General features: G+C 41.0%; 3 protein-coding genes across 6 annotated transcripts; 1 reads left to right on the forward strand and 2 right to left on the reverse strand.

The window, feature by feature from the left end:
* Nucleotides 1-35153: 35153 nt before the first annotated feature.
* Nucleotides 35154-44692, reverse strand: LOC125433613. 3 transcript variants are annotated; one of them, XM_048498273.1, is made up of 4 exons: nucleotides 44565-44692; nucleotides 39859-40424; nucleotides 37650-37814; nucleotides 35154-36496 (listed from the first exon to the last, which is right to left on the reverse strand). In XM_048498273.1, the coding sequence occupies exons 2-4, from the start codon at nucleotides 40385-40387 to the stop codon at nucleotides 36267-36269; spliced, it is 924 nt and encodes a 307-aa protein (XP_048354230.1). In that variant the 5' UTR covers nucleotides 40388-40424; nucleotides 44565-44692; the 3' UTR covers nucleotides 35154-36266. The 3 variants fall into 3 exon arrangements, with proteins under 3 accessions (XP_048354230.1, XP_048354231.1, XP_048354232.1); XM_048498274.1 differs by lacking the exon at nucleotides 44565-44692 and adding an exon at nucleotides 42864-42987; XM_048498275.1 differs by lacking the exon at nucleotides 37650-37814.
* A 6913-nt stretch (nucleotides 44693-51605) lies between these two features.
* Nucleotides 51606-58233, forward strand: TSHB (thyroid stimulating hormone subunit beta). The gene is made up of 3 exons (XM_048498255.1): nucleotides 51606-51708; nucleotides 55519-55687; nucleotides 57891-58233. The coding sequence occupies exons 2-3, from the start codon at nucleotides 55520-55522 to the stop codon at nucleotides 58131-58133; spliced, it is 411 nt and encodes a 136-aa protein (XP_048354212.1). The 5' UTR covers nucleotides 51606-51708; nucleotide 55519; the 3' UTR covers nucleotides 58134-58233.
* Nucleotides 58234-60053: 1820 nt separating this feature from the next.
* On the reverse strand, nucleotides 60054-68298 carry LOC125433991 (mitochondrial glutamate carrier 1-like). Of its 2 annotated transcripts, none has more exons than XM_048498984.1 (9): nucleotides 68170-68298; nucleotides 67244-67369; nucleotides 65851-65906; nucleotides 64585-64675; nucleotides 63901-64016; nucleotides 63358-63559; nucleotides 63118-63272; nucleotides 62768-62843; nucleotides 60054-61874 (listed from the first exon to the last, which is right to left on the reverse strand). In XM_048498984.1, exons 1-9 carry the CDS (start codon nucleotides 68187-68189, stop codon nucleotides 61715-61717), a joined length of 1002 nt encoding a protein of 333 aa, XP_048354941.1. In that variant the 5' UTR covers nucleotides 68190-68298; the 3' UTR covers nucleotides 60054-61714. The 2 variants fall into 2 exon arrangements, with proteins under 2 accessions (XP_048354941.1, XP_048354940.1); XM_048498983.1 differs by having other exon boundaries at nucleotides 63901-64019.
* Nucleotides 68299-71812: the final 3514 nt, after the last annotated feature.

The raw sequence follows: 71812 nt of genomic DNA on the forward strand, positions 1-71812 counted from the left end.
GCTGCAGTGCAGAAGGATGGGGCAGCTCAGCTCAAGGGTGGGGAGACATGTCAAAGACAGTGGATGCACACTGGGAATGGCCTCCATGGGTCCTCTGAGCTGGGAGGGACCATTGAATGGGAGAGGGCATTATGAGTGGAACAGAGAGCATGAAATGGCTCCCAGCTATCTTTTGCTTTGAAAGTCTTTCAACCAGCAATGGGAAGCTAAGCTGGTCAATTGCTGTAGAAGGGTCTTGTAGTACAGAGGCCTAGAGATGTGGCAAACTACAGAGAAACCTCCAGCTGTTGAAAAACCCCATAGAGCCAAATGCATTATGCCTCATTTTTGGCTGTGTAAGTTGGTGGCTGGTAGAGGGGACATTCTCTGACTGAATGCCCTTTGGAAGCTGACTAAAGGCAGTGACTCCATCCTCAGGAACACCCCTAGATCTTCCCCACCTATTCAGGGATGGGCTCCAGCATCAGAGGAGCACTGGCTCAGCAGCAGCCCCACAGCACCCCGCTGCTAGTGTATTCAGGCCCTCCCACCAGTGTATTTGTCTGAAATGCTGGAGAAAGGGTCATCCCTTCAGTACTGCTCACATTGCTTTGAGGAGTCTATTCACCACCACCCCTCCCCATAGATTGCACTATTAAATATATAGATAATCCTTTAAAATTCTGTATTATTTGACTTATGAGTACTAAGTTAATTGTTTTATTTCAAAGTTGCGTTGAAGTTGTTAGAAAAAATATATAATGTGTTTATTTTATCTGTAGAACAAAATACATGATTTGAAAATGCAGTTATCTGGTGAATTTGAACATAAACGAAGTTGTTCAGAGCAGCTTGCAGCACTGAAAGCAGAACTTGAAAAAAACCTGTATGAAGTTATATTTATATATACATCTGTGCTTTCAAACTAGCTTTTTGTTATATATTAAAGCTTGTTTCTTGTATTTTTGTTAGTTAACTATTACATTTAATAGTCTAAGCAAAGTGATCTTATTTTAAAATAACTATTGGTTCGACACATTTTGTCTTTCCACAGGTTATTTCTCATCTTGTTCCAGCTGCATTTGCTTTGGTGCTTGGTTCACATACAATGTGAATAAACGTGAAAATGTGAATACAGTGCCATAAAGTTGGACCCCCTGATTCAAACTTTTCCAAATTTGGTAGTTGTTCTAAAGAGATTCACCAGCAGCAACTCTGGAAATTTGGTGTCTCTACCCTGAAAAAAATAGACACCCCCCCCCCCAGCACCCCTGAAATATATAGAGTACAGTGGAGGGGAGGGGATTTAAACATCTCACACCTTTTTTTAAAAAAAGTGGCTGTAATAGGTGATCTCAAAATGATCCCCCAAAAGGGCCTAAGTCTACTAGCTTCTTGATGCATCTTGGGAAGCTATGTTAGTCATGGACTGGAAGAAAAATGGTAAAATGAGTAAACTTAATACACATTCAGCCATGAGGTGGGGGAAAGTTATAGATGACAGAAGGTTTTCTGTGGAAACAATTGTAAACATCACCCTAATTCAACAGCAGCTCCACAAGTGATACATCAGTACCAAGAAACAACAAAAACCAAATAAAATTTCTGTGAATATTCCTTATATTAACAGCTTTACAGAAGAGGGCATACTGCAAAAACAGAAATTTCACAAAGTATCAATTAAAATTATATATATTAACTTTATTTGAATACAAGATGTAAAGTCAAATGTTGGCATTTGAGGCTCTGATTTCAGAAACACTGATTTCAGAATAAACTACAGCGAACAAATGTTTAGCAACTATCCATCCAAAGTTAAAAACATGGCCAACTGTTTTTAATAGGAGAACTGAGCACATACTCAGTGCTGCAATTTAGTAAACCACCTATGATAGTATCTAAACTCCATGCCAGAATGATGACATAAAACAGTATAAAATGCTGATATTGACACCCCACCAGTATCACACTGGTGTAACCTAACACAAGTACAGTGGCATAGAAGCCAGAAATGGACAGTGCTGGGGGCTCATGAGGAAATGGTGAGACCATTCTAAGTCTTCTTAGCTCACATCCTTCCCCCAGTGTTAGTGTAAGTATAAGTGTAATGAAACTCAATGGGAGTAAACAAAGTGTTGTGTTTTCTTTATTTTTCCCATGTTCTGTGGATGGATTGTGGTAGGGAAATTTGAGGGGCATGTGTTGGCCGTGTATTACCTGGCTAAATACTTTCAGGTAAGACTAATACAAGAGCATCTTCAGTATGTTGCCCTGTTACTAGTGACTATGGATGGAGCTGCTGTGGATTCCAAAACCATTCTTATGTGAAAATCTCCTTTCTTTACTGAGGACAGGGACGTAGGTATAGATTTTTAGGGGGGGTTCTGGGGGGCCACACCCCCACCCACCCCTAGGGCATGGCCACGCCTCTCCAAGCCCCGCCCCTGGCCTAGCGCTTATAAAAGCAGCTCTCCGAAGTCGAGGATGGCAGACTCCCCTGCCTTCCCCTCCCCTCCCCTGCCCCTCTGGGCAGAGGCATAGAGGGAAAATGGAGCCTGGTGCAAAATCTGAGTTTTGCGCCCCCCTGGGCAGCCGCTGTGATGCTGGAATCCACCCCCAAACAGCATCACTTTCAATGGTGTTTAAACTAGAGAGCCCAAATTCTCTAGGGGAGAAGGGGGGATATAAATCCAAACTCCTCCTCCTCCTCCTCCTCCTCCTCCTCCTCCTCCTCCTCCTCCTCCTCCTCCTCCTCCTCCTCCTCCTCCTCCCTCCTCCCCTCTTCTTTCTCTCTTCTTCTTCTTTCTTCTTCTTCTTCTTCTTCTTCTCTCTCTTCTTCTTCTTTCTCTTCTTCTTCTTCTTCTTTCTTCTTCTTCTTTTCTTCTTCTTCTTCTTCTTCTTAATCTCGAGATTCAGATTCTCCCCTTTAACCATGCCTAAGGGGTGGATTTTAAAAAGGAGAATCTGGGGAAATTTGGGGGTGCCCTGCTGGGGTTTCAGGGTACAATTGTTAAGCTAGGAAGCAATTCAAACTTCTTCAGGGTATCTTTAGAGCCTTTCCTGAGACACCACCACAGGAGCCAGGTTCAGTTATGGACCTCAAAAGTGTAGCCTCATCTCCTATTAGCCCTTCATTGGAAACAATGGGGATGGGGGGCACCCCCTTTGGGAGTCCATAGCTTTGGGGCCCCTGGACCGTGTGTAACTTCACAAAAACCTGGCTGGTATCAAGAGTCTCTCCTGATGATACCACCCAGTTTTGGTGAAGTTTGGCTCAGGGGGTCCAAAGTTATGGACCCTCAAAAGTGTAGCCCCCATCTCCTATTAGCTCCCATTGGAAACAATGGGGGATGGGGGCACCCCCTTTGGGAGTCCATAGCTTTGGGCCCCCTGGACCAAACTTCACAAAACCTGGCTGGTATCAATAAGAGACTCTCCTGATGGTACAGCCCTGGTTTGGTGAGGTTTGGCTCAGGATGTCCAAAGTTATGGACCCTCAAAGATGTAGCCTTCATCTTCTATTAGCTCCCATTGAAAACAATGGAGGATGGGGCACTCCCTTTGGGAGTCAATAGCTTTGGACCCCCTGGACCAAACTTCACAAAACCTGGCTGGTATCAATAAGAGACTCTCCTGATGGTACATCCCCGGTTTGGTGAGGTTTGGCTCAGGATGTCCAAAGTTATGGACCTTCAAAGATGTAGCCTTCATCTTCTATTAGCTCCCATTGAAAACAATGGAGGACGGGGCACTCCCTTTGGAAGTCCATAGCTTTGGACCCCCTGAACCAAACTTCACAAAGCCTGGCTGGTATCAATAAGAGACTCTCCTGATGATGCATCCCAGGTTTGGTGAAGTTAGGTTCAGGGAGCCCAAAGTTATGTCCCCTCAAAGGTGTAGCCCCCATCTTCTATTAGCTCCCATTGGAAACAATGGAGGATGGGGCACCTCCTTTGGGAGTCCATAACTTTGGACTCCCTAAACCAAACCTCACCAAACCCAGGTAGTATCATCAGGGAAGTCCCCCAAACAATCCCTGAAAGTTTGGTGCTGCTAGCCCACACAATGCGCCCCCTGCAGGCCAAAAACCAAAAAAGCACTAAAATGTTTTTTAAACCCACAAACGGAGGGGCGGAGCTTCGGACATGAATGGGGTTTTTTTTCAAACCTGAGAACCCCCCCTTACCTACATCCATGACTGAGGAAGCCATGTTGGTACTGCACTGGCATCAGTGTGGGATTGCACTGTAAATATCTTTACCACTGAAACCAATAAGACTTTAAAATATTTGTTTGATTGGATTGTTTACTTTGTAATTTTTATTTATTTAAAATTGCACATTGAAAGAAGAAAATATGACAATCTCGTTAGACAAAAACTGTGAAATCTTGCTGATTTTTATCAGGCAGTTAGCTAGTATAAAGATTTCTAATTAAAATAAATGTGCCTTACAAACAGTTTAATTTTTGCTAGATTGTACCCATAATTACATAGTTTTAAAGTGATACTTATTTCATTTAGTGGAACACTTCAGCTTGTTTTAAAGCAGCTAAAATAAATGTAAACTCAAAACCATTATTTCTAAGAATTCTTCATTATTTTAATAGATTAAGGAATGAGCAACTAAGTATGGATTGGAACAAGCTTTTACTGGATAAAGAACACACTGAAACAGAAAAAAGCAATTTGCTTAAGGAACTGAAAAAACTTCAAGAAGAGATTAAGGCAAGTTAACAAGGAATCTGTTACTATTTTTAATAAGAAAATTTTGTACTACATTGTTACTATTTTTCTGTGGTAAATGTAGCTTAATTTGAAATATATCCTTTTAAAAAGGTTATCCTAAGGTCAGCACAATATTAGCTATCATTTAAATCTTACACTGTAATTCTGTATCTTGCATTTTACCGACTCATTCTTTTTATACCCAGTAACTTGTATTTTGCTTGTATTTTGTTTAGGATAACAGAATAATAGCAGACAAAGCTGAAAAGCAAATGGAAAATCTGGAAGAAACAAACATCCAGCTAAGGCAAGAAATAATGAATACTGTAGTGCGTTTTTGCCATACTGAATTCTTTCAGGCAGTGTAACAATTTAAAACATGTTTACATTTTAACTGTCCTTTGTTAGTACAAGTTAACATAGATCACTTCAAAAGTCATCAAGCATCATTCTCTTTCAGTTTCAAAATGTTACGAAATATATTTTTGTTATGAAGTTATAACTAACATTAAAACGTGAAAGTTGAATGTGAAAATAAGTATAATTATTAATTTTTAATTAGTTTTATCATTTAATTTTTAATGTATGCAGCAAACTGTGGCTTAACTTCAGTTGGCTTCTTATGTGTGCCCTTAAATGTGTACAGCTGATCAGTGCAGCTGTGTGCTCACAAGTGGGTTGGTAGTACGGTGAGAGGTTAAGTAACAAGAAACTGTTATATTCAGAATAGCAATTGTAGAAGATGGGAGGAAGTGGATTAATGGATTCTCTATGAACAAAGCAGTTTTTGTTATTATTGTATGCTTGATTAAATTATTCTTTATTGACAATGGTTCCTTTCGCTGCAAAAAAGCTATGGTAACTGTTTATTAACTTCGCACATAGGAATGAATTGGAATGTCTGAAAGAGAAGATGAAAATGTCAGATGAAGAGGCAAAAAGCAAACTGGATGCAAGTGAAGAAAATGTACATGTCAATTTTTCCATATGGCCTCTGACTAGAGTCCTGTCTAACTCTCAGGGAATTTCCCTAGTTGCTCATTATACACTTTAACACAATGATTTTTCCCTCTTCCCCTGTACCGACATCCAAGCAGTTCACCCCTAGACTTCAGTTCCCTCCCACCTTTGCAACAGGCATTCCTCCACCGTTAGCCTTTACAGTCCTTATACTTAAGCACTAGCCTCCTTCTTTTGGGGCCTTCCCAGACTTTGCCAGTATTCCTTGGTCATGCCTAGTACCATCAAATAGTGAGCTTCACTTGATGGGGGAACATTCAGTGGTGGGATCCAAAAATTTTAGTAACAGGTTCCCATGGTGGTGGGATTCAAACCGTGGCGTAGCACCAATGGGGCTGGGCAGGGGCACGACGGGGGTGTGATTGGGCATTCTGGGGGCGGGGCATTCCTGGGCGGGGCTGTGGCAAGGATGCAGCCGCTGCGCCGGTCCTTGGGCGGGAAACGAATGCATGCAGGCGCAGGCTGCCACGCACGCTGGTGCACCTCCTGCTAGACTGCTTCAAGTTCTGCGCGCTACTGCTGAGAGGCGGGACATAACTAAGGCAAAAATCATGTGGCAAAATCACCAATTAGTAACCCCCTCTCGGCACACACAAATAATTAGTAACCTACTCTCGGGAACCTGTGAGAACCTGCTGGATCCCACCTCTGGGAACATTTAATGCGGAAGATTCAAAGAGCTTTCAATTGACCAAGAAGTAGGCAGTTGTTTTTAACAAGCCTCTTTACCCTGTAAAAAGTTTTCCAGTACTTGCCTTGATCTATTGAGGACCTCAGCATTGGCAGTTTTTCAGATGCTAGGTGTTTCAATTATGGGATCTTTGACAGTATCAATACATCAGGCATATAACCAATGGAACCCCCTTCCAATATTAGGGCTTAGATCTCAATCCAATCACAGCCCTCAGTTTTCTCACCCTAGGAGTCTCCAGGTGACACCAAATACTTGATGTTACTCTATGCTCACCTAACTCTTTTAGTGAATAAGGCCTGCTTTGATCTCAAACCGAGGAGTTCTGGCTGCCTTTTCTGCATCTGTTGACTGGCCCTCCTTAATCACTACCTATGCCTTGATCCTCTCTAAGGTATTGCCTGTGTTTTGCTACTCTCAAAAATCTGGATCCACTTCCCACTTTTCTCATGCATCTTGGGCTTTGGATGCCTCCACTCCTTCTTTGGTAACATTCTTCTCTTCTGGCATGCTCTCTTCACTTGAGGGGCAGCTGATAGGTCCTCTAGATTTATTAGAGAAGCTGCTCCTGTTAACAAAGCTTGCCAGTATGGGTAGTAATGTCCAAACAGTACTGGAGCAGCAACCTCCTTCAGGTTGCCGTGTAATGGTGCACTTAAGCATCCCACATTTTGTTTGCTACTCTCTTGCAAGTCATATACACAATGAGCATCTTGAACTTCTCCTTTTGGTAGGCCCAGGGGTACCAGGTCTGGTTGGACAATTGTAACAGCACTCACAGTGTTGACCAGGGCTGGTACCTTTGCCCAAACATCTGGGCCTGCACTATCAATAGTGGGTCTGTTTTGCCCTTCTGAACCTCCAACACCAGGAAAGCTAAATCACACTCCATAACAGGACGTTCCTTCTCAAAATGACCTGCTGCCCATAGGTATGCCAAAGTCCTCAGCTGGTATTGGTTCCTGTTTCTTTGCCCTCCTGTCCCTTGCATCTCACAACCTGACTCCTTGGACATTCTACTAGGTTCTCATCTTCCTTCAGGAGGCCAGGTCTCTTGAGTCCCATCATTCTAACAAACCGCCCGCACTCCGCAGCACACTGATCTTGAGCTCAGTCCCCTTTTTTAGTAGGTGTCATTGTTCTCCACTGATCTGGGACGTCCTCCACACTTTTCTTTGCCCTATTTTCTGCTGGCTTGGGAGCTGTTCTGGAGTCAGTAGATGGTTATGCTGTCTCTGTTGCCCATTAAGTGTCCTGGAGCTGTGCAGCCTCCTCTATTGATGCCTGACGCTGTTGCATTATCCATGTTTGACCAGACATATATATCACCATCAGTAGTTGTTCTGTCACCATCTTCTACTGACTCTGCTTGCTGCCCTTTGGATTCCGAGCACTTCTGTGCTACTTTTTCATGTATACTGTATGCTGTTTAAAAGTGATTCTATATGGCCAAAATTGCTGATGGTACATCTTAACTGTAAGGGCATATTTCAGAAAACGGTCTTATTCCCTTTCTCATTATTAGCTGCATCCATGGCAGTGAGAGACTGACAGGTAGCTTGGTGGGACCTGTGAAGAACGGATCTGAAATAGCAGTCCACTGAACCCTAGGCCACTGTCCATTTGAAGGCTCCCATATGTGCTTCTGTAGCATCCAACAAAGACATTTTGGGCAACTGGAATGGACCAGCCCTAACTCACCCCTTGACTTTGCCTGCCAATGTCCAAGCCACCATGACTATCCATGAGGATTTCTGCATCTAGCAATCTTGAGCCTCCTATTATTGGTCAACTAGGTCTTGGATCACTCTCTGTGTGCACTATCTAACCTGCCTCCAAGTATGTTAGATCAAGCACTGATACATTAGCTCCTGAAGGACCTGGTTGCCCTGGCAAAGTCATACTAGCCCACATGTGTCAGTTGTTCCATGTTGCCTCAGACCACAGCCTCTGAACTCTCAAGATCCCTTCCCAATTGCTCACTGGTCACATTAATACAATGAATTTTTTCCCTCTTCCCCTGTACAGACATCCAAGCTGTTTATCCCTAAACTTCAGTTCTTTTCAACTTTTGTAACAGGCATCTCTCCGTCTTTAGCCTTTCACATTGTATGCTTAAGCACCAGCCTCCTTCAGTTTCTCTCTTTCTGTTTCCAAGCAAACCAATCCTCTGTTTCACAGTCCTTCTCTTTTGAATCCTCCCATTTGTGGCAGTTCCCTCCAGTTCATGCCCATTCCTCTGTTCTGTGCCACCTCAGTCCTTCTCAGACTTCATTAATGTTTGGAGTTCCTACCCTACTCTTGTGGCCTTTATTCATTTCACAGAATCCCCCAAGCTATCCCCAGGTAATGCTGCTGTCTCTTTCTAAAGTTCTTCGCTATCTCCATTGTATTCAGCTCATCCACCATTATGTTCTGCCCAGTCTCTCCCAACACCAACTGCCCTGTCTTTTCACTTTAAATCACCTGGCTGTCCAGCTGCCTTCCACCCACCTGATGGTGGCGTATTGTCACTTCAGATACAATTGCTGTTGTTTTTGATTGGGCCAGGTGAGGCATCTTGCTGCTGCTCATGGCTTGCACAGCCAACCCGTTGGCCACAGTATGATATTAGTCTTTATGAAAATATATTAATGGCAGTTGATTACTCAGAGATGTATTTATCATAAAAGGAAGGATTTCGCCTAATAATATTTTTAGGAAATAGGCTGTGCACAGAAATTTAACTTAAGGCTTAAATCTGGCTTTTGTTTCAGTCAGGTTCATAATTCTACTGTATGTGCTATGCTTTATGAATGCCCCTGCTGTTTCTTTTGAAACATGTGATGAGAAGTAATGGAAAAGATGCTTTAAGTTTCACTTGTGGAAAGCCCTCAGAAACAGGGTTCAGAATCAATTACTTGAACTCCTTACAAATTCTGTTTATTTTGTAAAATATTGAGAATGTTGTGTTAATCCACATTCAAAAATTACAACACCACTTTTGGTTCCTGACAGGCATGCATGAAACTTGTAACTCCTAACTTAATTATACAATCATAATTATTGTGGTTCTGTGGTTGGAGTATGGCCAATTAGTCAAATTTAAGCTGGTTATACAGATAATGCCTCCAGTAACAATATCACATGGGGATGCACTGGCCCATCCCCCGTTGTCCCACTCAGAAGCAAGCAGCAGCAGCTCACCTGCATGCCCACTCACCAGCCGCTTCTTCGCACCCCCCATCTGCTGTCACCACTGCTGCTCCTTGCCACCACATACTCCTCTGCCACCAACCAGGACATTCTGGTGGTGCACAGCCTGGCTGTAATGTCAGGGGCAGGCCCAGGGCGCCCACACAGTCCAAGTGCAGTCCAGAGCCCCTGAGGGATTCTGCGGCAGCATGACGGCAGGATGAGTGACTGGGGGGGGGGGGCCTTTGGGCTCAGCTGTGTGTGGGGGGAGTGGGCTCCACTTTACAATGATATGCCCCTGAATCCCTCAGTACTCCCCCATTAGTTTTTTTTTACAAATATAAATACATTTAGTGTAGCAAAGCTAAATGCACATTTTAAAATAATGATATTAATTCCCTGACATGAATCTGTAAACGGAGAACTTCCGTAAACAGAAAGAAATGAAAATATTTTAAATTAAGAGAGAAGCAAAGTTTTTTTAAAGTCATAGTTTACAATGTATTTTCAGGTTAGAAACACTGAAAAAGAAATGTTAAAAAAGGAAAAACAACTGAAGACATTGGAAAATAAGGTATGAAAAGTAATAATCTGTTGGGACATGCTGCACAGGGAAGAGGGGGAGGGACTGCAGGAATTGCTGATAGCTATTTAAGCTCTCTCAGAGACCAGGAAGAGGTGGTCAACTCATCTCCTGTCTCTGAGACAACATCCCAGAAACATGCAGGTGAAAATGAGCCAGGTGATGGGAATAGGAGGAGAAGAGTGAGGTTGAATTTTGAAGGCTTGTTATTGTTGAGCTTTGGGTGTTTCTTCACAACTACACCTATAGTAAATAAATAGGAAATATTGTTTGTCTGAGCAGTACTTCAGATAAAATCAATGTTTGCCAAAATGCAGATGAATATTTGTCACAAATCTTTTGTCAAATTTTATTCAATCATTGCTGATCCATGGTTTTAGTATTTTTCTGCATGTTGATAGTAAAGTAACGCTTCCAGATTTGAGAAAACTATGTGTGCACATTTCAATTCCATTTGATTGGCACAACTACTGTAGGCCATTATCATGCATACATATAAGTCTTATAAGTTTTAGAACTAGTTTTGTAGCACCCTAGAAAATATAAAATTTAAGGGTATAAACATTGGAGAGTGAGCTTTGACTCTTGAAAGCTTAAACCCTGAAAATCTAGTTCTTCTACTGCAGTCCAATATGGCTACCATCCTTAAATTATCTTCATTCAAGTCAGGAGTTACTTTACTAGACATTTTTATATTTTAAGATTTATGTTGCTTTTCCACACAGTTTTCATTATGAATAGTAATTATCTACAGAACTGCAGGATTAGCAAATTGTTGAGTAAAATTAAGGAAAAAATAGCAGCTATTTTAAAATAATTGTTTTAACTAAAATTATGATTTTTTTTAAAGATTAACAGTTTAAAGAAACAGATTGAAAATAAAACAAAACACACTGAAGGACTACAGCAAGAAGTAAGAACAATTTGAGAGTTATTGATATACAGATATATTATATGGTGCCTATTAGAGTTTTTAAAACAAGAGTAAAGTCTATGAAGGTATCTCAGTATAGTTTTGGGAAATTAATGTGGAAATAAGTTAATCGACAAAGATATTTTTAGAATAAGCAATTTAACTGAATATAGATTGCAAGGGAGACCATTAAAATTACTGTATTTTAAGTGAGTTGTCCAACATAACTTTGCTGTCATGCGCTGCTGTCAGTTTTAAACAAGTCTTAAATCCTGCTGGATTAGACCAGTGGCCTATCTAGTCCAGCATCTTATTTTACTCACTAGTTGCCCTAGACAGCCAACAAACAGGCATAGTTTGTTTAGCATAGCAAGCCAATAAACATGGCATACTTGACCCAAACACTGTTATTCAAAGACTTCCTTTAGTTTTTTTGGCTAGTAACTATTGGATGGGTCTACCCTCCATGAATCTGTCTAAATCCCCTTTAAAGCTATCTATTCTCTTGGCCATCACTATATCCACGGGCAGTGAATTCCACAATTTAGTTACTGATGGAGTAAAGAAGTTCTTCCTTTTGTACTTTTTGAATATTTTACCAACAATTTCATTGGGTGCCCCTAATTTCTGGTATTGTGAGGCATGGGGAAAAAGCTCTCTATGTTTCTCTACACTATGCATAATTCATCGTAATAATAAAGGTGTTCATTGTTAATAACTCAATATATTTGGATTTGGGTTGTATTGTGATTTTTAAGTTTTTAAGTCACTTTAAGTACTAATGGGGGACAATATATATTTAAATAATTATTTAAATAACAATACTTTTAAATGTTAACAGAACAAGGCTTTGCGAAAGAAAGTTGCAACTGAAAGCAAGCAATCTAGTATCACTGAAGAAAAGGTTGGATCTTTACAGCATTTAAATCATTACTACAGAAGTAGCAGAACCAAACTACTCATAACTTTGGAGTTATGTGAATGGAACTACTGACATATTGTTTGTCTTTAAAAAAGAAAGTTGTGGGGGATCTGATACAGATCAGGACTGCAGCACTATAAAAAAATCCTCTTCTGTTTTCTCAACAATTATCCTACATGCACTACCTATTCCTATGTTTTTTTTAAACCACAACAAAAGAACAGTGTGGTACCCTCTGCCATGGTCCCACTCGATATCCAGATTTCCCCTTGCCCACGGCCCAGTTGCTCCCTGTGCATGACATATTGTTTAGCCCTAAAATAACCCCTTTCTGCCCTTACAAGGTCCACCAAAGTGGCTAACAATTTAAAACATATTTGATAAAATACATTTAAAATTATTAAAATAAACCTTTCTCCCAAACATACCTAATTAAAACAACTTTTAAAAATGTTTAAAATTGTCAGCATATACTTCAGTAGATAACCCAAGGAAAAAGATATACTCTTTCATCCCAAATTCTAAATGCTGTAATATATTCTTTCATCTTGTTAATGTAGCAGTTCAGAATTTTCCTTCCCTATTTTCTGTATGTGTCCTTGCAGAGAGTCTTAATTAATTTTAGCCACCAAAGAGCATTGCTAGTGGGCAACAGAACACAATTCAGGTGAATGTATCAGTTAATATGGTTGATATTAGATCCAGTGACATGTTTTGCAGAGCAGATGTTTACATTACCTGCAGTTCTCTTCCGTTTATATCTGCAAAATGACCAGGCAATTTATAATGATATAAACTTGGGTCTCAATTAGGGAGGAAAGTGGGATTTTTTCTACTTATTTATTTTTTATTCCTGTGTATGCTGTCTTCTCATCCAATTTAGGGTCCCTCAGGTAGTAAACAATAAATGCAGTTGAAAATACATAAAATGTTTAAAGAAAACAAAACATGTAAACACAGATTCACAAATATGGAGGATGGCCAAATGAAAGTTAATGAGGGATAGAAATAAAACAATTAAAGCATAAAATATTGGATGCATTAAAAGATCCAAAAATGTAATGTAAGACAAATATAAAAATTGCTCTTCCTGCTTTTCTTGTCCACAGATTCTGACCAGCTCTAAGTCACATGTCTTGGATAGACTTAGCTGGGGAAGAAAGATTACGACTAATACCACCTTGCCATCTAATGATAGGAAGGGATAGGGACTTTAATTTTCTAACAATCCCCTGGATTTCTATTTCTTGCCAGTCTCATCTACAAAACTACTATAGAGACATATCTGGGAGTGGTTTTTTGCTTTTTGGCTCTCCTCTCGTCAAGGGATGAGAAAATCTTAATGGCTTGAATGATATTTGATATTTGGGGGACAGGAGATGTATGGTCAGATCTGGTCATGCAGTAAGAAACAGAACTGAATTAAAATGTTTATTGTGTAAAGGTGACTACACTACAGCTAAAATTGGAAAATATAAGTCAACTGCATAAAGAAACAGTTGAAAGCTACAGAAATGAAATTGAGGTGGCAAAGGCAGCTGAAAAAAAACTTCTTGAAGAGGTGAGAGTTGAATTTTTCCATTTTGTAAAAGTATGAGGATGAAATTAAAGCTATTTTACTAGTATGTATTTTTTCCAAGTATCAGTGAAGTCACATAAATGTTTAAATTCTTATTATTTTTCTAGATTTAGAAAAGTATGTAAATTCTTCAAACAAATATCTACCAATTCTCAGTCAGAGGAAAACATCCTAATCATTGGGTGATTTTTCCAATCTCATCTGGAGGCAGGGCCAACTTCCTGTCACCACCAGTGGGAGGTGTAGTGACCTGGGCTTTATCTTCAGGTTGGGAGTGAAAAGGAAAAGGATTTTGTGAACCCCATATGAGGGAAAGGGGGGAGAAGAGAAAGATTTCCTCTAATACAACTATCATATGTACTTGAAATGAAGATAACACTGAATTTAATACTTCATCCCTCCCCCAATGTTGTACACTCATAAAATTATTACTGGAGATAACTATAACTTGTATGTGAATGTAAGATGACCCCCCTTTTTGATGACTTATCTGAAAATAAGGTTGTCAGGTCCCCCCTGCCAACTTGTATGCGTTAGGGTGACTAATTTGTGGTGGGGAAGGCCAGACTGGCAGTGCTAGCAATGCACTGAAATCACTTCTAGTCACACAGGAATGACATCAGTACATCAGGACACTGTGGTGTCCATCTGACATGTTTTCTGCTATTTTCCCCCATACCTGGCCAGCTAATCACTGGCAGTTGGGGATAGGAGATCCCCCACCTATTGTGGGGGTCTGGAAGCCCTATCTGGAAAAAGAAACTTCATAATACTTTTGAGTAAATATTGTAGGTGTCTCAACTAATATGTGTTGAGACCTGGACAGTGGTCATATGGAATGTTAATTTACTCTTCTTGGCTAGCTGGTTGAATGTTATGTGGGCTTGTACAGAGCTCAATAAGGAAACATGGCAATACCTGGTCCAGTAGAATAAAAATAAAAAAGTTGATTTAGATACAAAAAAGGGAAAGTTACAAGAAGAAGAAGAGTTTGGATTTATATCCCCCCTTTCTTTCCTGTCGGAGACTCAAAGGGGCTTACAATCTCCTTGCCCTTCCCCCCTCACAACAAACACCCTGTGAGGTGGGAGGGGCTAAGAGAGCTCCAAAAAGCTGTGAGGTCACTCAGCTGGTGTGTGTGGGAGTGCACAGGCTAATCTGAATTCCCCAGATAAGCCTTCACAGCTCAGTTGGCAGAGCAGGGAATCAAACCCGGTTCCTCCAGATTAGAATGCACCTGGTCTTAACCACTACGCCACTGCTGCTTATTCCAAAACGAATAAGTACAGATCAAGCAGGGCAAACTAAAAGATTCCGTTCAGATCATCAGATACAAGTCAAAAAAGGTAAACAAATATTATCTACCAATCTATACTTTATAGTCATTCTACGACTCCTGTTTACCAGAGTTGGAGAGTCATCGGATTCAGTTCCTCTTAGCAGAATAAAGACCAAACGCTTGGGGATCTTTTTATACAGAATAATTGAAAGTTGGTGCCATAACTAAGCTTGGAGATTTGGGTACACCAAATCCTGGATTTGGCCCAAATCTGGGCACATTTGGGCATATTCGGGCCTGCCCGAATATGAATAAATCCAAATACAAGGCATTTGGGCTTTTTGGGGTATTTTTTGGTGTTGTTTCACGTTTTTAAATGATATCACCCAAGTTTGGTGAAGTTTGGTTCAGGGGGTCCAAAATTATGGATCCCCCAAAGTGGATGCCCCCATTGTTTCCAATGGGAGCTAACGGGAGATGGGGCTATCCCTTTGAGGGTCTATAACTTTGGATCCCCTGAACCAAACTTCACCAAACACAGGTGTTTTAATCAGGACAGTCTCTGGATGAGACCCTGAAATGTTGGTGTCAGTAGCTTTAAAAATGTGCCCCTGATTTTGCTTCTGAGGACTGTGGAGGGTTAGGGTTGAGAGAGTTCTGAGAAAACTCAGCCAGCAGGCTTCATGTATAGGAGCAGGGAAACAAAATAAGCCTTTTGGGGGCCCATAAAATTGGACCCCCAGAAGCAAAGTTCACCAAGGCTGGAAGCTATTACCAGGAGGTCCTCCTGGAGCCACCTTGAAAGTCTGGTGCCTCTATCTTCAAAAATGTTCAGCCTGCACAGAAATTCCCCATTAGGTATAATGGAGCCAAGGCACTGCAAAGCAGAGAATCTTGGGCAGTTTCATGGGGGGCACATTTTTAAAGCTATTGGCATCAAGATTTCAGGGAGACTGGAGACTGTTTTGATGATACCACCCGAGTTCGGTGAAGTTTGATTCAGTGGTCCAAAGTTATGGACCCTCAAAGAGGTAGCCCCCATCTCCTGTTAGCTCCCATTGGAAAAAGTGGGGGATGGGGGCTCCCACTTTGGGGGTCCATAACTTTGGACCCCCTCAACCAAAGTTCACCAAACTCAGTTGGTATCATATAGAGAGTCTCCAAATGATATCCTGAAATTTTGGTGCCACTAGCTGTAAAAACATCAAAAATTTCCAAAAAAACATAGACGGACCTGAATTTTTCAGGCATATCCGAATATTTGGGTATATCCGAATATGTTATTTGTCTTATTCAGCCATACAGATAATTTTATGCCCGAATAAATCCAAATCCAAATTTTACCGAATTTCTAGGGTATTGACCCAGCCTAGCCATAATCCCACTGACTTAATTTTTAGTGGGAAATAATGACTTGTCCCTCTGTATTCATGTAATTCTTGGTCCAATTCCAAAGCATGGGAGGGACTTTTCATAGATTGTTCTACCAAATGTACAGCTTTTAGAATTGTCCATTGAGCCAATCTTTCCAATATAATGTGTGCACCTTCCTTCTGTATAGTCTTTGAGCCAGCAGGGTATCTCTGTTTGATTACATAGACCTGAGGAATTTAAGGAGGAAGTGCTGGGTTTGGCAGCACAGGAGGTCCCCCTTATCTAGTTAATCTGGTTCATTTCTTAAGTTGAGACACAGAGTCAGAGACTATGAGGGGCTCTGCAGTGGGACTGTTCTCGGGTTGGACCTATGAACAAAAGTTCTAATATCCACCTTCCATATCTCTCTCTCTCTCTCTCTCTCTCTCTCTCTCTCTCTCTCTCTCTCTCATTTCCCTTTATTGCCCCACTGGGGAAATAAATACATTGTATTCTACAGAAATCCTTACAGTCTTGAAGAGAGGGAGCATGGATTACAGACACAGAAATGATTGAATCAATCACAATTTATTTCTCTTTCTAAAGGCAGCTCCAAAGGTGCAAGGATGGGGGAATTGAAATGTTTTCTGGTCTCCCACTTCACTGCTCCTCTTGTGGAAGTTCAAAGGATATTAACTATTCATATATATTAAAGCCCATTTAGATTGTCTACTTCTTTGTTACATTTCCATCAAACACTTCTTGAAGCGATCCCTCTTAATATCCTCACATTAACCATTGCTTGCCCAGACAATAGATACTTTTAAAACCATGAATCAAGGATAAGGAAACAGCTGTTATGTCATTATCACAAAGCTAAATGTTTATATTTAAAGTATATTTAATGTATTTTTGGATTATTTTTATTGTAAGCCGCCTTGAGTTGTAGGGATATGGTAGGGTATAAATGTAATAAATAAATAAATAAATAAATAAAATGTCCATACTTTTGTAACAGTAAACATGTAATTGTAGAATTATATATTCATTAAACTCTTTGTCTCATTCACATATATTGCACTATTAATAGGTAGAGAAAACACAGTCTGCAGCTGCTGAAGCCACAGCAATGAAGAAAGTTCTAGACATTCAATGTCAGCACAAAATAACTGAAATGGTAGCACTTATGGAAAAGCATAAGGTAAACACTTATTATTTGTATGTACTTTTGGAATTCTGAGAACATTGAGTGGGCCCTGGCATAAAATAGCTATCATATGCACTTATCTCTTACTCTCAACATGTTTGCCCCTTCTGATTGGACAAGTTTGAAACAATCAACCAGGTGTATTGACTTTGTATTGACTTTGTATAGGAATGTTCAGTCTCTATTCATAACTGCAGTCTGATCAATTTTTATAGGCAGACCTGATGATTTTTACATATCCCTCCTTTCAGATTGTTCTAATGAGACCATTGTTAAGGCTTTTTGCTTCCTTTGGCATTTCCTCAATGATTCCTCTGTCCCCACCAAAGTTTTAATTGCTGGTTTATGTTTTGAATGCATTTTAACTCTTTAAAATTGTTTTAATGATGTTTGAGGGGTGATTTTAATGGTTTTAAAAGATGATTTGTACCAAATATGTTTTAAATTGTTCACCTCCTTCATGTCACTTGTAAGAACATAAAGGTGGAATACAAATGTTGTCAATAAATACATAAACAGGGTGGCCAGATTTTGTGCCCTAGTATGTTTAACAAGGAAGCAACTGGTTATGTCTTTTTATTATGTTTATACTATTGAATTCAGCCTGTTATGTGTCACCAGAATGTTATGGCCTGTATGTGCTTATGACCCTGTCTGTGTTGGCTGATCTATGATTGTAATAAAGTTTGATGAAAAAATAGTTGTCATGGAGGATGCAGGAATCCATAGAATGGCTATTATAGGAACTGGAGCCAGTCAAGATATCATCAGGTTCCAAGCCCAGCAACCCCCTACAATGGAGATGGCTGTTTCCAAATGGATGCTCCCTATTGACATTAAGGCAGTAATTCCTCCTGGGCTCTTCTGAAGTACTTCTTGCTCCAGTGAGGTGGAGAAGAGAGTGAGCGCTAGGAAACCAACTGGCAGGTTCCATTGTGTTTACAGATACCAATGTCATAGATTCCTCAGAAAAGAAATTCATATAAAGAAGGGAATGATGAATGCAGCTGGAGCTTTACTTACTGTTTTTACTGTAGCAGTTCTAATTGCCAAAGTGACAAGCTAATATTTTACATTTATTCTAGAAATGAAGTATCTGCTTCAGCAAAGCAACAAGTATAGCTTCAGCTATGCATAGTTTTCTTCTATACAGTTCCTATTCCTTATTTCAGTTGTAGCTGTTGTACACTTCATGGATTCATAAACCATAAAGTAAATACTGAATAGTCAAAATAAGAAACTGAATTTTCATTTTCATTCGTTAATTTGTATAGCATGACATTTGGGCAGGGTGATGATGATAAAAGAAAGCTATAGGCCAGGGGTATCAACATTTTTGAGTCTGCAGTACATTTGGAACTCTAACATGGATGGTGGGCGGAGTAACAAAATGGCTGCTACAAGCAGCAGATCGAACCACAAAATCATGGGGTGGGATTATGTACAACTGTAACAATCTTCAGTATTTCAGGCAGAAGCTCTATTTAATAGGATACCTTTTAAAATTAACTTATTGTTTAACAATATTTTCTTGCACACACACAGCTGATCTTCAGTCATTCAATGAAGATACTTGTGCTGTGGTGGCTGCCACTGTGAAAGCAACTTTTTAAAAATCCACAAAGCCAATCAGATTTCCAATTACTAATCAAAAAGCCTGCTTGGCAAAAACCTCACCTGGCCCCACCCACTTTCTAAAAACACTTAATGGGCAATGGGACAAATTAATGGCCCTTGGTGTAAAAGAAACGTTTAATAGCCATGGTGCTGTTTTTACTTCCAGCAGTCGGTAGATTTCTCTGTGTTGCCCAGTTTGCTTTGAAATGGATGTTAAGGCCCAAATATTTGAAATGTTTAATTTGAACCAGGGGCTTACTGTTTAATAACCATCTAGCTGGTTTGTATACGTTTGACAAGACCATAATCTTGGATTTTGCAAAGATCAATACTAGGGAATTGTTACTACAGTACTCATTGCATTTGTTAAGGAGTCATTTTAAACCAATTCTGGATCTTGACAAAGTGATTGCATCATCTGCATATTATAAAATCAGAATCTGAGCATTCATGGGGTATGCAAATCCATTTCTAGCAGGGTTGGAGCAAGATCATTCAAAAATAAATTAAATAACACTGGCGCCAAAACACAACCCTGTTTAACACTCCTTGTGACTGATATCTTAGGCCGTTTCCGCACGGTCTTTTTATGGCACCCTGGGAACGGTAAAAACGCCGTTCCCAGGGAGCCATTCGTCAGGCCGCCCTGAAAAACAACCCTTTAAAGGGTTGTTTTTCCCGCAACAGCGTGTTCCCGGCGGCGCGGTGCGAACAGCACCGCCGGGAACACTCTGTTTCCCTTCCCTGTCCGACTCACCGTGTCCCCGTCGTCGGCCTGCTGGCCGTCGAAGCACCGCCCACGCTGTCCTCCGACCCCTGGAGGTCGGAGGGCAGCGTGGGCGGGGCTTCGACGGCCAGCAGGCCGACGACGGGGACACGGTGAGTCGGACGGGGAAGGGGGCAGAGGCGGCTCCATGCGGAGCCGCCGGCCTCTCCTTAGGCCGCACGCACGCATGCGTGCGAACGGCCTCCGCCTCCACGCCGGCAGAATTCTTGCCGGCGTGGAGGCGCATCGACGGCCGTGCAGAAACGGCCTTAGGGGTGAGTGACCCTGAGGGAGTACACTTTATCTGACCCATGGTGTCCCTATGTAATGCCTTTATAAGGGTCAGGAGCCTACCATCCATATTCATTTTATCCAGGGCCAAACAAGAAGATGCCCCAGGAACTGAAGCAATAATTTCTGTAGAAGGTTTCAGATAGCACTGCTCACAGTCAGTACAAACCATCATTGGCTTAAAAAAGCAAGGTAAACACAGCCACAAGATGATGAGAAATCGAGCTGAACATTAAGCCAAGATCTACAAAATAAGACAGATGAATATGTGATTTGAATCACATATTTAAATACCTTCTATAGCTTAAAGATAGTCTCTCACAAGGGGACTGCGAGAGGTCACAACAGTGAAAACAGGGATGCAGGGTCAAAGAGTGATCTGTGCAGTCACACCTCCCTTTTTCCAAGCTCATTGTGGGCTGTTCACAGTACTCAACTAAGTTTTCAATGACTCAGAAAACTGAGGAATGAAATACTCCCTGCCTCACACAAGTCAGATTTAGTCAGAACCAAGCCAAGGGAGGGAGGGTGATAAATAGGAGAGTTATCACCTTGCACTCAAATGATTCAAGAATCTTCTATGACAGTTTACACAGTTCACATGTGTGACTTCACCATGACCAACCGATAAACAGCAATTACAAATAAACCCCTGTTTTATATAAAAAATTGGGTTGCCAAAATATGTTTTAAAATATTTTTAAAATTGAAAAATGTTTCATGTTTCTCCGTGGTGACTGATTTGTTGTTTTGCAGAGAACAGTGAAAGAAATTCCACTTGCACAATAGAGTTTTTCCTGTACATTTTCTGCTGTAGCCACTTGTTCCCACTGAAAAAGCACTTTTTTCAGTGCTTTTCACTGCAGTAAAGCACAGGGGCTGCAGTTAGGGTAGAACCAGAGGTGGGATCCAGCAGGTTCTCACCAGTTCCCGAGAGTGGGTTACTAATTATTTGTGTGTGCCAAGAGGTGGGTTACTAATTGGGTCTACTTTTCCATTAGAAATTCCATTAGGTCCAAAAATCATAAAGTCCTGTTGTTTCCTATGTGGCTGGTTAGCGAAGTAGAAAACGGGATAATTCTCCCTGTTGGGCTGTTTTAAAAACATGTTTTAGAAATATGGTAAAGTTCCTTGTTTAAGGAAAGTATCCTTCTTTTGATTTCTAGAAACAAAATTAAGTATTTGAAAGTATTAATTTGACAGGCAGTCAATTAGAGAAGAAGTTTCTGTTGGCAGTAAATGATAGGACTTGCTATAATGAGTTTAAATTATGGACAGAAAGATACCAGCTGGAAATTAGGAACTTTTTTTACAGTAAGAGTTTTTTACAGTTACAGATAAATTATTAATGCCCCGCCCCTGGAATACCTGGTCACGCCCCCGTCATACCCTGCCCAGCCCCATTGGCGCTACGCCACTGTTTGAATCCCACCACCATGGGAACCTGTTACTAAAATTTTTGGATCCCACCACTGAGTAGAACCTGCTTAAAGGGGTGTCACTCTCCCCTTGAGCAGACAGAGGTGCTTGATGCCACTGCTGAAGTCTCTTTTGGTCCAAACTTTTATGTTAATAACATATGACTGTCTTCTTCACAGCGGCAGTATGATAAAACAGTTGAAGAAAAGGATACAGAACTAGGATACTATAAAACAAAAGAGCAACAGCTAACATCATCCATAAAATCTTTGGTGAGACATGAACTATGCAGCAACATTCAGTTTATACACCTAATGTGGTTAAATCTGTTGAAATCAGATTTGCTTCTGCAATAAAAGTCTGATATAGCCAGAACCAAGCTTCATTATTTGTATCTCACTTTTCAGACAATTGGCTCCCCAAACAGCCCTAATGAAGACCATGTTTACAAGCTCACACTCTTAAAGGAAGGGTGGTTTACATTTCTATCCTATTGGGATAGGCTGATCTTCTCTCACTAGCGTTCTCGCATGGATGGGATTAGTGCAAGTATCATCTGGCTAATAACAGAGACTAGCTAGACTCAGGGCAGCTGGTAGTAGGAAGAGAGGACCAGTCTTGAAAAAGCCATCTTTAGAGCCTTCCGATCCAATCAGCTACCACCCAATATCAAACCTTCCATTCCTGGGTAAAGTAGTTGAGAAAGCTGCAGTGGATCAGCTCCAGGCTTTCCTGGAGGACACATTGGCCCTGGATCCATTTTAGTTTGGCGTCGGGTCACACCATGAATGTAGATTGTACTGGTTGCTTGGTTTTGGATTTTGTTTTCTTTATTGTTTCCCTCCCTCACTGATTGGTATCCCATGTGATGTTAAGTTTTATAGTGTGCTAATGCTGTGTGGATTTGTAAAACTTGCTAATGTTTTAATTATATTATTTATATTATGTATGTTAACTGAGTGTATTTTTTAATTAGCTGTCCTGAGCCTGACAACAGTCATGGAAGGGCGGGATATAAGACTGATAAAATTAAAATACACACACAAAATTGTAGGGAGGGGAGAATAGTTATGCCCTCAGAATCATCTTTGGGGTTGAGTCACCTGTGATCTTGCCCTTTTCATGGGATCCAACCCTAAATAGTGGAAGTGTGCTGATTCCAAAAGTCAAATCAGTACATAAAGTTAAAAAGGAAGCTTTAAAATATAATCTAACAATATTGCTTATTTAAAATGGAACACCAATTCCTCCTATTTTGTCATTTTTGTTTCCAAAAGGTGAGGACTCTTCTAATTTTTACTTAATTATGATTTTTTAGGAAAATGAGCTTACTTGTAAGACAAATAAGCTTTCTTCCCTCCAAGAGCAGCTTGAAAGAGAAATAGAAGAGAAGGTATTTCTTGACTATATACTGCATTTTTAAATAATTCTATGAATATGATGATTTGGGTTGACACATATCTCTCAAGTACCCAAGAAATACTATTCTAAGTTAGCATTGTTTCATGAATTGGAGTGTTGTCTAATAGAAATGAGATTCTGGGGAATTATGTTGGGGAATTATGTTGATTCCATCCTTTTAATTGATTTGAAAGATGAAGTCCTCTACACGTGTGTGTGTGTGTGTGTGTGTGTGTGTGTGTGTGTGTGTGTGTGAGTGTGTGTAAATTTATTTATTTATGATTTATTTATTTATTTTGTTGTAAATCAAAGTAAATGTTCCTTTAATAGCAATATTTGGTAATTGTTCAAACCGATGGCAAGAAAACCATTAATTCTGAGTGAATCTATCTTATGAATCTATGGCATTTCATCCCACACTTCTTTCAAGGAGCTCAGGGTGGTGTGTGTGGTTTTCCCCTCCTCCATTTTATGCCCACAATAACCCTGTGAAGTAGGGTAGGCTGTTGCCTGACCCTAGCACTGACATATCTATAGAAAATGTAGCCCGGGGCAATAACTGACCCACCCCCCACCCACCTCCAAGCCTCTGTGGAGGCAGAGGCCCTTCCGGCTGATCCCTTGCATGTTACAGCAATCTCTGTTTGTTTGCACTTTTCATATATGACACATATGCAACACAACAACACTGATCTGAGTGTATACTTGCTTTTAGGGAAACAATGAGCCTGTTCTCCAGGAGTTCTCAAAAACTATTTCAGATGGTTCTGAGATTATTTCTGCCAGTAATTTTAATACCCTGGAATGTAGTCCATCAGGCCCGGGAATACTCCAGGGTATTTCTGTCTTTATTCTGTGCTGAATTTCTCTCACTGTATCTTCTGTTACATTTCCCTTTTGTTGAGCACTGTTTTCCTTTTGGGAGAAGCAAGCACGTAGGTAAGGGGGGGTTCTCGGGTTTGAACCCCCCCATTCATGTCCGAAGCTCCGCCCACCCGTTTGTGGGTTTTAAAAACATTTTTAGTGTTTTTTGGTTTTTGGCCTGTAGGGGGCGCGTTGTTTGGGCTAGCAGCACCAAACTTTGAGGGACTGTTTGGTGGACTCTCCTGATGATACTACCCAGGTTTGGTGAGGTTTGGTTCAGGGGGTCCAAGGTTATGGACTCCCAAAGGGGGTGCCCCCATCTTCCATTGTTTCCAATGGGAGCTAATAGAAGATGCGGGCTACACCTTTGAGGGGACATAACTTTGGACACCCTGAACTAAATTTCACCAAACCTGGGTGATATCATCAGGAGAGTCTCTACTGATACCACCCAGGTTTTGTGAAGTTTGGTCCAGGGGGTCCAAATCTATAGACTTCCAAAGGGGGTGCCCCATCCCCCATTGTTTCCAATGGGAGGTAATAGGAGATGGGGCTACACCTTTGAGGGTCCATAACTTTGGACCCCCTGAACCAAACATCACCAAAACTGGGTGGTATCATTAGGAGAGTCTCCTAAAGATACCCTAAAAGTTTGGTGCTGGTAGCTTAACAATTGCACCCCTGACAGCAGGCACCCCCCAAATTTCCTTTTAAATCCACCCCCTTCGGCATGGATTTAAAGGGAGAATCTGAGGTCCTCAGTTTAGAAGAAGAAGAAGAAGAGTTTGGATTTATATCCTCCCTTTCTCTCCTGTAGGAGACTCAAAGAAGCTTACAATCTCCTTGTCCTTCCCCCCTCACAACAAACACCCTGTGAGGTGGGTGGGGCTGAGAGAGCTCCAAAAAGCTGTGACTAGTTCAAGGTCACCCAGCTGGCGTGTGTGGGAGTGCACAGGCTAATCTGAATTCCCCAGATAAGCCTCCACAGCTCAAGCGGCAGAGCAGGGAATCAAACCCAGTTCCTCCAGATTAGAATGCACCTGCTCTTAACCACTATGCCACATTGAAAGTGATGCTGTTTCATGGTGGGGGATAATCCACCACAAAACAGCATCACTTTCAATGTTATTTAACTGGGGACCCCAGATTCTCCCTTTAAGGTGGATTTAAAAGGAGAATTTGGGCTCTCTAGTTTAAACACCATTGAAAGTGATGCTGTTTGGGGGTGGATTCTAGCATCACAGTGGCTGCCCGGGGGGCAGGGTAGGGAGAACTCAGATTTTGCACCGGGCTCCATTTTCCCTCTACGCCTCTTCCCAGAGGGGAGGGCAGAAGGAACTGCCAGCTGCCAGCTGGGAGCCCAGCTGGTGGGGGGCTGGGGAGGGCAGGGCGGGGGAGTCTGCTGTCCCTGGCCTTGGAGAGCTGCTTTCATAAGCGCTAGGCCGGGGGCGGGGCTTGGGGATGTGTGGCCACGCCCTAGGGGCGGGTGGGGGTGTGCCCCCCCAAACCCTCCCCATAAAAAAATCTATACCTACCTGGGGAGAAGACCAAGGAAAAGAAGGGGTTGAGTAGTTCTGCCTTTTCTCTATCCACTGTTAGAATTTTGCCATCTTCTCCATACAGTGACCCTATCATATCCCTTTCCTTCCTTTTGCTACTGACAGAACAAAAAAAAGAGAGGCCTTTTTATTGTTTTTAGCCTCACTGGCAAGCCAGAGCTCATTTTGCACTTTAGCTTTTCTGACTTTCTCCCTACACATTCTGGCTATTTGTTTGAATTCCTTTTTGATGGTTTCCCCCCTTTTCCATTTCTTGTACATGTCCCTTTTAAATCTTAGCTCAGTTGAAAGTTCTTTAGACATTCACGTTGGTTTCCTTAGATACCTCCCGTTTTTCTTCCTCATTGGAAAAGTTTGAAATTGTTACTTCAAGATCTTAGTGTTAAGGAACTCCCACTCATTCATACTGAAAATCAAGATCAAGTGAGCTTTTGCCCTTCTGCTCCGTGGAAGATTTCTGTCCTCCCTGAGCTCGCCTTAGGACACCTGCGTTACAGTTTGACAGGTGTACCGCCCCAGTCAAACTCTCCACCTGACACTGTCCCCAGAGTAGGTTGCACTTGGAGCCAGAAGCGAGAGCCCCCTGGGGCTCACCTTCCCACCTCACCGGGTAAGTGAAAAAAATGATAAGCAGCTCATAGGAGGCAAGCCTTCAAAGGATAGAAGCTCTTCGCCCAACAGGAGAAGATGGTGTCAAAGGGAGACGCTGCTTTGTGAGTTCCTCCACCCTTCGTTTTGTTTTTATCTCTGGGCTCCCTGCCAATTTTAGCTTCCAAGCTATTTGTAACTACTTTATTTTAATCTTATGGAGGCTTTTAGCAGGGGGGAGAAAAATTTTTTAGCAGTTGTTTTAATCTCAATATTGTATCTCAACTTTCAAGGCTTGGAAACAGCCACAGAACCAGGGTTTTTTGCTCTAATAGACAATCCAGATCTTAGTTTTAAGGAACTCGCACCCACCTTGCACTCCCTTCTCTTTTAGTATTCTTAACCACTGGATCACACCCAATAGTTTCCTAAGTTTACTGAAATCATCTTTCTTAAAATCTAGAATGCGGGTCTACACTTGGCATCCACTGTATACATTGGTATTCCAGTGTATGACAAACTTTCACCTAAGGCTCTTACCACTTCCACCCCATTAACCAGGACATCATTGTTGTTTAGGAGCAGATCTAAAAGAGCTAATCCCCCTGTTGCCTCTTCTACCTTCTGGACCATGAAGTTGTGGAATTTGTTAGACCTTTTCTGATTTTCTTTTGTACTTGCACTAATTGTTTCTAAAGGAAAACCTGGCAAAAGAAGCAAAAAGGGGTGATGTTTCTAAAAAAGAAAAACAGCACAAGGTAAGTATTTTTGTTCCTCAGACATTTCTATAATTTGTTTTAATATTGCTATCAATATTAAACATTTCTATAATTTGTTTTAATATTGCTATTGCTCTTTCTAAAATCTGTGGACCCTGCCGTTCCCCCTCCCTCTTCTTTCCTCCCCCCCCCTTTTTCTTAGGGGACTACGAGTAGGACGCCATCGGTAATTTTGATAGATGCTGCATTTTAATGGGGGTCGATTTTAACATATAGAGCCATATTTAATAACTATTTAAAAATTTGATTTTATTTGTGCTCTATCTATTTGTTTGTTCGCCACCCTGAGCCCTTCGGGGGAGGGCGGTTTATAAATATAATAAATAATAATAATAATAATGATGAAACGGGGAAGCATTTGGATGGAGAAGGGATACAGTGACAGTCTCCTTTTCTGCGTACCAGGCAAATCTGTTCCCCTTTACCCTCTTACTTACCCTGTCTTCCATCTGCCCCAATTGATCCTTGGAATAGACCAGGATGTTGGTGCTGCCTACCTGGTCTTCTGAGTTTCCTAGAACTTAGAGCAGGCCCAGATTATCCTGCTTCCTAATTCTCTGGAAAGCATTACACAAGGGGATGCTTCCTAGATGTGCAACTAGGCATGTGCAACTCCTGCACCCTTCCATAGGATTGGGTACAGCTTTCGTTCCAGATTTTCTTTGGGAGCTGCAAGCTGCAGGAGAAGGACTAGTCACTGGTCCCTATAGGAAAAAATTCTCATTCAAGCACATGGCCCATATTAAGGTAGCAAAATGCAAAAGAAGTTGCCCTGAGGGTCTAGAATCCTGGCAAAGCAGAGAAAAAGATTGTACCGAAGAGCCTCCAAGCCCACAGTTCACAATTCTAGTAACATATTTCTAGTAACATATGTTAAGACAGTTGCTGTGGTTCTTGTGATTCCTACTCACTGTTTTTATGTTTTATGTAATTAATTGTAGAAACTCCAAACATCTTCTTTGGAAACATCTAAAACTGGTAGCTTTGATGCTTTACTAGTTAATCCCAAACAGAACACATCCCAAAATTTTACTCCTTTTAATGTGAACATGTTGGAATGCACAGAAAAAGCTACTTTGACACCTGCAAAGGTTTGTTAGTTAATATTATTTTCCTTGTATCTGTTGACTTTAATAACATTTCAGAATGTGTTTTGAAATTGTTATTTTGGTACACATTTTAATTTTATTTGAAAACATTAGATTAAAATATTCCATTATTATTTTGGAAGCATTTAATCAGGGAGCTTTGGTGTCAAGATTCTTTCATTCTTTTACAAATTATGATGCGACACAAAAACCCAATTGCTTTCCTTACTACAGTGTAATTACTTACCTTGAATTAATTTTTGAACCTGGAGAGGGCTATTGATTTGTGTACCATTTCACATTTGAGATTGTACTTGCACCCATAACAGATATAATGCTCCTGTGATCTTGACCTCCTATCAGCTCAGTTTTTCCCCCTTGACATTTTTATAAACTGCACTTGATTAATTAACTTCCTGCAGAGGCATATCTAGACAAACTGGACCCAGGGACAAAACCTGAGTTTGGTGCCCCCCCCAGTGTGGGCAGCCACCCTCCCCCTCCACGACCAAACAATGATTTTTTGCACCAGCTCACAAAACACCTCCCACCCCCAGCAAAACATACATGGCTCTCTCCCCACCAATTGTTTCCTAATTTTGCCCTCACACCAACCCTATGAGGTAGCCTAAGAAACAGCTCCAAGCCAGTGCAAGTGGGTATTAAGCATATAAATCTCTCACAAATCACCCGCAGCAAAACATTTACCAAACAAATGTCAGTATCATCTCTCACAAAACACCTTCAGTGGAATCCACCTCCAAACAGCATCACTTTCAATGGTGTTTAAATTAAGGGGCCCAGATTCTCAAAGAAAGATTTACTTTCTTTGTTTCATTTATACCCCACTTTTCTCCCCTATGGGTATCTTAAGTGGCTTACAACATTCTCTTCTCCAGTTTGTCCTCATAAAAAAACTGTGAAATGGATTAGATGCAAGATTGTGATTGGCCTACAGTTATCTAGGCAGCTTCTGTGGAATAGTAGGCATTCAAACCTTGGTCTCTCAAATCCTAGTTTGACACTCTAGCTACCACACTTTCTCTCAGTAGTTTATTTTCACCATTATATCCCACCTTCCTTGCATCCTTGGAACTCAAGGTAACATTAATTTAATTTTCAGAAAGGTCTCCCATCCAAGTCCTGAGTAGACACATCTGTTTAGCTTCATAAACCTTGCTACATCAAGTACCTTAAAACCTGATTTCAGGTTATTTAATTTTGGCAGTTTTAAGATAGTTATTCTGTTTTGTAGATCACAGTAGAATAATAGTGCTTGCTTTAATGTTTGGTGTAAATACGCATTTAACCTCAGCCATGGTCTCGGGCATAGCAGATCTTTTTAAAATGCCATAAACATATTTTCTCCTGAAGGATGCTTTAGTTCAATCCCAGGGAAAAAATCCATCAACTGATAATCACTTGTTTAGGAAAGATATAAAATTGAGGTATTATCTTGACGTCACTGAGGCTTTTATAGCTACCACTATAGCTACAATTGTTCCGCATTATTCGGTCCTTGACCTCATTGTCCGAGGGGTCCACAAACTGTCGATTGGCTATTAGCTGTGAGGCATTTATGAGCTTTTTTGCAGATAAAGTCATGTCACTCCCAATTTCCATTTCCACCCGCCAATCTTTTCTTAGAGACAATAAGCGAAGCTGGAGGCTCCCTTTGCCGCTCTTCTGGCCCTTGCTTACCCAGTTCTCCCTGCGTTCTCAGTAGTCGCCAGTCGACAGGGCCCTGGCTGCCGTTAGACCTTACTACCTCGTCCTCTGGATCCGCAGTCCTCCTGGCTTATTAAAGCGCGTTGGTAGGCGGAGCCACCACCCCACCTGTTGAGTATCATCAACAGCTCCCTTGAGCAAGGAGTTTTTCCTGGTGGGTTGAAGGGAGGCAGTGGTCCGCCCACCTTTGAAAAGCTTACATCTCATCGCTAGATCCCGGTGATCTCGGCCTAATTACCGCCCCGTTTCGAATCTTTCGCTTCTGGGGAAGCTGTAATTGAGAGAGTGGTGTTGGAGCAGCTTCGGGGTTTCCTGGAGGACACATCGGCTTTTGATCCCTCTCAGTCCGGTTTCCGCGCTGGGCACGGGACGGAGACTGTTCTCGCCGCCGTCACAGATTTGCCCCGCTTACAACTAGCCCGAGGCAGATCGGCGCTGCTGGTTTCGTTAGATCTAACCGCAGCGCTTTACGTGGTCGATCACGACCTTTTGACTCCACTGCCTGGCCGCTTCCGGGGTGCCAGGCACTGTCCTTCAATGGATTGCCTCGCTTCTCCTCGACCGGACGCAGCAAGTGTGATGCGGGGACCAAGCATCTCGGAGGTGCTCGCCTAATTGCGGGGTGCCTCTTGTGCTTTTCTGCTGTCCCCACTCATTATTTAACATCTATATGTGACCCCTTGCTCAGTTGGTGCAGAGCTTTAGCCTGATCGCGTCATCAATATGCCGGCGACACTCAGCTCATTCTGTTGATGGAGGGAGGTCACGCCTTCCCTGCGGCTCTCCAGCATTGTTTGGGGCCGCGTGGCTGGTTGGTTGGAAACAGAGCAGGCTGAAACTGAATCCATCGAAGACGGAGATCCTCTTGGCTGAGACGTGGGGGGGAGGTTGGGAATTTCCAGCTGCCGGTGTGGGAGGGGGCTTTACGCGCACCAGCCCCCTCTGTCCGCTTAATTCGGGGTCCACCTGGATTCGCCTCTTTCAATGTGGAGACCCAGGTGGCCCATATACCCCGGGTCGCCGCTCTACCATTCTCGCCAGTCCCGACGGCTGGCTCCCTTCCTCTCTCGCGATTCGACTTGGCCACTATGGTCCATGCAAACGTCACCTCCAGGTTAGACTATTAAAAACTCGCTCTACGCCGTCCTTCCCTTGCGCCTGATTCGGAGATTAAAGATGGTTCAGAATGCAGCGGCGCCAGACAAGCCGCAGGAGGTGCCATGGGAGAAAGCACATTACACCTGTGCTACGCCGCTTGCATTGGTTACCAATTGAATAATCGAATCATTTTCAAGGTGTTGGTGTTAACCTTGCTGGCCTTACGCTGCCCAGGGCCTCCGCACTCCACGGGACCATCTTACCCCATATGTCCCGAACCAGTCTCTGCGCTCGGCAGAGGCCACCTTACTGGTGATCCCCTGGCCCCTCCATGATACGTTGGTTTCCACCCGGGCCAGAGCCTTTACAGCTCTGGCCCCAGCCTGGTGGAACGCTTCTTCCTCCAGCGCTGTCCGGGTTCTGCGGGACTCCGCTGAGTTCTTTAGGGCCTGTAAGACTGAGCTGTTCCACCGGGCCTTTGGTGAGACTAGCCGTTGATAGGGGCCCCCTCCCTCCCTCCCTTCTTGTTCTTCTTTGACATCATGAAGACCTATAAACCCCCACTCTGGGGCTTCTGTGGGAATGATAGTAGGCGCCATCTGGAACTAAATTATTAATGCTGCATTTTAATAGAGTAAGGTTTATTTTTATCAGAGCCATCCTAATTTATATTTATATTGTATTTTAATTGATTGTGCTCTTTATATTGTTCACCGCCCTGAGCCCTCCGGGGGAGGGCGGTCTATAAACCTAATAAATAAATAAATAAATAAATAAATAAATAAATAAATAAATAAATACTAAAGGAGGAAAATATTTCTACTGTTGCATTGATCCAGCAGTACTAGCTTAATATCTTGTCTCTGGTAGATGGTAGAAGGAGGTATCCTTAATACCAATAAGATAGCTGGATTGCAGAAGTATGAGGTGGGGAGATGTGTCTGATGTTCTGGAAACCAGCAGAGAGGTGCCTATAATAACACTTATTCATGAATAAGTACAATACAGCAAAACAGTGTGGCGTAGCGGTTAAAAGTGGTGAACTCTAATCTGGAGATGGGGGTTTGATTCCCCACTCCTCCATATGAAGCCTGCTGGGTGACTTTGGGCTAGTCACAGTTCCTCGGAACCCTCTCAGCCCCACCTACCTCACAAGGTGTCTGCTTTGGAGAGGGGAAGTAAGGCAATTGTACGCCAATTTGAGTGTCCTTAAAGGCATTCTTAAATTTTATTTAATTTTAAAATGGACCCAAGAAACTTTCTACAGACCATACTCTGTGCATTCATTTGGGAGGTATACTGTATAAAAAAGTCGTTATCTTGGGAATGTGTTCCATGATCAGGACTGACATTCATAGCAAGATAGGAACACCTGTCATAGCCAAAATTGAACCAGAGATCTTTTAAATTCAGTTCTTTGTGCAGGTGCACATGTATAATTAGTCTTTGCATACAGTAGCTCCTGGGCAACATATGCACAGTGTAATGTCAAACACAAAGAAATTTGAGCCAGGACTTCTGTGTTAAATAACTTGTAAAATTATAACTTTTAAAAAAAAATTACTGTGTTTATTTCACACAGACATATACCGTGAAAACACCTCCCAAATCAAAACTGTTAAAAGAAAGCATCAAGCTACTTTCAGAAGAAGGAACACAAAAAAAGAGAAAAGTTTTCCTAGAACTGGATACTCGATCAGAGAGCTCTGACAGCAATGACCTCTTGGTAGTAATATGAAAATAATTACATAATTCTTTATTATTTATAAATTCTTATTATTTATTTATAAATGGGGACACATGGGACTGAACAAGAAACCTTATGACAAAAATTGAATAGTAAACATATATAGAAGGATTAGAAGGTTATGTCTGTAGCTCTCTCATCCTGTGTTGGACTCATCTTTATTCTCTCTGAACCCCAAATTTAGGATTTAAAGAATCCTAGAAATAACTCTAATATAATTGTAGATGGCAGAACAGGATTACTGGTACCCTTTGCCTGTGTTTGAAGAAAATAATATCTGTCCAATTTTATGTCTGTAGTTGTTTTGTTATTTAATTCTATATAATGAAATTTTTTTTATAAAGTTGCATAATATTGTTACACCATGAAGTTTCATTTCCTTTCGGTGAAAGACTTATGGTGTCTTTATAATTTTTTTAAATTTAAAAATATACAACCAGAGTTTACAAGAAGCATGTAGACACCTAAAAGCATAGCTGTTAACGCTGTATCAAAGAGCAACGTGTGCACCATCCTTTCCTTCTTCTTTGCTACACAGTAGTTATTTAGCCTCTTTGCCCTGTTGCTGGACCTGTTTGGCCCTGTGCGTGACAGGAGAATAGACTAGATGGGCTACTGGTCTGATCCAGCAGGGTGCTTCTTATTTATATTTATTATTAGCTTGCTTTTCTCCCAACATCAGAGTGTGACCCAAGATCTTTTCTCTGTTGGTTTTTTCTCTCCCAGTTGATTTCGCTGTCTCAGCAGTTGGAATTTCTCAGTTCCCTAGGTCTGAGGGATGTTACTTTCCAAATCCCATACCAGAGATTTCCAGCTAGGAGAATTTCTCAAATCATTAGATGCCATTGATAAAACATTAGCAGATAATTCCTGATATTAGAAAACAATCAGCTTAACAGGTTTATTTGCTTGATTTATTCCCCACTCGCCCCTCTAATGGTTATCCAAAGTGGTTTACATAGTTTTCCCCTCCTCCATTTTATCCTCATAATATCCTTGTGAGTTTGGTTAGCTCTGAGTCCCACTTTGAGTTGCGAGGGTGGGATATAAATTTAGATAAATAAATAGGCTGTGAGTATGTGGCTGGTACAAAGTGACCCAGGCAAGCTTCCATGGCAGAGTAGGAATTAAATGCTGATCAGATAGCATCTGTAACAATATGCTGTATAATTAAATAATAATGTTTGACTGTTTAGTGTTATTATTACTTGGTTTAAACATGGATATCATATCTTTCTTAAACCCAAAGCAGTTTACAAATTATTAGTAAAATTAATGCACAGCAGTCATAAAAACTAACAATTTTTCAGCAGAAAAATACAGACAACCCATGTCAGCTGCTCCATAACATATCACTGATCAAGTGTTATTTTCAGTGGGCTGGATCCAAAGGTGTCACATTGCCAGTAAACAATTTTTGCTGATCCCCTCTCCTGCTGCGGGCTATTGAGCAACCAAAAGGTTGTTCTTGGAGGATAGGAGATCATTAAGATCAGTTTGTGGGGGAAATGCGGAGTCTGCAGTACAGTGGAACTGTCAGCAGTTACTTGTACTAGTGGAACATATTCATATTAGTGTTTAAGGTCACGGACTAATAATAAAATGGGAAACATTCAAAGAAAACAATAAAAGCAATAAAAGTATAAACTTACTACAAAAGTATTTAAGGAAATAAAAGGAAAATAGAGCTATATTAAATATAACTATATTAAATAAAAGTACTTAAATGAAGAAACATTTCTTAAAAGATAATATTAGTTTTAAAAAGCAATACAACCCAACTATCCATGAGTTTTAATTATATAGGCACAAAAAATTGCCATCTGCCTTTAGATGGGCTAGCAGTTTTTCGAAGTGACCTTGTCAGTACAGGCAGAAAATTTGTTGAGGAGGAAGAACAATTTGTTGGGAAGAACAATCTTTGCCCATATCTCCTTATGAAAAAGGCAGTGGAAGAAAACATTACCCATAGGCTGTTTCCGCACGGCCAAATAACAGCGCCCTAGGGACAGAAAAAACGCTGTTCCTAGGGTGCTGTTCGCACGATGCAGCAGCACCATCCTGGCCCCCCTAAGTGGTGCAAAGACGCTGCTTTCAAACCTCGCTCCCTGAGGTTTTTGAAAAGCGACGTCTTCCCGCCGACGCAGTACGAACCGCACCGGCATGAGGGCGCTGCTTTTGGCTCCCCTCACTCACCTCTCCATCCAGCACAGCTTTACAGGGCTCTAGGGACACACCTATGCTGCCCTCTGACCCCTGGAGGTTGGAAGGTAGCGTAGGCATGTTCCTCCAGCCCTGCAGAGCTGTGCTGAATGGAGAGGTGAGTGAGTTGGATGAACCAGAGGTGGCTCCATGCGGAGCCGCGTCTCCAGTTCGTTACATCTTTGGGGCCGCACGCATGCTGCTGTGCGAATGGCCTCCGAGCCTCCACCGGCACAATTCATGCCGGTGGAGCTGCGTTTCCGCCGCCATGCGGAAACAGCCATAGTCTCAACTTCACCTCTAGCACAAGGACATAATCTTTCAGAATAAGGAATCTTCTTATATCTGCCTTCCGGAACAGCAGATGGTATGACCACACACCTAGCTAAGGTAAAGGCTCTCCTAAGGGGATGGACATCTAGATACATTAGATATGAAGCCTCAGTCATAGAAAATCTTCATAGAGAAGACATAAAACAAGGTGATTTCATCAAATCCTGCTGATTTTCAGTGTCTTGTACTCTCTGGTTCACAGAACACTTAGATTGAGTTATACTGGTGGAAAACAGTCTCTGGATTCATTAAAATGTTTGTAATTAAATAATAATCAACTGTAGTGTCATGTGGTTTAAACAATTATATATGGAATATAAATGCTCCTATTCACTTAAAAACTTATTTTCTTTTCAAGAGTATCACATTAGAGCAAGAAAGGCTTAAAAAATTGTCCAAAGATTATCCACCAGCTTCTTACCTATGCATCACAACACCAAAAAAGGTATATTTAGTATGAATTCAAAGCAAAATAAATATTACAACATGCTTGTTACCAAAAATAAATTATTTTAATTTTTTAAAAAAGGTTTACACTCCATCCTCTCAGAAAACTCCTGGATCTTCTGTGAAATTTGCAGCGATGAGAAAGATACGAGATGCTGAATGGACTGCAGTCTCCAAGATGGACAGGAAGAAAAAAATGAAAGAAGCGAGAAAACTCTTTACATAAATATAAGATGTGTTGCTTCTGTGACTGTTGAATTTATTACCATACTTCAATTCAGTTCTAGTTTTGTTATATTTCGTTGTACTAATGTTTAAAGTAGCATGTTCTTGTTCTTTTGAAAAGACTCAAAGTGTTAAATTCAACCTATTAATTCCCCCCTGAATATACAGCATGATAGATCCTCATTCTGATAACAACTGTGGTCTATGGGAGCAGATCCAAATAGGACTTGTGAATGCCCTTTTTCTTCCCTTCTGTATCCAGGGGAGAAAGGATGGTTGGGTGCATTTATAGGAGATTTCCAGAGTTCTTCTCAGAGGGAGGGGAAAGGAGAAAAGAGAGCTCAGCAGAGCCATATATCAGTCGTCTCCCATATCCTGAGCTGCACATACAGTTGAACTGAAAAGACAATTAATTGCTTTCAAAGTTAGTGAATTTTTGTTTAAAAAATAGACTGGAACAGACTGAGGAAATTTGTCTAAACACTAGACTGCCAATGAGACAGCTTCAAAACAAAGTACTGTCTATCAAGTAGAAGACTTTTTATCCCCTGATGCATTTGAATCACTTGTTTGCTCCAATAAAACTATTTCCTGAATTTCATTTTCTTGTTTTGATCAAGTTGGATTAGTCTCTTAATAAATAAAATAGTTGCTGAATTCACTTTTAAAAAATCTCTCCATACAATCATTATAAGCTTCCTGGTGGCACCTGAAGTGTTTCATAAGACAAGGAAATGCTGTTTCCTTTTTCACCAAAGAATTCCAGTCTGAATTGTCCAGGTTGATCACTAAATGGGAAAGGATGTGCTTGAAGCTCTTCATCTTCATGTGCTGTCATGCTGGAGTTATACATTCTTGGTGCATCATACAAGCCTCCTGATATTACAAGTGTATCATCTGGAGTAGCATATCTATCCACTGTAAAATAAAGTTTGAAAAAAATTAAATCTTATGGAGGAAAGATTCCTCAGACTTAAGACTATCATTTCATTGTATCTATAGTATCCAAGTATCCAGTATCCAAGATGAATGTACAGAAAGTTCAGTAACAGGTATAATAAATTGTGTTATTCTGCAGAGAAATAATTGTGCACATTAATCAGAGTACTACATGCAAAAGTTCTTATACCTCCATCACAGAAAGGGATAGATACTTTTTAAACGTGAAAACTAAGTATTAAGAGAACTTCCTAAGCCTTTTGTCACAATGCTCCAGCAATATATCGATATTTTGGGGTGGGGGAAGGACAGGGAATGGTTTGACCTCAACAGTCCAATCATCAAACAGTGGATCGGAGGTGAGAGGGAATAGGGAGCACCAAGAAAAACAACATAAGTTTTTTGCAGGAAGAAAAAGACAATTCAAAGTTGGCTTCCAGAAAAACATCATCTGAAAAGAACTGGGGTGAGGGGGGAACAAATCTGAAAAAAAAACCCAAGGTACAAAAATGCATGCAGAAATCAGGATAAACTAAAATACGGTAGTATGGGGCTAGGACCAATGGGGAAAAAATGCAGAAAAGCACTCAGTTGCCAATTGCACAACAAACCGCTTGTTTTTGAGGGGTTCTGACTACAAGGAGAATGTAAGACTTCTGTCCTGACATTTGTAGTTCTGAAATGTTTTTTAAAGGAAAATGACGAGTTTACAAGACTCAGCAATTGCACTTGATGAAGTAAGCTGTAGTTTACAGATATTCATGTCACAATATGTCTGTTGATGTTTAGATCTGCAGAATGTGTTGCCTTTACAAGTTCACCATATCGAACAAGGCTACAAGACCACAGTTCCACTATAGGATTACTGAAAAATGTTTAGCAAAATCTGAGCTGCCAGATGCTGCTGTGCGAACAAGATAAGGAACATCTCTTTTTCAAAAAGCCTGATGAAAATAAATTGCAATCAAGCTACAATTTTAAGCATGCTTATTTGGATGCAAATACCACATAAATCATTGGGATTACTTCAAAGTAAATTTGGTTTAATTGGTTAGCAATTATTCTAATATAGCAATGAAGAGCACATTGAAATAGGAAAAAATAGTTTTTGAAACATTTGATTAAAAAATACCTGTATCAAAAGAAGTGTCATGCAGTTGGTGGTGGGAATACTGAGCTCTTTGCATCCTGTGTTTATTGAGAATATAAACAAGGAGCCCTAGAATTGTCAGTGTGAGAATGAGGGCAAAAGCAGCAGTAAGGATGATCTCTGAATCCTTCAGATGAGCTCTTGCTGCTGCAATTAAATAATTTAGAGATCTTACTATCACATAAACCACAAAAGTTCAGTGTACACACAGATATTCAAACTTGCTGCTAGTCTTTCAATCTGTGAAATCTCTGCCAAATCTCTGCCATTAGATCACACACACACATAGTGAAGTAGGTATAGATTTTCTGGTGGGTGGGTTTGGGGTGGGGCTCAGTGCTTATAAAAGCAGCTCTCTGAGGCCGGTGATGGCAGTCTCTTCTGCCCCTCCCCACTGGGCTCCCAGCTGGCAGCTGGCAGTCCCTTCTGCCCTCCCCTCTGGGGAGGCCAGAAGAGACTTCTATCCTGCCTCAGAGAGCTGCTTTTATAAGCACTGAGGCTGGGGGTGGGGCTTGGAGAGGCAAGGCCACACCCCCAGGGGCAAGTGGGGATGTGGCCACACCACAGAGCCCTATCCATGGGCACAGTGCTTATAAAAGCAGTTCTCCAAAGCCGGGGACGGCAGTCTCTTCTGGCGTCCCTGGAGGGAAGGGCAGAAGGGACTGCTGGTTGGTAGCCCAGCTGGTGGGGGGGAGTGCAGGGTGGTGGGTGGTGGAGCTCTGCCCCCAGGCAGTGGTGTGTGTGCGTGTGCGCGCCCGGAGACAATATGCTTTGGACATGTAATGGGGGAATTTTGAACCCGTGAACAAACCCCTTACCTACGTCCTTGCGTGCGCGCGCACACACACACACACACATTTAAGGCACTGTTTAAGTACCTCAGGCACTGTTGCCCTGTGAGTTCTGGGTCCAGTTATCAAGTGTTAGGAGCCAGGTTGGAGTTGAGTTTTCCTGAACTAAAAAGGGTCAGGAAGCACTAATTATTCTCTTAGAGAAAAGTGGCTACTCGCACTGCCTCATCTGATCTGGCACTCTGTTAGTGTGAAATATGTGAAATAATCAAACATGTGAAATATGTGAACATGTGAACATCTGAAATAACCGAAAATAAAATTATCGAAGATTTCAACTGAATAGCAATTTATATAAAATTTCAATAACTCTCCTAGTCGATAATTCTGTGTCCTCACAGAATTGAAAGCTTGTCAGAGAGCTTCTAAGATAATTTTGTTTTACACACCATTTGGGATTTGACTGCCCAGTGCCACACATCCAGATTTTCATCTCACTGCCAAAGCAGATCTGCTCACGAGAAGGAGGATAAATTAATATCAACAGGTGGGTGCTGTGTGGTTTCCGGGCTGTATGGCTGTGTTCTAGCAGGAGAGAATGCTGCTAGAACACGGCCATACAGCCCGGAAACCACACAGAACCCAAGTGATTTCGGCCGTGAAAGCCTTCAACAATACATTAATATCAACAGGACTTCTAGAAACGTGTGCTAAGGTTCATAGTATTCACAAAAAACTTGGAATGAGTTAAATAAAATGTGTAATGATAAGTTGTATCAGTGTTGTCAATGCAGGTAGAAATCAACAAATCCCTTACTCCTGTAACGGATAATATCTTTCTCTACTTTCCGGATAAAGAATGTTAAACATGACCAAGACATTGGTACCCCAAACCCTAAAATAGTGTTGTATGACCTTTACAAAATGCATATTTTAAACCAAGATACCTTACAATTGCTGACAGATTAACAGCTGCAAAAATGAGTATTGCTTAAAAAACTGTCATGATGCCAATAACCTTTCAATTAAGCAATGAGTTGTACAGTTTGGAATACATCAATTAAGCAATGAATTTTAATAGTTTGGAATACTGGGAAATTGCCTAATTAACAGAATGTGTCTATCTAAAGGATGGAAAACAGTCTGCAAGAATGTTTGCATTTGGGAACACTTTGGGCTGTTTTGGAAATCTGTTTTTCCTTTGCAGGTTGATTGTTTATAACTGTTTCTCTTTTTTAATTCTGTAAATTTTGATTTATATTCTCCATTGTAATTTTTTTTAAAAAAAACATTTATTCATCACAGTATCAGTTCAATTTTGAAAAGCAGCCAATCTTTACTCATCCAAAAACAACATCAGTTATACATATCATGTGTACACAACTCATCATCAAACATACCTGACAATTGGCTTACTGAGACTGCATACAGCACATTGCTACTGGACAGTGATCCAGTTGAGGAAGGCTGAGCTGATTCCTTTTGAGCGGTAGCTAAAGTTGTGACTTCAGAGTCTTTACCAGGGGTTTGATGTGTAGAGTAACTGATAAAGGACTCTGTAGGAAAATCTGTCACCTCTGTTATAGTTTCTGCTGTGATCTCTGATGGATGACTTGCTTCTGTATGAGAAGAGTTGGTGGTTTGTGCAAAAGGCGAGAGAGAGGAAGGGAAACTGGTTGTAGTCCCTATTGCAGTTATATTGGTGTCTGCATTGTATAGTGTGGTTTTGTTTCCTGCTTCCTGACCGGACATAGTGGGCATTCCAGAACTGTTAGATATGGTGTAATTTGTTGCTTCATAAGGAGTCACTGTGCTTGGTATGCCCACATTCTTCAGTGTCAGGGTATCAATAGTCTGAAGAATAACTGCCTGCACTATGCAAGAGACCCAAAGGAACTGGAGATTAGCTTGGTATGTTTGTTTGGCCATGGTAGTAATTTATTCTTCTTGCTTGCTGAAACGTTTCCTGTGGAAATAATTAAACAGAATGAAGGTTATTACGTTGTTGAAGATGGGCAGATTCCACATGGGTCAAAAACAGCGGTGTGAAAACGGTGTAAACCCTTTTACACTGTTTTAAACCATTTTACACTGTTTTCACACCGTTTTCACACTGTTTTTGGCCGATGCGGCATCCGCCACTGTGTCTTTGGAAGAGTGGAATCCTTTCTTTTCTCCCTAATCAGCAGTTATCACTTGCCCAGTATGCCCCTCTCAAGACCCAACACAAATCTACTTACACACCATTGGGAAATCTGTCTGCTCCCCTTCTTTTTTGGGACTGAATTATAACAACCCATTTAGTCCAGCTAATTATTTGAAAAATCTATCAATTCTGTGGTATAGCGTGATATTTACCAAAGCCAGATTTAACGTGCTCCCCTCTGAGGTTGTACGAGGTCGTTTTCAAGATATTCCATATTCCATAAGATTTTGCCCATGCAATGATAATGAGGTAAAATCTCTGAGACATGTTTTGCTTTCTTGCAAATTGTACCACAATATACGCCAAGATGGGTTAATTCTGCTGATACCAGGGTGGGGAAATTATTCCCTTGTAATTTTAGTTAAGACTCTCCTAGAGGACAAATGTCCAAATATTACTCTTGCGGTTGCTAAATTTTTGTATGTAGCAGCAAGGATGAGGGTTTCTACATTTAGCCTGGATTGTGAGATTAATTGCTCATAAATTGACTAGGTTTAATGTGAACACTTTTAATTTTGTATTTTTTTCCAGAATGTATTTTAAATTTGTTAAATTATTACAGTATATACTCGCATATAAGTTGAATTTTTCAGCACATTTTTGGCTGAAAAAGCCCCCCTCGACTTATATGCAAGTGAGGTGTATTTTAAAAATTATTTTAGGGTTTTTACTTTGTCGGCCGCCAGGGGCCCAGTTTTTAGGCTAGTGGCAAAAAAATTCAGAAATTTTTCAAGAGACTCTCCTGATGATACCATCCAAGTTTGGTAAAGTTTGGTTCAGGGGGTCCAAATTTATGGACCCCCAAAGGGGGTGCCCCATCCCCCATTGTTTCCAATGGGAGTTAATAGTAGATGGGGCTACATTTTGAGGGTCCATAACTTTGGACCCCCTGAACCAAACTTCACCAAACCTGGGTGGTATCATCAGGAGCGTTTCCTAAAGATACTCTGAAATGTTGGTACTGCTAAACATTCCTCCCCTGACCAAAAATCTAGTTTTGAATGATTTTAACTCTTGTGTTTTAGCTTGGTTGCTGGTTGAGCTGAGGTTTTTGTACTTTTAAAGTTATTGTTGAGACCATATTGTTTTTGTTGACCCTCTTTTCCCCTTACAGAGCTAGTTTACTGTTTTTCTTTGAAATAAATATTCAAAAACATTTAACCTACTGATGCCTCAATTAATGTAATTTTATTGGTATCTATTTTTATTTTTGAAATTTACCAGTAGCTGCTGTATTTCCCACCCTCGACTTATACATGAGTCAATAAGTTTTCCCAGTTTTTTGTGGTAAAATTAGGTGCCTCGACTTATATGCGGGTTGACTTTTACACCAATATATACGGGTAGTTCTTTTAATATGTTTTTATGGGTCTGTTAACTGTAAATAAATATGATGATAATGATGATGATATTAATTTGTTAACCATTTTGGTGGGATATAAAGCTTGTAAATAAAATAATAAATAAATGTGGTCATTAAAAAATGAAATCCCCTAGGCTGAAAAATGTATCTGGTTCATATATTTTTGGGCTGTCTCCTATAGTCAACAAAAATGTGTCAAGGCCTGGTGAGTAGAAAATACAATCTTTGCAAAGTATTAAAATTGGTTTTATATTGTATTCCCCCCCCCCCCCGCCCGCCATGAGTATTTCTGAAAGAAAGTACTAAGGAAGCATTCCTTGAAACTAGGGTAAGGGAAGGGAAGCCTAGCACTTGGAATAATAAATAAGAAACAAGTATAGTACTTGATCCTAAATTCCATATATGTTCAGACCAAACAAACAAGTTCTCATGTTTTCAGCCAGCATTTAGAACTATGATATAAGCATTCTTGAAGCTGACATACAGTATGAAACACAGTGGCCTCAGAAGGAAGGGAGGGCTCCCCTATCTATTGGCACCTTGCAGTTTCCCTCCACAGAGTGAACCATACAGTTGTGTTACAAAAAGTTTAAATATAATAAAAAACATGCTGGAACTTCTTAAAACAAACCTTTCCAGACACTTCTGAGAATGTCATCATTGGGATTTAGTAACTATGCTTAATTCATTTATGCTTGCCAAGATATTTCTCTCCTCCCACCCCCACCCCCCACCCGCCATTCTTGCTTTTCAAAGTACTAAACAGAAAATCAAAAGTGAGGCTCACACATTTATAATGATCAAAATCCTTCCCAAATAAAACTCTTGTAACTCACCAAAACTGAAGAAAGTAATGATACTTGGATTTGCTGGTAATTATACAAAGGAACCAAGAATTTGCTTTACAGAGCTACAGTTTATTTAATATGTAGGATATGTTAACCTTCTGGGTTGGGCAACACAGAGAGATCTCTATGGTAACAAGGGGACTATAAAGGAGCTGTGAGATTAGTCACGTAGAACAATAACTGGCTGGGTTGGGCTCACCTGTTGTTTGGATTCAGCGGGCAATGTTAACCGGAAATGTATCTGTATCATGAGGCAGCATTTCTGTGCAAGATGTATCAACAAAACAAGTTCTGCAGCCGCAGTGACACATTTTAACTCTCATCTTATGGCTAGATGAACACTTTAAAAAGACAAAATACCTGTTTCCCCATTACATATGGTAAGAGTATTATATTCATTGCCCTACTTTTTTATTCATGTAGCATAGGAACATTACACACAAGAAAGAAATTCAATATATGTATAGAAACAGAGCTAAAACAAGACAGAGATGGATGCAGTGCGACATGCAAGAAACAAGCCAACCAAAATACAATAGTTATATTAAGGGAAGTTGTAGACAGTGAAACAAAGGCTCATTCCGCACATGCAGAATAATACACTTTCAAACTGCTTTCTGTGCTCATTGAAGCTGTGCGGAATGGCAAAGTCCACTTGCAAACAGTTGTGAAAGTGGTTTGAAAATGCATTATTTTGCGTGTGCGGAAGGGGCCCAAGTGTCACAGATCTCAGAGTAATTTTGCTAAATACACTTACTTTTGATTCCCCTGCCCCCACCAGTAATAGATATAAAAGTTTAAAATGCCTGTTTGATCAAAATGGATAGGCGAACAAAGAAATGTGTAGCATATTATTGTACCAGTTTCAGCACTCTAAAAAGGAAATTTGCTGTCTTATCTATTAAACAGTTTAATGTTTCTGATTAGAAATGGTCTTTAAATCACTACAAGAAACTATAGTTCGTCTGCAACAAACTGTTACATTTTGATCTCATTCTTTTTCTCCTCCCACCCCCACCCCCCGCCCGCCATTCTTGCTTTTCAAAGTACTAAACAGAAAAAAACCCGAGGAGATACATGGCTCTTCCCTTCTCTATTTTATTGCAGTAACCCTATGAAAAAAATGTGGCTGAGAGAGATGGACTGGCTCAAAGTCACCATGTCAGCTTCATGACTAGCTTCTAGTTTAGTTTAATCCTATTATAATTTTCTGGCCACCATACCACTTGGGCTACCATAGACACTCCACTGGAATTTATGAACAGTGTTGTTTATGGGGAAAAAAATAGGAGGAAGCTGGAGGAATTAATCTGGAGGAACTAATCTGATTTACTAGGGATCAATAAAAACTCTTCAAATGACACTTAGGCCCTTTCTGCATGGGCCGTTTACAGCGCCCTAGGGACAGCAAAAATGCCGTCCCTAGGGAGCTGTTTGCAGGGGGGGTAAGTCGATCGGGCGATGGCGCATCACAGCACCATCTTCCCTGTCGTTACCGGGACCGTTCGTGCGAACAGGCCCCGGGGGTAGGGTCGGTGTCATGTACGCTGACCCAACCCCCAGTGTGGCCGTGCAGAAGCAGCCTCAGTTTTGTCATTTTTTCAATAAACATGGGGAAACCAAAGTAACAAAAGGAACACATGAGGAAATGTAGCTGAAGTAATCAAAGTATAATAACAGAACTCTTACCTTGGACTAGAAACTCTGTCAGTCCTGTAAAATGTAAAAATCATTCACATTATAGGATAGGAGCCATTACTTCAGTTTTGTTTGGCACCATTTGTATTTTCTAGTGTCAGTTCTGTAGAGAAGCTGTGGATTTCACCACAAGCATCTCCTCCCAGCTTCTCAGAACAATGGCTCACTTTAACTATAAATAGTCAGCAAATGTGATCAAATCATTAACTTGTCCTGCAAATACTGTCTGACAAGTCATTTAGCAAGCAAATCATTAACCTGTACTTTGGCTGCTGTTGGCACAGGAATTAAAAAACCAATCTTTTTCAAACAGAAATTCACAGAGTAAAATCACTCCATGTCAATCATAAGACATTCAGACTCAGTCAAGGGATATCGTTTAGTTTAGTCTACATAGTGCTACCATTTCCATATGCCACTAGGAATTTTACCACATGGTATCTGTGTATGTGTGTGGTAATCATCATCATTTTTTTTAAAAAATGGACTATCACATTTTAAAAAATGTAGTAAATGTATTCAGCACTGGGGAAAGGGCGCTTCCCCACCGGCAGGAAGCGGGGACCGTTCGCACGAGAGTGTGCGAGCGGCCCCCAAAGAGGCCGTGCGGAGCCGCCTCTTCCCCGTCCCTCTCCCACTCACCTCGTCGCCTCCGTCGCCCTGCTGGCCTCCGTAGACCCACCCACGCTGCCCTCCAACCTCCAGGGGTCTGACAAGTCATTTCCACCATGCCGCCGGAAATGCGCTGTTGTTCCAAAAACCTCCCTCCAGGAGGGATGTTTTTGGAGGCGGCCTGACGCCACCCTGGGGGAGGGGGAGGGGAGCCAGGTCGGACCTGCTGCATTTTTGCAGCGCCGCCTGTGCAAACAGCTCCCTGGGGAAGGCGTTTTTGCCGTCCCCAGGGCGCCGTTTATGGCCCGTGCGGAAAGGGCCTTGGTGTGGCTCTAAGAGGCAATGACAGAGGTAAGTTATACCTTTTACCTCCTCCTACACAGCTGCTGTTTGGGAACAAATGAAGCTGTAGCAGTGTGTCTGCCCAGGTTGCTTAGGTGGAAAACTGACCCCAACTTTAGATCTTTATTTATTTACTTCATTTATACTACACCTTTCTCCCCAGTGGATACCTGAAGTTGCTCATATTCTGATCTTCTCTATTTTATTTTCACAACAAGCCTGTGAGGTAGGTTGGAATTAGTGTATATGACTAGCCTGAGGTCACAGAGTAAGCTTCCAGGACAGAGGGCCTTCCAGATCAGACACTCTAACCACTGCATCACACTGTCTGTCTTTATGACTACAGACAAAATATAACTTCCAGTGTCCCTTCTTGCTCAAACTGAGGAACTGCTTCTCCCTTGAGTCCTGTGTGGATTTACCCAGCACACTCTTTGGATGGACAGTCTTCCAGGGAAGGGCCTCCACCCACAACTGCATCTCAGGAAGGTAGGAGAAACAGTGGTGTGTGTGTATGTGTTTGTGGAAATTATGCTGGGCTATGTGCCGACTCTAATATTGTAGACTTTCTAGACCATCAGTTAGTGCACTGATGCTATATCCGAGGTGTTTTTTTCCTGGATGTGATGTCGGCATATAATCTGTTGACCTTTCTGCCTCTTGCCCTACCCCAAAGTTCTTGGGCCACCACCTGACATCCCTAGTCCTGCATCCATACTACAAAGTGAAGCAATATCTTATATTACAATTTCACTGCTGGAACAAAGACTATCATTGCCCATGGGGGTGAGGGGAACATGTTTTCTGATTGGAATTAAATCACTGCTAATGAAGTTTTAATGATAACAAACATGCCTTTTCAAGGAATAAAATATCCCAAATCAATTTAAGAACTGAGATGTATGAAGGTGCAATGTTTTCATGTAATTGTTTCAACTAGTCCATCATCTACAGTGGATGAGTCCTTTAACTTGAGCTCTGTGCTGTTCCATTTTTTCCATAGTCACTGTATTGATTTCAAGTGTATCATGCTACCTGCTGTGGGAGATTGTGGCCCATGAAATTATAATTGTGGAAGTGTATACATAATAAAGGCTAACACTGCTGGGAATACTTCGGACACCTTTGCTCCTGATAAAGACATCAATCTTCTGGGAAAGGGCCAACCTAATTGCGAGTGCCCCAAAGCTTCCAGACCAAAATGTACCAATGTCCAGTAAGTCTTGGTGCAAAATTGGTTCAAAATTTTTATCCAAATGGATGTTCAGAAATATTGTTTCTCTTCAGCTTGGGGAGAATTTAAGCAACAACCTTAGCAGGCTACATATTCTCTCCCAGTACCAGAGGTACACTTGGTTCTACTTTGTAAAGGTTATTCTGATCCACTCCCCTGCCTCCAGGAGTCTATATGTATTTGTACATTTCATGTATGTAAAAGTATTAATTGTTCAAGATAATGTATATAAATTTTGAAGACCTTATCTCCAGTAACAGTTTGGAAGCACAGTTAGGTTTATATAAAGCACAATAATGAAAAAAAATGTAATTCATTTTTGAGGTTGATAAATGAAGCCATTGCAGCTTCTTCACTTAAAAAATAAAATAAGCAAAGCATATCAAGTGCTGTTTGGTATGGTAATGTTGCAGTTTAATTCTGGAAGCAGGGAATAGTTTCAATTAATTATGAAATATCAGAACTATATTAATAGATGCTGTACTAGAGCTCTCATATGGATAAAGATGCTTTGAACATTTATCAGTTAAGAGGTAATTTCAGCAAAACACTTCTTGTCTCACCCCTGCATGATGTGCCACACATGTCAGCATTCCCACGAGTACACAAATATTAAAGATATGAGTCTTTTTATTTTTAATTAATTTTTAAAAGAAAGATATGAATCTTATTATTCTTTCCATATCGTCATTCTAGCTGTTCTAAAAAGATGCTGTATGAGATTCAATTTCCTGTCAACCTTCTAGATCTCTGAACAAATGGCAACTGAACTTTTCAAAATTATCTGGAACATTACCATAAATAGTAGTCTTTTGCATTTTGTATCATTAAGGCACATCCACTGCCCTGATATCTGAGTTTCTGGGATTACTCCTCTGACAGCAACACAGCCATGATCACTTCCATTTCATGAAAGTGTAAATTACTGATGTCACTGAGCAGGTTGTTTTGGTTAAGGGAAAGGTTAGAGATGAATGATTTATGCTTAAATTGGCTGGCGCTGTATTCAGCTCCTAAAGTGCAGTGCCATTTGGACAAGTCATAAGCAAACAGGTAGGAAGTCAGAGTTCTGAATAGGTCAGAACCTCAAGTTTGGCCCTTTCTGCACAAGTCACCTGGAACATTTCCAGAACATTTTCAAACCTTTACCATGATGTTTGTCTGCACTCACCAAATGCTTCATGGCTGCTGTGAGGGGTTTTTGGGGGGTTATTTGTCAAAACAATTCTTTATTGATTTTTTTGATTTGATTCACTGTAGGTCTGTTTAATCAATGCTTCATTAGATTTAACTAAGCAACCCCCACCCACACATATAAATGACAAAAATATAAAGAGGTGAAGGAGACAAGTCAGCGGCAAGAAAATAGGGGAAAGGAGTGGTCAGGTACACGAAAAAATGGCGCCAAGGGGGAAGTTGGGTAACAGCACAGAAGTGGGGAAAATGGCAGCGGAAAAGATAAAACATATGACTGAACAATGAGGAAGATGACTTGGAAATGTTTCAATCAAAAGACTCATTGTAAAAGGTTTTCAAAAAAATGGAGAAAATACTTTTGGAACCAAAGGGAGAAAATGCTGTCAGAACCAAAGAGTAAAATCACTGCATAACTGCATGGTGGAAATGTTTTATTTCCATCCTGAAAAAGTTTCTTGTGCAGAAAGGGCCTAAATCACCATGATAGAACCTAGACAGACCTCATATAGAAGGGAATTGTGGAGTAGCTTGAACAAAGGCAGAGGTGCCTAATCAGTAAATGTTTGGTAGTAAATGTTTGATATGCAAGGGCAGAGCCAGAGAGAATTTCACTACATATTGCAATCTTGCCTATTTTGTTTTAGAATGCTGCTTTTTAATTTTTTAATTTATATATTTAAAATATTTCTAAGCTGCATTTCCACAAAATTCAGAGTGCCCAGTGCAACCAAAAAAAAAATAAAATTGAAACAGGCAGTGCAATCTGCCAGGGGAGCAGTTTCATGGCGGAAGGTGAGGGCACCACTGCAGTGCAGTAGTGCTGCCTCTTAAGGTGGTGGTATGGTTTCAGGTGGTGTGGGGGCAACGAAACTGGTAAGTTGTCCGGGATGACCTGAAAATGCTCCTTGCAGTTCAATAGGCTGCACCACGCTTTGAGTTGGCATAAATTGCTTGCTGGCATATAGGTTGAAAGCCCTATGGAAGCCAACTAAGGTGGGCTCCACCCCTGGGAACACCACCAGAATGCCTCCACCTGCACCAGTATGGACTCCTGTGGCAAAGGAGTGCCAACAGAGTGGCAACTTCTGTGTTTGGGGTTTGCTGTGTGGTACCCTATTGCAGGAATGTTTTGCTGCCATCCCCAGCACATTTGCATCAGCACACCCCAGCTCTTGTATCAGCACTCTCTTACGCTGCCTCCATAATACTTTCTCCACATTCTGGTGGATTGCAGTTAAAAGCCTTGAAAATACAAATATATATTTATATAATATCATAGATAATATTTAAACCAAATAAAGTATATAAAACATTAAAAACACTCACAGACGTGTTTAAGCAAACAAAGGAGGGGATCTGATAAGAGTTACTGGAGGAATGTCAACCAAAACAGAACAAAATCTTCACCCAGTCATGGAAAGTTATGATAGGGGAAGACAAACAAATTTCTCTTGGGAAGGAGTTTGAAAGTTTCAGTGGTATGACTAAGAAGGCCCTTTCTTGGGTTGTCAGTTTAAATTCCCAAAACATGCCTGTCAGACGACCTTGTGGGGAACATGTGTTGTTGTTCTGTGTTCCATTTTTTTGGTAAAGTGTGAATTGTAAAGTGTGAATTGGCCATTAAGCAAAGAAATGCTGGTTGAGGCAATGTTGCTAATGTCGAATAAAGAATCCAGTCCCCACTCTACTGATGACTGATGGTAACTCTGGAAAGAAAAACCAATTGTTTGACTGTGATAACTGAATGTTTCTTATCAGTTTCATTATCTCCTGACTTATTCTTTCCCTCGCTCTTTGAGTATGGACTTTGTTTGAACTCTCTAGTCAGGCAGCTGGGTGGTAGAATAGCAGATGTTAACAGGTATAATTAGTTTTCTGATTTGCTTTTATTATAATGATAACAAGAATAAATGGGATATTTTCTTGTTTATTTAACAAACACACTTCTATGGGGAATTGGCTCCGTCAGTTACAGATCTTCTATGAGCCAATTTTTATTTATTTATACCCCACCTTTCTCCCCAATGGGAACCTGAAACAGCTTACATCATTCCCCTCTCCTCCATTATATCCTCATAACAAGTCTGTGTAAATTAGACTGTGAAAGTGTGCCTGGCCCAAGAACACCCAGAGAGATTCCATGACATAACTGGGGAATCAAACCTGGATCTCCCAGATACTAGTCCAACACTCTTATCCTCCGCTCTACACTGGCTATCAAAAGAAATCCAGACTGCTAAATGTGAGAAGCACTGTGTTTGGACTATGCCTAATACCTCAAATATACAAGGGTAAACAACACTAAAAAATAAAGAACTCTGTTTATGAGGATAATCCCCTTGATTTACCCAGGGCACCCATCTTCTATATCCATTGCCAGGAATCAACTATAATGTTAAGCAAGCAAACAATCGCATCAGTATCCAACAGGTTTTTGGAGTCCTAAGCCTCCCCCACAACCTGCAAGTAAGCTGCTTCATTTAGGCTGCCTTCAGTGGGACTGAAGTTTGCTATTTTACTCCTCCCCCCCACCCCACCCACCATCCCAGACCCAGCAATAAGGGAAAGTTTGCCTATTGGAAATGCCAGCTCTGGATACCCAACAATTCTGTTGATCTAATGGGAGACTTTTCTAATTACATAGTTAAAATTAAGTTGGTTGATATACTAGAGGTGCCATATGAGAAGATTCTCTCAGGTTCTCCACCGCACTGCATAGTGCATCTGACCAATATTTTCTGAATATATACACCCACTTGCTTTCTGACAGTCCACAGTTACTTTCTTTGTCCAGGATCTGCTCCAACTCCTGTGAATCCCATTTCAGAGTTAGAGTGACCTGGAAACTCTTATGTAATATTGCAAAAGCAACAAAATCTTCATGGCATATGTTTGCTATGTCATCATTGTGGAATGATACTAAATTAATTAATGTTGCATTCAGATCCTCTGTCCACCTATTATATACATCTGTCGTAGAGACCCTGAAAGGAAGGCATGATACTAGCAACCCATGGACCGATGAACAGACTGCCCTGAAATCAAACATGACCTAAAAGGAAACTCACACACATACTTGCACACAATACTATTGTCACTGCAACAGTATCCACTAGGGCATTGTTTTAGCTTCCCTCACAGGAGTGACTGTCAATCATTTACTTCTATGGCAGAAGGAGTGGACACTCCCACAATTGCTAGGACTGGATTGAGAGCTAAATGTGACTCTTCATGTGGCCATTTCTCAGTTTTTGCTGAGACATGCTTGACCTAATGCAGGTTTAAAAACAGGCCTTCCTTCTCCATCATACACCGTAGCTGGGGAACAGGGTCACGACTGAACCTGGGTTGTTTCTTTTGTGATATTTCTTTTCTGATGAATGCAAATGCTTGCTTAAATTGACATGTGTATTTTCGAACTGACACAGAAAATGAAGAGTTAATGTTAAAGTAATTAGTTTTGTAGTCCAGCTGCTAGGTGGATATGTTATAGTTGTTATTGTAATCCTTCTTGCTAAAATATGAATCTTCAGTAGATAATATTGAAACAGATGCAGCAATTAATGTAATTATATAAACAGGAAGATCATCCAGGAATTAACTAGGAGAATATAAAATGCCCTCGGGGCTGGCACTAGGGTCATTGTCTCCTCAGCTCTTCAATTCAGAACCAGATTCCTGTATGAAGGGAAAAGCTGGATACTAAGAGCCTGCTCAGTTCTGGATCTGGCATCATTGCAAATCTAATAGGTAGGTAACTAGCTCAGGGTTTTGTGGGGAGGGGGTGATTTGGACAGGAATGACTGTAATACTGTGAATACTGCAACCTGTGTTCTAAGCAGGATTAATATGGTTTCTTCTTAGGAAGCACTGAATATGACTCCTTGCTAGCATTTGTTTACTAGCTTTTTCCCATTTGCCATCTTTAGCAGGATCAACAGGTGCTCCTTTTCTCTAAGGAATAACTTTCAGGACCATACATTCCTAAGCATTATGTTTACTCTGGAATGTTTTATTTATTATTATCATTTTAATTTCTATCTTGCTTTTCTCTCTAATCAGGTCACAAAAGTTGCCCATCATATCATTTTCTCTTCCACCACTTTATCCTCACAACAAGCGCCTTGTGAGGTAGGCTAGGCTGAAAGATTGTGATGAGCCAAGGGGAAAGACTGTGACAGGCCTGGCAAGCTTCCATGGCAGAGTAGGAATTCAAACGCAGTTATCCCAGGTTCTACCCAGGTTTGACCACTATACAATTCTGCCATTTGTAACATAACTAGTCTGTAGCTCCTTCCAAATGGAGGTTTTGTTACAGTTTTAGAGAGGGACCATGAAAACATGGTCCTTCTTTAATTGTCAATGTCATACATTTTCTCCTGCTTTGCTGTGCTCTTTCCCAGACCAGGTGTGGTATGATCTCAAGTTTTGCTGAGGCTGCTCCCAATGCACACAGAAACTGTAGCAACAACCATGTTTTGAAGTGTGTGTTTCTTGGCTCAATCTAAGAAAGGAAGAAGCAGAAACTTTTTGTTTCTTTGTTATTTATTTAGACCAGGGGTAGGGAACCTGCGGCTCTCCAGATGTTCAGGAACTACAATTCCCATCAGCCCCTACCAGCATGGCCAATTGGCCAATTGGCCATGCTGACAGAGGCTGATGGGAATTGTAGTTCCTGAACATCTGGAGAGCCGCAGGTTCCCTACCCCTGATTTAGACCATCTCCAGAGCCCCAGTCATTTCAGACAGCCCATGGTTTATGACTGGCAGGATATGTATTATTGGACAAGTGTCTCTCTCAGTTGCCTGATTTTGAAGAAACAGGCACACTTTTTCAGCAAATCTGATCCTCAGATGCAAAGGGTGAATGGTAACAATAACAGGAAGAAGAAGAAGAAAAAGACAATTGTTGAAGGAAAGTTTGGGAAAAAAATACCCTGGTCCTAGTAAGGAGGTTCTCTGAATTAGGACAAGGAAGGGTGCAATTGAACATGGAAATTTCCTGGAAAGGGGAAAAAAGTCTGCCCAAGTAACTTTCCTCAGGACTCTTATTAACATATTTATTATCATTCTTAATTAAGAGTTTATTGCCTGGTCATGTCCCCCGTAGCCTAGCATGGACACAAATTAGAATGATGGTTGCAAGTAATGGATAGTTTGAGGATAAGTTTATGATGATGGATGTGACCATCTGATTTCATAATGTCATAGGATTTATTTATTTAAATTATTTATTTACATTTATTCCCTGTCCTTTACTTTTAAGAAGACAATTAGAAAATTTCCATTTGTACACAATGCTAGTAGCAAGGTGATGTGATCATTTAATTATTTTGTAATAGTTTTTGTCCCGGTCTCCCTGCAGGGCCCCTGCCAGGGCCCCGGTTGCCAACCTGCCTTCCCTTGCCCAGGTGATGGAACCCCCATCCTCATTCCCATTCTCCGGGGAGTGGACCAACTGGGACAGCCATTGAAGCCACAGTGTGTCTAAGGGCCTGAGAGAGTGGGGCTGAGTACCACTGGGGTGGGGGATGGCCATCTCCCAGTCTTTTCCCCATCTGCGGTCTCTTTGTCCTCTCTTCCTCACCTTCTCTATCTGCTGTCCCCTACTCCGACTCCTCTCCAAGCTCTTCCCTCCCCACTTTCCCCCCATACATCCTTTCCTCTTGCTTTACTCCCACCCCAAACCCTCCTCCAGGGCTCCATTCCTTCCCTTCCCCATCAGCTGTTCCCCAACCCCGTTCTCCCCTCTCATCTCCAACCACCACACCCTCCTCAGCCCATTCAGCCCAGCCCCTTTTATTCCTTCCTTCCGTCCCTCCATCCCTCAAAAGTCCCTCCCAATTCTGATTCTCCCCCTCCCTACAGTCTTGCATGGCCAAGTGGCGGCTCCTGCCTTGACCCCGGCCAAGGCCTCCCAGCTGGCCCCACCTGTGGCTGACACAAGGCCCAGCTGAGCCTCCCGGCCCTTGTCCTCCCCCATTCTCTGGGTGCTCCCTCGGCGGCCCCCCGTCTTGGCACTGAGCTGGCCAGGATGAGCTCCCAGAGTTTGGGGAGGGGGCTGCCCCTGCACCTGGACAGTTTTGTTAGCTGTCAGTAATTTTGGGGGTTCAATTTTTGATGCTGGTTTTAGTGCCTATAACACCCTTCATATCTACAGGACCACCTCTCCTGTTAAGTTCCTTTACAGCCCTGTTCACAAGTTATAGTGAAAGCATGTACAATCTGTGTACAATGTATAATACATGTGAGGAACAATTCTCATATTACATTCAATGCATGTACAGCTAAGCATATGATTTCTACCCCAGGCTTATCTAAGCACAGGCACCCAGTTTCATTTATAAAATGAATCCACATTGGCTGTTTCGTACAGATGCAGGTTGAACACGCATTCATTGTGATATGTAGACAAGGTTTGAGTCAGCCTTGCTCATGTAAGCAGGGTCGCTTGGAGACCCCCCTCCTGCAGACAAGTGATCTATTACAGCCCGTGCTTCAGCCTTCTCTAGTGTAGCTCCTGCTTGTTAAAACCATTCAGCAGAGGACGTTAGGAAATGATTTGATTTGATTTGATATTCAATTTGTATACCGCCCTCCCCCGGAGGGCTCAGGGTGGTGAACAACATTGTAAGAAAACAATGACATAGGAATACAAAACCAGCAATTCACAATAGTACCATCAGGTTAATCACAACTAATGAACTAAATAGCAGCATCACCAACATTAATATTGCATCTCATAACAACAACAACATAGTAATTACAATTAACAATATAACATTTTATAATAAGAGCACAATAAAACAATAATAACAGTGATATAGCATAACAGTATCCCAATTACAGTTCACACAGCAGCATAAATCCACAAAAACATCATTACACAGCAAATAAATCATATACCCTCCCCAAACTCAATAGCCTATTATTTAACCTAATATAGTATAGACTAATGAACGATAGATGGCGACTTCCTAATCATTACCTAATCTGGGTGACCTAAACAACAATAATCTTACCTACACTACAAAGTCAATTTAGTGAATACAGTCTCAATCTATCCCTGATTCTCCTTATCACTAACTAACCTTACCCTTTAGCATGTCAAACTTCTGTCCTTCTGCAGATTATGTAAGAGCCAAAGTACATGTTATAGCAGACATGCGTTCAACTTCATATGTTGGAAAAATATAGCCATTTAAAAATTTCTGTGAGGGCCAGATCCTGATCATGGCGTGGCATCAAAACAGCTATTTTGACACTTGAAAAGCACACTGGGGGTTAGATCTGCGTCTGCCATATTGGCTCTAAAATAAAACTTTTGGGGAGGACTTTATAGCAGCTAGGCTTTCTGTTTTAAATTCTTGTATGATAGACGTTTTACTGATATTTGTTAGTTTAAAGATTATTATATACTGACTTTAAATATTTTGTCTAAAGGCGTTAAAGACCTTTGTAACCTTTTGAAGATGAATGTTTGAGTTTCCTTTGACAAAGACTGACTAGGTATGTTGTAAATAGATAACGCAGCTTACTTTGCTTTCCCTTTACATCCAGCATGGATCCAGCCCTTTTCATCACACGTTTCCTAGTCTTTGTACTTACTGTAGGGCAAAGCATGTCCCTCTGTATCCCTGTTGATTACGTCATCCATGTGGAGAAGAGAGAATGCGCCTATTGTTTGGCTATCAACACCACCATCTGCGAAGGATTCTGCATGACATGGGTACATTTCTTACAAGATGAGTTCCTTCTCACTACTTGGTTACCAATTGAATGATAATGGTCTCTTTTATTTAATTAAAAGGCGCAGCAGAGTCACAAAAGTATCGCTGAGGGAGAATCATTTGAAATCGCATTAAGTGGGCTATTTGCTCACTGTAGGACTGATAGTTTTTGCTCTTGTTTTATCAAGAGTTTAAAGGCTAAGTACAAATACATTGGTAAAGTACAGTGTCAGACTTGTAAACTGGAACAGGCAAGGGAATCATAGGGGGCAGGAGGAGGAGGAAATTGACAATGAGAAGCACACAGGTTAGTTGAAGGCACAAGTGAAGCAGAAGATCACCACATTCAAAATGGAGCTGGATTATTGGAGGAAAGGGAATCCCACTAATGAGGAGCTGCAACAGCAAATGGATGGGTATAAGAAGTGAGTTTAACAAGTAGTCTAGAAGTAGTCGATCGGGCAAAGGGGGAGGGATGGCGCCTTCCAGCTGCTGCCGTTCGCACGGCAGCGGCTGGAAGCCACCGTTTTCCAACAACCTCGCTCGGACAAAGGGCTACAAGCGTTTGAGAAAACCAGGACCTTGGATTTTGTTGGATTGATTGAAAGCCGATTAGAAGTGCTGTAGTTGTTACATTTGAGGAGTAAATTCTTGAGGCCAACCCTTGAGTGGGACAGCAAAACTGCATCATCGGCATATAATAGGATTGGAACTGGAACATTCTCCAAATGAGGACAATGAGAGTTTGTGCTGTTCAGGGTTGGGGCAGTGTTGTTCAGAAAGAGATTAAACAGTACAGGAGCTAGGACAAAACCTTGCTTGACTCCTCCAGAAAGAATAATTTTGGGGGTTAAGTGGTCTAATGGATTGATTCTGATTTGGCAGGTGGGATTTTTTTAGAGTGACATTGTTAGCCTGAGGAGTCTGGGGTCCATTCCAAGTTTCATCAGTTTGGACCACAAGAGGCTGCATAAAGACTGAATTTGCCTTTCTGCACATATTTTGAGATGAGTGTATTCAAAATCAGGCAATGATCTAGGGCAGACTTCCCTTTCCTGAAGCCAATCTGTTTGATACCAATGATCTTTTCCACTGAGATCCAAGAAAGAAGATGATTCAACAGTAATTTGGCATACAATTTGCCAGAAATTGCCAAAAGGCTGATAGGTCTACAGTTAACTGGCAGATTGAAGAAAAACTAATAATTAAATTAACCCTCTTCAAAATATTGCTGGGCAGAAGGCTACATAGAAAGGTTCTCCCTTACTGGAGGTTTTCAAGTAGATTGTTCAGAATGCTCTAATTGTTCAGAATGCTCTAATTTTGGGTTTCCTACACTAAGCAGGGTGTGTGACTAGATACCCTATATAGACGCCTTCCACTTTATGCTTCTTTAACAAGATTAAAGTTTGTAAGGATTAGCATGGAGAAAAAAATTAAGAAAACCAGTTTTATCTGGGCTTGAGATATTCAAGAAAAAAATGGCAGTTAGACTCAAAAAATAATGTTAAGGAAGAGAAACAATCTGGCATACAGTTTTAGGGTAAAAAGAGCATGTAAAATTATAGGATAAACCCTGATGGGTAGGTGCTAGCATAAAAACAGTGGCAGGGGCAGAGCTTTGGGAACCCCAACAGAAAGGAGAGGTAGAATGGGGAGGGGGAGATTACCTCTGAGAGAGTGTGGATACCTACAGAAGTAGTAAATCATTTTGTTTGTGTTGCAGTGAAAGTTTGCTTAAGCAGTCCGGGGAGTGTGGTCGTTGCCATCCTTCCTTCTGTGTACAAGATATGAGTTCTTAGAGAAGTTTTGAGCTGGATCCAAGCATATATGTATTAACTACTCACGCATACTTCCAGTGGACTTCCTCCAAACCATAATCATATGCTGCAAATTTAGAAATATGACCTTGGTTATTTTTCAGAAAGGTTCCCAGTGTTAGTCATGCTGAGGAACCCATGCTGCAGGGCTAACCTCAGCATCACAAATTTAGAATTATGGTGTTCCATGCATGTGCTTGGCTTAGTTTAGAAACTTCTCTGAAGGACTAAATAGCCTTTTTGTTTCAGCAGAAAAAATGTTGGGACTGCTGGGGACTGGCTGGCTGTGTGAATAGACTATTTGAGCACAACACAAAATATCTGAGTTGATTTAAACAAAATTCTTCCAGGAGAAGAAATAACTCTTGGTGTTACTTTACAGGACAGCAATGGTAAGAAGCTGCTGCCCCGAAGTGCCCTGTCCCAGGAGGTATGCACATATAAGGACATGGTGTACCGGACTGTTCTGATCCCTGGCTGCCAGCACCATGCTGCCTCGTACTATTCCTACCCTGTTGCAGTAAGTTGCAAATGTGGGAAATGCAATACTGACTACAGTGACTGTGTGCAGGAGGCCAGCAGGGCTGGCTATTGCGCTATGTTCAAGAAGCGACATGGCCCTTGAAGTTCTGGCCAGCTGCCATCTGCTCATGCATACAGCTGTTCCTTTGCCACATGGCAAATGACTGGCAGCCAAGAATAAATAGAATGGGTAGTATATTCAACACTTGTCCTATCCAATTATTCTGAGAGAAAAATGAAACAAAATCAGCTGCTATTTGACCATTCGACTTAGAACTCAAACATGTTTCTCTGAAGAGGCATAGTAAGAGGGACAAAGAGAGAATGGGGACTCTCATTCCTTCTGCATTCATGGCACCTCCTAGAGAATACGTGAGTTATTGCAGTATCTTTCTATTTTATTTTTGTATTTGTATTTTATTGATTTTATACCCCTCCCCCACCCCCCAACCAAAGCTGGTCTCAGGGTGGTGTTCAAACATATTTAAAACAGTGAAACTAACACATAAAATCCCAAGCACACATATCATTTAAAAACCTTAAGATGGCAAGCACAGAATAAATCTATGAAGAACTGCTGAGGCCCAGCTTGGACATACTTCCACACATGCAGAATACCTGGACAGCTTCCACACATGCAGAATAATGCACTTTCAATCCACTTTCACAACTGTTTGCAAGTGGATTTTGCTATTCCGAACAGCTGCAAAGTGCATTGAAAGTGGATTGAAAGTGCATTATTGTGCATGTGCGGAAGGGGCTATAAACCCTCATTAAAATACTGTTTGAGCATGGGCAATCGGGGGGGGGGGGGACACAGAATTACAATGTGTTAATGGTGTATTGTTGTTTCAGGGAGGCCAGCAGATGGCATCAGGATGCACGGGTAGCCTCAGCCAAAAGTCCGGTGGAACATCTCTGTCTTACAGGCCCTGTGGAACTGTTAAGATCAACTGACAGAGAGTTCCACCAGGCTGGAGCCAGGGTACAAAAAGCCCTCGTTCTGGTGAAGGCCAGTCACATGTCCCTGTGGTCAGGGACAACCAGAAGATCTTTATTGGAGGACCAAAGCATCCTCCACAGACAATACGGGCTCATGCAGTTCTACAGAGTCTCAGGTGTGCCTTGCCTCTCACCTAGCCTGCCTGTCATCAGAGGGTCCATCCCCAGGATTGCTGCAGCTGCCACACTGGTTTTTGGGGCTGCTTACTTTGGAAGCTGCCACGGCTGCCTCCGCCTCTCCCTTCCTGCTGCAGGTGGTCTTCCTTCTCCTGGTGAGTCTTGCCCGTACTCCCAGGGGTCTAGGGAGGCTGGGGCAGGGTTGTTGCCCCCAGCCCTGGACACATTGGGACGTTGTTTGCTATCACTTGCCTCTGTGTATTCCTTGGAAGTCTCCCATCCAAATACTGATTGAGTCTGAGAGCAAGTTTCTATGGTGCGAATAGTGATTTAGTTTGACACTTTAACTACTATACCATGGTAGATCTCAATACAACTAGAGAGAGAACAAATTATTGACATTTAGGATAAAAACAAAGGGACAATGTTATATTTCTGTCAATAGAAACATTGCTGATTATGCTTTTGCTTTAGGAGAAGACCTGAGACTCTCTGAGCTATATCCTTGTACCTTATTATGAAGTAATTTGTATATATTTTGCAGTGAGCGACAAATAGATTGAAAGCCACTTTCAAAGAAACACAAATTCAGACTGTTCACTCCTGTTTCCAAGGCCTTACATACTCAGTTTGGCACATTGTAGTGTCTCACAGGCCATGTTGTCCATGTGAATGTAAAGGCCTTGTAGCAGCTATATTTCATACATCATTTGTAGAGTGTATGTTCACAACAAGTAATGTTGTTGTTCCCTTGGCTCCACTCACAGGAAACTGGCACATAGCAGCCTATTAATTGATAGATAAGTCATCTGAATCTTTTGGAAAATTGGATGGACAAATTTCCAATTAAGCAAACAAGGTGGTTGTTAGGTCTCGAACCTTGAAGCAATAAACAGACTCTGTATTGTTGATCAGCAGCGTTTATTAATCAGCATTGAAGAACCCAGCTAGTTCTGGGGAACCTGGCTTTTGCTACCCTGTTTTATTACAGTGTTGATCCCCCTCCCATTTCCCCAAGGAATGTTCTCAATATAGAGAAAGAGTTAATTTGGAGCAGAGGCTCCCCAGGCTCGGCAATAGACAGAGGTAAAGCTATCTGGCACCCTACTCCAACAGGACAATGGAAACAACCCAGTTTTCCATTAGACTAAAGTGTCAGGGGAAAGCCTGGTTATTTACGTGGCATGTGAAGCCATAAAGCAAAGATCAAGGAAAGAATATTCCAGAATAGCAGTGATAACATATAGCAGACTGGTTACATATATCTTACAGCGAGGTAGTTACATATATCTTGTAGCAGTTACATTAGGCTAGGAATGCATCTCAGTCACTAGATACAATCCCCCAGACAGGTAGCAATGTTCATAGACCACACAGCAATGTATTCATCAGAATATCAGGTAACAGAAGAACTGAATATAGAGAAATCAACACATCCCATGCATGCCCAGTCCAAACCTTTAATAAGCATAGATCACAAAGGACATTCAGCAGGGACTTAATAAATACAAGCACACACACACATTGTCACTACTCAGGTGTGAATCTTTTATTGTGCCTGGGTAAAGTGTATAACTTCTGCACCATGTACATGGAATTTGTGATATGTCTAGAGACAACCTTATACTTCCTCAGTAAAGAACATATACAACTTTCTCTCTCCACCTTGATGACAGCCTCTCAGGTAAGCCCAGTGATATGAACAGTACACTTAGCATACAGCTTCATACAACATAGATAAAGTGCTTAGCAGTCTGGCTACAAAACACATTGTTAACAAGAAGGCATATTCCTCAGCTTCAACTGAAGCAGTAGTAGATTTTGGAGAGCACTCCTGAGAATCTGTGGACTGACAGTGATACATGCACAACCTAGAGTGGTTATCCAAGTGCCTGTAAAGGCACTTCTGTAAAGGCAGAGAACAGTTGCCACAGGAACCAAAGTCTTTACTTTAAGACACAGTTGTAAGTTACAAACACAGATGTATAAAAACATACATATTTTTGTTCCCCAGTTTACTTTTGCTGACTGAGATAACAACAAAAGTAATTTTGTTGAATCTCATGTCATTGTGGCTGGAAATATTGCAGCTGGGGTCAGTCAATAACAGCTACACAATCCCAAGTGCAACTTCCTTGCTGAGTTCTCAAAAAAAAAAAACATGGCCCCACAGACGTTATTTTTTTAAAAAATATATTTTTTGTTTCATATATAAACATTTCTCAGTACATTATCCTCTGGCCTGGCTCAATAAAAAGAAACTGAGTCATTCCATTCTCAGAGGCTTGTCTTTCTAATCCCAAAGACACAATTTTACTCATACAGGTGTCTGACCTTGGTATCACAACACTGACCTTTAAAGTTACAAGAGATCACATGTTGCAACCTAGCCACATAGCCTCCAGAATCCTGGCAACAGTTACTAGGCCTTGACTTTGACTCCAAGTTCCCCAAAAGAAGAAACATCAGTAAGTCAATCTAAGCTGCCGCTGCATTCTTGTGAGTTGTCCACTGATGGTCCTTGTGGATTCTATTCCAGTAGATCCAAGGAATGAGATGGTAGGTCTAGGGGGAAAGTCCTCCATACTGGTACAGCTCAATGAGAAATTCTCCAACACCAATAAAATAAATACCTTGAGCTATACCAAAGAGAGGGGCAATAACCAGTGCTCTGCAGCCAGCTCCCTTCAGAAAAGCTAAGGGACCCTCATTCATCCAAATCTTCCTGTGAACAGAGAACAAAGCAAAGCACATTTAATTACAAGACTTTACCTCACTTTAATTAAAAACTATTTCAACTCAGCTGTGTTTACCTCTCATGTATTCACCCAGAAGTTCCCATGTATGCCCCTCCTGAGAACCCCAAACATTTCTTCCCTTGAAAATTTTATGGGATTGCCCTAAATCAGCTGTGACTTGATGACAAAAAAAGTTTATTGAAAATAAATAAATACACACTTAAAAGTCAAAATCTGCAATGGCTGTAATATTTGAAAACTGCTTTCTATATGGGTGCTGTGTGGTTTCCGGGCTGTATGGCCGTGTTCTAGCAGCATTATCTCCTGACTTTTCGCCTGCATCTGTGGCTGGCATCTTCAGAGGATCTATATGCTTTCTATATGGTCTGGCCTGGATACACTGAGACTCTTCAAGGCAGCATAATGCAGTATTGGCAGCTGCTAGTAAGCATATTCTCAATAACTGGTTTAATAATATGGAAACTCTCCTTCAAAGATTACAGCTGTGTGCTGAGCATTGGTCAGTTTCTTGCACCTTTATACACTCACTATCACTTCCATCTCACTGCACAAGTACTCTGGCAAAAATAGGCTTGGAGAAAAAACGTCATATTCCTTTAATAAAGACAATGGGATACTATTTAAAAGCAGATATTACATACTTTCAAGTCATGAAAAGGTTCAGTCGTTCATTTCTACCCTTAAGCCTCTATTAAAGGGATGGGACATTTTTCTCTAGACCAGATGGCAACCTAACTTAGACCCATCTGAGAATCAGCTCAAAAGGCACAGCATGTCATGTCTTCTTGAAGATTTAACACTTTTCTTATACTTCTGCAGTACAGGCTAGTTCACAAGTATGTATAAGTTCATTACTTACCTTGCACAATCTCTAATTCCAGTATAATTCTCCTCATTTCTTCCTTTGCCCATTGACTGAAGACGAGTTTTTATTACTGCAAAACAAAGTATTAATTGGTAGGTTAGAGGATGGATGCAGTCCTGGCTGAGAATGTCCCTTTGTAGTGTTTTACTTTCTCCTTTGTTTTAAAATTTATCCTGGATGCAACAACCTTCCCTACATAGAAAATCCAAACCAGATCAAGACTAGCTTCCAAGAATGGATATGAAAAATAATTTCCTGCGTATCTTCCTTTGACTATTGGACTGTTCAGCATCAAGCACAGTAAATCATGAAAGCAGGAAAGCAGTAGACAAAATTTATCTTACCATCACAAGGATTGACTGATACAGCTGCCACTGAGCCAGCCATGCAGCCAGCTAGAAAAGAACGAATGAAAGGAGCCCTCTCCTCCAAGGAATCCTGTTTTGCTCTGTTCAGATGGGCAAACAGGGGGAAGTAGATGATGGAAAATGGGACATCCCTAGAAAAGAGGAGTCATTCATTTACATGAAGCCATATAGAGAACAGGTGTAGTAATGAGAAAAGCAAGAAGGCACCTTTCTAACCTCAGCAAGGTGGCTCCAAGACCCTTGTAGAGTCCTTTAATGCCCTGTGCATGCAGAAGCTCAGCTGCTATCTGTGTTGCAGAGATCCTCCTTGGAAGAACAGCAGGTCCTACGTTGTATGCTCTGGTCAGAACAGGACTCACACCTACAAGCTTGCATGCAGGAGTTGAACAGTGAACTCTGCTCACACATGGTTGCGATGCTGAAACAAAAGTAGATAATAAATATCAAGCTCATTAATCTCCTCAAGATTCTTATTGGATCTTCCTCATTTTCAATGTAAACCAATCCTGGAGGCATTTGAAAGGTTGCACATGTGAAGATCAGCTCCTTGTAAATCAAGTTACTTTGTCCCATGGGCCTCCTCATAAATACCACTAAAACAAAGTCTGTGTATCAGGGATGCCTGGCTACTACTACAGACCGTGATCTCTTGGTGCTATCTTCTATTACCATGTATAGAGAAGCTCACCCTTTAGGAAAAGTTAGAACTGATTTTCAGAGACAACCTTGATATATTGAGATATTGAGGAAAGCAGTTACCTAGCCTCCCTGCATCCTGAAGCTGGATTTTCAGCATCTCCATAGGAGTGGTGATGATAACTTGGCAGGTTCCAGCGCCGCAGCCAGCCATCATCTCCTTAGCTAAAGACAAGGTCCTTCTGAAACAAAAAACCACAACAGTCAAGGCAGAGCAAACTCAGCTGCTGAGCAAAATTCAAGTGAGGTTGTCACACCCTGTCAGTTCACCAGATTTATTATAAACAAGCCAGCAATTCAGAAGAACCTTTGTCATGTGATCTACTGATGATACTGACATAAATGAGGCATTGTGAATTGTCATCATTTTGGATTCTGCTTTCTGGTTCTCCTGCAAATATTATATACCTCATTAGAAGTTGAAGCATCATGACTAAGTCTTTCCCCTTTTCCTTGCACACTAGTGCCATTACTTTCATTCACCCATTCACCCAGCCGATTTCCTTTTAAAACACAGCTACTTCTCAATTCCATCTCAATGATTCTGAGTTTCCTATCTTCCTTTCCCCCATCTCACTTCATATAGTTTGCCCCAATGCTCAAAAGCTGCAATTCTTCATGAAAAATTACTGAGTTTTGCACAATTTGTTGCATTTACACAAGAAGGTCTTCAGATTCAAAAATGGACACAGAGTCTAACTTATATAAACTGTAAATGAAACAGTTGTAGCATATCAGATAACATACCCATCCTTGGCCAAGAGATGCCTAAAATAGTCATTAGCAGCCAGTTTGATTGCCTTCTCAGGTGTTACAAGGGTCAAATTTACAGCGGCACCTAAAAATAAGAGCACTTATGCTTTATTGCAACCAAGTGTAATATAATAAAAGTAATACAGTAATACAAACGTAATAAAAGTAATACAGTTGCAGTTCAATATGAGGGATTCTCATGTTCCAGTTAGTAGAAGACAAATTCAGTTGTAACTGATTGCCACTTCATGACATTTACTGTGACAGCTATACATCCAGTGCTGGGATTCAGCAGGTTCACACCACTTTGGCAGAACTGGTTGTTAAAGTGGTGCTTGTAAACAACTGGTTGTTAAATTATTTGAATCCCACCACTGTATACATCCTACAGAGTTCAACACTGCAGACAGCCCATTAACTTCAATACACTTACTATGAAGAAAACACCAAAGGACTGAAGTTTTAGAAGCTGCAATGTTCCACACACTTGCACAATTAATTTCAGCGAGAACTAGACACCCTTGGGATGTTGCCCCACAGCTTATAAAATAAGAGATACCACACATCTGAAGACTGTGTCTGAATAACTAGGACTCCTTCCGCACAGGCAAAATAATGCATTTTCAAACAACTTTCACAACTGTTTACAAGTGGATTTTGCTATTCCGCACAGCTTCAAAGAGCATTGAAAGCAGTTTGAAAGTGCATTATTCTGCATGTGCAGAATGAGCCTAGGGATAGTTGGGCTGATCACATTGGCCTTTCCCATGGCATCCTCAGCTGGGTTCTGATTTTTTGGGAAAGACCTATGTAAACCACACTACTTGGCTAGATCATTCAGACACTCTGGCTATGGGTACTTCTAAAGGATATCTTGTTCCCTAGCAAGTTATGTGAGGGGGTAGGATAGCTGCCTGTCTCTATTTCCTTCCCGGTCTTCAGTCTCCTCCTGGTGAGTATCTTGTTGCAAATTAGAAAAGGGATGTCAGCCAGTATCAGAACTAGAAGCTCATTCTGTTCTTCTGGAATACAGCACGGAACCACTACTAAAATGTCAGCAAATCTGAAAAATGATCACTATGGTTTCGTTCTGCCTGTGTTAAGTGTCTAAACGTTTTTGACTAAACTGAATGTTTAAAAATAGGGGGAAATCCATAAAAAAATTCTGACCATGTTTTAACGTTCTGGACAAAATGAATATGATAAAAGCTGTCTTCTTTGTTAACTATAGCCTATTATAAACACATGGAAAAGGCTCACCTCTATACATTCCAAAATAGCCTTCTGAACGTAGTGTTTTAATTAGACAATCCAACCTGAAAAATATATCAGGAAAAAAAGAAGTCAGGAACCTCTCCTTCCAGGACATGTGGAGGCATTTGCAGCAGCATCCCAGCTTCCATAAATGGATATTTTCTTTGCTGTATCATTGCATTTGTGAGCAGTTCTCTCTCTGTCACTAGTGATCTTTTTTAAAAATGGTAGCGGTATAACTTTATGGTGTTAAGACACTATATGCCAGTGTGAGAGGAAATGGAGAGGAAATCGCACCAGATATGGATGGATCCACAGAGATCCCAAGTCTGCTTTGAGGACAATGTTTCCAGAAAGATCGCAACAAAGCATTTTTGGAAAAAATGCAGCAAAGGTGGTGGAAATGCAGAAGCACCCGCGTCACACACACCCGTCCAAAAAGCCTAATGTGGTTTGGGAGAGAATTCAAAGCAAATGCTTTCTGAGGAAGAAAGTCTTCCCTATCGTTTACATCATTAAAAAATTGTTAACTTTTATCAGCAACAGTTAAAAAAACTCCAATACCTTATCATAGCAAATGAACGTAGCATTTGATGGTATATGATCATTTTATTGAGTCAGGACATAAAAAGGCTCATTTTCCAAACAACACATTGGCCCTTTCTGCACAGTCCAATTAACTCAGGATAATACTGCTAAAAAAACTGGGTTTTTTGGGGGTGTGTGCGTGTGACTTCACATGGCTCCAGTCCCTAAAGTGAGGCTGCCCCGCATTCCCCCCAGAAATGGGTTATTTGAGAATGATGCTATTTGTGATTCTTTCATTTTAATGTGTTTGGCAGCTGCTCACAAGCGAATGTGGGGGTCATGCCTGCCCACCCTCATGGCTATGCAGCATGGGAGGTGAGTATTCTGAAAAAAGCCGCTCTTCCCTGTGGCTCTGGTCGCTGCCTGCGTGGAGGTTTGTGAACGGGGCAAGAGGGAGAGTGGGTTCCTTTATCCCACCTGCAACTCACTCTCCCTGTGCCATGTGGAAAGCGCCATTGGCTTCCCGCAAACTTGTACGCAACTGGTTAATATAGCTACTTAGTTAACACTGCATACTTTATGCCATCAATCCATTGTTGATAACAGATTTGTTTAATATGTTTCTGCAAACAATGAGAAAGGACTATTCTAATACAAAGGCAACGAAAGTACAATAAGCACAGAATGTGAATGCTCCACAACTCTGGAAAATCTTACCTTAAATGAAATAATGAGTTGCTAAAGAAGCCAAACACAAAGGCAGAAGCAAAATTGCTTTTCTATTCTAAGTGCACCCTCTATTCTAGAAGATTTTATTAGAGAAACCTGGTTTATTGGATCACATTAATCAGGTAATCAAAAGATAACTTACATGCTTTTGTAAATTTGCTGCCCAGTCCTCTGGTTCTGTAGCCTGGTTTTAATTAGGTCAATTGGAAATATACAAGTAACTCCAATGATTCCAGCTGCTCCTCCATTGATGAGCTTTGCAGGCAAACTGAACAAGAGAAAATACAACTCAATGCAAACGGACTAAGAATATTCCGAAGTTTTTCTGAGCCCTGCAGAAGCAATGCACCATCCCAATATTTCACTGAGACATCTCAAACTCCCATTTCCTTAACCATTGCTTGTAACTAAGGATTAGCTCTTTGCGGCTTTTTGCTTCAGCACAATCAAACATTTAAGGCCATGTACACGCATCCCTATGCCATACATGCAAAAAACATGTATTTAACATATATAGGAATGGCTGCAATGCCTTACAATGTGATGGTACATTAATATTCTTAGATCTTACGTTTTCTCTGCAATAATGTGCTCTCCTCTCCTCTGTCATTCTCCTTTCCTTAAAACCATAGGGAAATAATCAGCTATTAGGTTCCGACTTTAACCCACTCCTGCCAAGGCATATCACTGAATCTAAAGAAGTGTGGCCAGAGATCCAAATGTTTAAAGTAAATGTGATTATTCAAGGGTACCACAACAAATTGCATCAAATATACTACTGTTCTGCAGATACCTCTGACATGTTCCCAAGAACAAGTAAGTCCTTGAATCTTTTATGAACCTCTCCAGATTTTTCTCTATTAGTTAACCTCTCAGTCTGAAGTCTTACTCTCACTTTAATCAATTCCTGACTACATCTACTTTTTAACACTCTTATACCATAACAATTGTTAATGCATTTGATTTTTAGAGCACTTGTCCTGCTCATTCTGTAAGTCTATCACAGGTTCATGCTAATTTCATGCGAATTTCTGATGTATTTTTTCAAAATATGGAAAAGATGCATACCTGATCTGTTTCTCTGCCATCTTCTTTGAGACTTCACCAAAGGAAAAGTGTTCCAAATTATTTTTGGTCAGTAAATACCAGCTGCCAATGCTGAGAAGTTGGTTCCTTTGAAGAGACAATTCTGTCTAATCTCTGTGGAGCGAATTGAAGCTTTAAAATCCACCTGTTCTATAAATAATCCAAAGTTCTCTCATTGGCTGTTCAAGAATACAGGCATTTCAAACAGCTCACACTGTCTCCAATTCAGTATGACAAATCAGAATATACTCTCATGGTCATGACTACTGTTACACCAAGTGTCATCATCTGTTATTAATACCTGGATTGCTAATTCGTGCCATAATGAAATTGCGACAGAAATGTAGGAATACCTGTGAAATTGGGGGGGGGGGGATGACATCGTTTGATGGAAAGAAAGGTGAAGATCTGATGCAATTTCAAAGTATGATTTTCTATGAGAACAAATGATATCTTGGCTAAAATATTATATAAACTTACTTGTGACTGACAATTCCAGATAAATACCTTTGTTACACCTGTTTCAGTCTACATGGACAGCTTGCAAAGTAACTACATACTACTTTTCTACTCTTGACATAAAATGTAAGAATCTCACAGCAGCTATCATTGTAACAGTTCATATTCTATTTTTCACATTCAATATTTATAAGTATATAACATTACTGAAAACGGGTTATATTTTATGGCCATTTCCATATATCATGTGGATCAAACCAGAATTTGACATCAACCACCCAGAGCCCCCCCTCTTCACCTCTTACTACTACAGCCTTGCAACTCACTTTAGGGTTTCTGACCAACAGTGTGAGGTTTTAATCCACTTATGGTGCCATAGGTTCTCCTGAAATGATAATAATCTTTAAAAGAAGTCTTGTGCTTCTGCAGTTTACAATGGATTTATGGGATGTACTTTTGACTAAAACACATTTTAGCTGCTTTGCATGACTTCCCACCTTCACTGTAACAAACAGGCAGATGGATATAATATTCACCTGTCAAAGTGCCACCTCTGAGGAGGAAAAGAAGACTCACATAAATACAAAACTCTATTAACTGATATTGATCTATGATTTCTTTTGTTCTGGTCACAATTTATTCCATCCCCAGTGGAATGTGGACATGATGACTTCTTCCCAAGCTTGCTAAACTATTATCACTAATACACTAGTATCGGCTCTAGACCAGGAGAGAAAGGTACCATCAAAGATGCAAGTACCTGGCCATGGTAGCAAGACACTAAGTAGGAGGTCTTTGACTTATATTTCTACCTTTGGTCACAGAGACTGATTATTACATGTCATCTTGGTCTAGTTTTGAAATTATTAATGTATTGTTTTAATGTCAGGGCCTTTTTGTATGATAAATATTATTTGACCCCTGAGGAAGGTCAACAAGCTGAAACATGTTTGGTCAAGGTCAATAATGGTCCTTTTTATTTATGTACACTTGTAAGGTTACTATTTGGGCCAAGGTATCTTTTTAAAAAATATTGTTATATGTTTATGTTTTTAACTTATAGATATTTAGCCTATATTTACATTCTTTTATTATGTTCTTAACTCTATTCTAATCTACACAAGGAATCACAACATTAGTATGATGAATTGTGTCAGAGCAATGTCCATGTCATATCTGAACTGCCAGGTGAATCACTGGGAATTTCCTGTACCCTTGCTAAGCTAAACACCAGTGGCAGCTCATTAAAAGAGTGAGTGACCAAGAAGTAAAGGCCACCCTTGGGAATAAGGTTTTTTACTATTAACATCACAGAAGTATGCTTTGTATGAACAATGGCCTATTTTTAGCTTGCTTTGATAGGCATAGTGAGCTATATAACTCATAGGGAAATTCCAGGTGCAGTACGTAAGAGTCACATTTTCGAAAGGAGCCTTAATTCTGCACAGTTGCTAAGCAGTAGAATTACACTGGCAGAGATGACCAAAAGCAAGAATATATCACCTTTATCATTCTTGCCTTAGGAAAATTATGGATCTCCATTTCTTTTGATAATACTCTTTAAAGCAAAAGAACAATATGCAGTTTTAAAAATAAAACATTAAAACATTTACCCAAAATGAATGACAAAGGCACAGCCACTGCAAACAAATATTGTACTTCTATGGGGAAAACCAATTCTCAAGGTTGTTCTTTCTCTCATTATCATATTTATGTATTTATTTTATTTCTGCAATTTACACCCCGCCCTATACCATAGTCTCAGGGCAGCTAACAAATGGGGATGAAACCCTGTTGAAACATACAAAGTTAAAATCAGAATAAAAACAGTTAAAACAATATATAAAATCCATTAAAATCCCATGGCTAGCATCAATGAGTGGGGCCTGGGCGGTCAACCACTAAAGGTCTGGGTAAAAAACCCAAATTATTCCTCAAGCTGCACCAGTGAAAATGTAAAATTCACTTAACCACTGTGCCTTGCTTCTGAAAACAGAGTAGGAACTCCAGCCTCATTTGCACTTGCATGATCCAGTTCACAGAGGAGCAAAAAGTACAGAAAGGTGTCTGTGTTCATATTTACTGAGGGAACTGAATCACTAGAGAATTTACAATAGAATATGGCATCTGCAACCAAAAATAAGAAATTGAAACCAGGGCCTTCAGCTGAGTCCTAAGAAGAGTTACTCCAGTCTCAGCCATTCATTTGAATGGTCTTATATTAGAGTAACTATGCATAGGATTGCACTGTTCGTTGCATTAGCAATTTTTTTTGCAAATGTGGTATGGAAGTCCAATAGGTTTTCAGCAATTTTCTGTTTCAACGCCCCCTCTATGGAGAACCAGTGCAAGAAAAGTACATTACAACACTTGAGTCAAACAGCTGCTTTTTGTGGGAGAGATGTGAAAGATGTAGCAGAGTCTCTGTTATGCTTTGAATCTATTGTTCACCAGAAGGGAATAATATTAGCAGCAGATCCAGAAGCTCCACTTCACTGAAGTGTAAGGAATAAGAAGGGAATGCTTAGTCCCCTTTCGCACATGCAGAATAATGCACTTTCGATTCACTTTCACAATTGGTTGCAAGTGGATTTTGCTATTTCACACAGTAAAATCCAGCTGCAAAGTGCATTGAAAAGTGGATTGAAAGTGCTTTGTTCTGCATGTGCAGAAGGGGCCTTGGACTCTGTTCAGTACCACTACCATCCCTATTCTAAAATTTTAAAATTCTGAACATTTCAAGTACACATGAAATTTTGCTCTTTCCATTGGGAAGTAAATGGATTCATGGAAGCAGGTGAAGTATCAGTTGGGAGCTCCCAGCCAGTCCTTTTTTCTCCACAGCATTTTGCCCTGACCTGGATGGCCCAGGCTAGCCTGAGTTCAGAAGTTAAGCAGGGTCTATCCTGGTTAGTATATGGATGGGCCAAGGAATACCATGGTTGCTATACTGAGGCAAGAAATGGCAACCCCCCCCCCCGTTAGTCTCTTGCCTTGAAACCCCAAAGAGGTCACCATAAGTCCGCTGTGACTTGATAGCACTTTATACTCACACACATTCTGTCAGTTGGCTTTGGGACCACTGCCAGCTACTACCAGCTCTTGTAACCTGATTCACCTTCACTCTGTCATGCTACTGGCTCTTTCAGCTTTAGTCAGAAAGTAA

The sequence above is a fragment of the Sphaerodactylus townsendi genome, linkage group LG05 (assembly GCF_021028975.2).
Source record: "Sphaerodactylus townsendi isolate TG3544 linkage group LG05, MPM_Stown_v2.3, whole genome shotgun sequence".
Taxonomy (NCBI): domain Eukaryota; kingdom Metazoa; phylum Chordata; class Lepidosauria; order Squamata; family Sphaerodactylidae; genus Sphaerodactylus; species Sphaerodactylus townsendi.

What these genes read in the sequence shown, in the direction of transcription:
- LOC125433613 (XM_048498273.1), bottom strand. Translation starts at nt 40,387, where the DNA reads ATGGCCAAACAAACATACCAAGCTAATCTCCAGTTCCTTTGGGTCTCT. An exon ending in CTCAGTAAGCCAATTGTCAG is followed by an intron (nt 37,815 to 39,858) that starts GTATGTTTGATG and finishes ATTTAATTGCAG; the next exon opens with CAGCAAGAGCTCATCTGAAG. An exon ending in TGACACTTCTTTTGATACAG is followed by an intron (nt 36,497 to 37,649) that starts GTATTTTTTAAT and finishes TTTATTTTACAG; the next exon opens with TGGATAGATATGCTACTCCA.
- LOC125433991 (XM_048498983.1), bottom strand. Translation starts at nt 68,189, where the DNA reads ATGGCAGAGAAACAGATCAG. An exon ending in ATGGCAGAGAAACAGATCAG is followed by an intron (nt 67,370 to 68,169) that starts GTATGCATCTTT and finishes TCTCTTGTTCAG; the next exon opens with TTTGCCTGCAAAGCTCATCA. An exon ending in CTATTTTGGAATGTATAGAG is followed by an intron (nt 64,676 to 65,850) that starts GTGAGCCTTTTC and finishes TCTTATTTTTAG; the next exon opens with GTGCCGCTGTAAATTTGACC.
- TSHB (XM_048498255.1), top strand. Translation starts at nt 55,520, where the DNA reads ATGGATCCAGCCCTTTTCATCACACGTTTCCTAGTCTTTGTACTTACT. An exon ending in AAGGATTCTGCATGACATGG is followed by an intron (nt 55,688 to 57,890) that starts GTACATTTCTTA and finishes GTTACTTTACAG; the next exon opens with GACAGCAATGGTAAGAAGCT.